At 35.0% G+C, this 63,139-nt stretch overlaps 3 protein-coding genes across 4 annotated transcripts; 1 reads left to right on the plus strand and 2 right to left on the minus strand.

The window, feature by feature from the left end:
• Positions 1-32,553: 32,553 nt before the first annotated feature.
• On the minus strand, positions 32,554-33,744 carry LOC142629070 (uncharacterized). Its single transcript, XM_075803060.1, has one exon. The coding sequence runs from the start codon at positions 33,742-33,744 to the stop codon at positions 32,554-32,556; it is 1,191 nt and encodes a 396-aa protein (XP_075659175.1).
• Positions 33,745-44,488: 10,744 nt separating this feature from the next.
• LOC142628265 (galactinol synthase 1-like) lies at positions 44,489-47,625 on the plus strand. 2 transcript variants are annotated; one of them, XR_012843008.1, is made up of 5 exons: positions 44,597-45,079; positions 45,819-46,139; positions 46,570-46,699; positions 46,786-46,920; positions 47,068-47,625. XR_012843008.1 is itself a non-coding variant. In XM_075802341.1 (4 exons), the coding sequence occupies exons 1-4, from the start codon at positions 44,741-44,743 to the stop codon at positions 47,284-47,286; spliced, it is 1,014 nt and encodes a 337-aa protein (XP_075658456.1). In that variant the 5' UTR covers positions 44,489-44,740; the 3' UTR covers positions 47,287-47,625. The 2 variants fall into 2 exon arrangements, 1 of the variants encoding a protein (XP_075658456.1); XM_075802341.1 differs by lacking the exon at positions 46,570-46,699 and having other exon boundaries at positions 44,489-45,079.
• A 5,530-nt stretch (positions 47,626-53,155) lies between these two features.
• Positions 53,156-59,991, minus strand: LOC142629625 (type 2 DNA topoisomerase 6 subunit B-like). The gene is made up of 12 exons (XM_075803639.1): positions 59,886-59,991; positions 59,693-59,801; positions 59,342-59,425; positions 59,154-59,180; positions 58,644-58,752; positions 58,485-58,560; positions 57,808-57,828; positions 57,290-57,486; positions 56,918-57,062; positions 55,083-55,284; positions 54,647-54,771; positions 53,156-53,566 (listed from the first exon to the last, which is right to left on the minus strand). The coding sequence occupies exons 1-12, from the start codon at positions 59,919-59,921 to the stop codon at positions 53,258-53,260; spliced, it is 1,440 nt and encodes a 479-aa protein (XP_075659754.1). The 5' UTR covers positions 59,922-59,991; the 3' UTR covers positions 53,156-53,257.
• Positions 59,992-63,139: the final 3,148 nt, after the last annotated feature.

Raw genomic sequence — 63,139 nt, forward strand, 5'->3', positions numbered from 1 at the left:
TCAATTAATATTTGGCAGCACAGATGAATTCCAAGGAAAAATTCTTCCCTAGTAGCTTCATATCCAATTGAGTCCATGGAGAATTGTTTGGTGGCAGTGTTGATTGATGAGAATGAGAGGAGGTGGAATGAGGAAGTAATTGATGGGATTTTCTCACAAGAAGAAGCGCCAATTATAAAAAAAAAAATCCCACTGAGCAGTAGAGTGGCTGAAGATGTTCTGGTTTGGCCATACACGCAGGATGGACAATATACATGTAAAACGGGCTACAGGTTCCTGAAAGAAGAAGCTGAGATGGACTTTATGCAGGTGGAGGCAGGTACGGATTCAAGCTTGTGGAAAGGGATTTGGTCTCTTCAAATTCCCAACAAAGTTAAAAACCTGCTTTGGAAGGCTTGCAGAGGGGCGCTGCCAACAAAAGAGGCACTAGTTCGACGCACAATCATTGAAGACCCGCTCTGTGATCGCTGCCATGAAGCTCAGGAGTCTCCGCTGCATGCTCTGTGGTCTTGTAAGGAACTAGACACGGTCTGGGAGAAATCTGCCCATTGCCGAAAGCGCAGAGAAATCAACTTCCTGAACTTCAAAGAATTACTCTCCTGGATTCTCACACAGCCAATCGAAGTGGAACTCTTTGCAATGGTCGCGTGGGGGATATGGAATCAACGTAACAAAGTGCACCTCAACCATGTTGCTGCTCCATTACACCAGATTTTTCAGATTTCAACTGAGAAACTTGCTGACTTCACTGCCTCTCAACAACCTGCAATACCGATGATGACACGGCGGGTTATTCACAGAACTAGATGGCAACCTCCTCCGGCGGATTTAGTGAAAATTAATTTCGACGGAGCTGTTTTTCTAGTGCTAATGCAGCAGGTATTGGGGTGATAATTAGAGACAGCTCGGGTCAGGTTCTTGCCTCCTGCTCTCAACGGTTATCCCAAGCTTACAGCAGCACCGAAGTGGAAGCTCTGGCAGCAGCTAAGGCGGTGTCTTTCGCAGCAGAAATTGGCATTACGAAGGCGGTGTTGGAAGGCGACTCTCTCACAATCATAAAAGTTCTTTCAAGTGACCATAGCTCCCTCGCCTTGTTTGGGTTGATATTAAATGACATTAAGTTTAGTGCAGCAAATTTTGATCAATAACTTTACTCTCATGTGAAGAGAGAATGTAATTCTGTCGCTCATTGTTTAGCAAAACATGCGTTTGATATTTCAGATTTTTTAGTGTGGATAGAGGATGTTCTACCACAATTTTCAGATGTACTTCAGGCTGATTTAGCCAATTCCTTTTAATCAAAGTCTAGTCCGGATTCTCAAAAAAAAAAAAAAAATTTGTCTTAGAAATTTAATTAGGTTTTCAAAAATTTAGAAATTATATAGTTTGACCATAACTCTAACAAGACCTAAGGTGACAGTGATGGTAGCGTGGTTATCAAATACCAATGTTCAGTAAAAAGACTTCAAATTCCAAAAAGAAGCATTTATAATAAAGGAATAGAGGATGCTGGGGAAAGAAGCCCATAACAATTTAACAAACAATTTGGTTACTATGGTTCCTGTTGTTGATTCTTCGGTTGTGCATAGCCACAGCACCACTAGTAACAAGTTCCGTTGCAAAACCTGATTATTATTTTAAGGATTTTTAGTGTTTGGCATATTCCGTTCCAATTTCACTGTATTGTTTTACAATCAATTTGATGTATTTTGTACACTTTTGGGTTGTATTGTATTTGAAATGAGTCATGAGAGGGGCATTTGCAGAAAGATTAATAGTCACTACTGCAGGAATTTAGCTCGAGCAAAAATGGCATATCAGGTGAATTTTGAGTGAGTTGTAAAATTTTAAAATATCGTTGGCAAAGAGTTTCCCATGAAACTCGCTTGATTTTAGATCGAGTGAAAATCGCAACTTGAGAGAAGTTGTTACTTTTCTTCCCTACAGACTCTATTGAATTACCCCTTTTATATATCTTACTATACCCCACAAATTTACCCTAAAAATTATGAGATTGAAAAGTGAGAGCAACTACCCATTATCCTTGGGAGAAAAACTCATTATAGTCTCCACCTCTGCCCTCTCAAATCGCTATGTCCTTAGAGAGGATACTCAAGCCTTACACACATAGTGACCATGATCTTTATTGAAACGTGGTCCTGAAAATCACAGGACTAATCCCTAAAAATCCGAAAGAGGCCTTGAAGTGACCAAAGGATGCCTGCTCTTATGGTTGGTGGCTCAACTTATGAAACCAGAAGCTAGTAAGGAGAAAGGATTGGTGCAATTGGTTTGCTAGCACAAGCGAGGAGCTCAGATACATTTGCATTACTTAGCTTGGAGGGTTTTGTAAAGTAATGGATCACAATTATTCATAATAGTAGATTGGTTGGCGCTATAGGCTCCAAAATGTTTTTATTTTTATTTTTTTATCTGTTATGGGTTTTCTCTGTGTAAACATGTCTTCATGTTTGGGTGCATGTGCTTGTGGGATTTGTTGTATATATCCATGCATTTAATGAAATAACATTAATTAATTAGGCATAATTGTGTGATTAACCTTAAATTTGACAATTAGAAGAAATTTTGGAGGGTTCAAAATCAGTTGCGGTGCTCTTTCAACTATGATACATGTGGGGATATTATTATTCCTTACCCAGTCAGGATTGACACCCCAACTATGCAAATAATTAATGAGTCCATAATGCTCGTTTGCAACGATACGACCACTCCTCATATGAAAACATTTTTGTCTACAATTAATCCTGAAACAAGTTTATAGCTCTTAGTGGTGATACCTTGGCACTCATGAATGACTTAAACGACAAATTTGGTAGTGAGTTGTTTCTCCTTGTGTAGCTACAATGAGAGCAATTCGGATGATGAATCTTGCTCAAATTTTAAATGCTACCAAACCTAGACTCTCTCAAGAACCTCAAAACATTAGATATAACTCTTGAGGCTAGGACTTAAAACAATAAAAGTGATGATTCACATTGTACTGTTTCATGAATTTATGCATTCTTAATGGATCCACCTTTGTTCACTACGTCCACTATAGATCTTCACATTGACCCGTCAGTTGATGATTGTTATTTTAGATTGTCTGCGAATATTGATGCTTATGTAAGGAAGAATATGTGAAAATGATAGACCCCCACCTCCCCAAGGCTTCCGAAGTGAATTAATCAATTGTGGTCTTCTTATTATTATTACTTAATTTAAACGTAAATTGTTATTGTTATGTTATTGTTATTGTTTCCTACTATCTTTTGGATGAATATTGTCAGTACAATTATTTTTTGATGTCAAGGAAACTTAAATTAAAAACAAAAAATAGGGAATAGCTAACATCCTAAGCATGTACCATTAACTAGTTTACAATACTATTAAAACTTAGGATTTAGGAGGTAAGTGTATCCAAATACATCACAAAAGGTTCGCTTAGACTCTTGTAGCTCAACTGGTTAGCATTTCATGGTCTTTCTAAGATATCTAAGGTTTAAATTCCCCATCTCCAGTTGTAACTATTAAATAATAAATAAAAGCTATTTTACTATATGCAACGCAGCAACGCCATACTTACAGAAATAGTTTATTTATTTATCCTTATGATAAAATTGTTAATATTGAATTATTAAAAAAAATTTAAAAAATTATTTTACTATATGCAATAACATACTTAAAACAATAATTTATTTATATAAAAATTTTAAAAAAATTATTTTACTATATGAAATAACATACTCACAACAATAATTTATTTATATAAAATAAATTTGTAATTGTAGTCCTTATTTCATAAATAGTAATAAGAATTTATATAAAATGTTATGTGACAATCGATAGTGGTAGATAATTGCGCAAAATTTTATATATATATATATATATATATATATTTTTTTTTTTTTATGAAGACCACAAACTTATATTGAATTGCTTGATTAATTTTATTTTATAATCTTTTTTGAAGGGTTAAGAATCAGGTGCTAAACAAGGAATCATAAAAAGGGTGATCTTAGCTAAGGAAGCGGAGGAAGAGTATGAGAAACTCAAAATCTCATTAATGATCAAGAAAAAATTATCCTCAAAACGATTAAAAAAAAGTATGGAATTTTGCTATCAAAAGAAAATAATTCAAAAGGGCTTTGGTTGGCGGGCTAATCCCCATTTTAGTGCTGAATATGTGGGAGTACACTATATCATGTACCAAAAAAAGAAGCAATAGAAAAAGGCTACAATTGCTAAAGAATTCAAGTTTGGCATGTCAATAATCACCTTTTTAATTACCATGATATTCAATACTTGATCCGAATAACTGGTAGAAAAACGATCTTGAAGTGCCAATGATTTTAGCAAAAATACGCTAGGAAATTATACACGAATTCATCCCCATTGAATGCACAATAGTGGTAAAGTTGCTTGCCACGAGTTTCTTTTTATCATAATTGTCATAGGTAGGTCTTATCATAATTTTCATAAGTAGTATTAGCTTTTACATGATGAAAAAATTTCATTTGTTTTAGTTAATCACTATTACTCTTAGCTTAGAAACTGAAAAGGAAAAACTACATAAAATATAAGAAAAACAAAAGCGAAAAGGCATTGATTTTTTTTCCCCAAGGCTTCCAAGGTGAATCAATCAATTGCGGTCTTTTTTTAAATTTATTTATTTAATTTAACGTAAACAATTTTTATTGTTATTGTTATTGTTATTGTTATTGTTATTATTGTTTACTTTGGATGAATATTGTTAGTACTATATTTTTGGATGACAAGGAAACTTAAATTAAGAAAAAAAAATATTGAATAATTAACATCCTAAGCATGTGCCAATAACTAGCTTACAATACTATTAAAACTTAGGATTTAGGAGGTAGGAGTATCCAAATACATCACAAAAGATTCGCTAAGAGCCTTGTAACTCAATTGATCAGTACTTCTTGATATTTTCAAGACATTCAAGGTTCAAATTCCCCATTTTCCATTATAAATATTGAATTATCAAAAGAAGAAGTTATTTTACTATATGCAACGTCATACACGTAATAATAGTTTTTTTTTTTTTATCCTTACGATGAATTTGACAATTTGTAACTATAATCCTTATTTTAAAAAGATATATGAGTGCAGGGATTCAGTTATCTTCAAATGGACTTTGCAAAAATACAATGAACAATGATGCTAAATATCCTTGCAGTAATGTAAAGATCCTTGAAAAAATCTCATGTATTTTGGATTTTCCACAATCAAAAAATCTCATGTATTTTGAGTCAATCACTATAACTCAAAGCTTAAAGTTTGAAAGAAAAAACAATGTAAGAAAAACAAAAACAAAAAGGCATTGATTTCTTTCCCCCCAATTTGACATTCAAAATCTTGTCCTCCCTTCTAATTGCCTCATTCTTACATTGTGTTCTTTAAAACAACTCCAATATTATAAATATTTGATAATTCTAATATGTATGGCTCTAAAAGAATAGATCTTTTTATAAACAATTTTAACTTAGTTTGGAAAAAGACTTATTTATATTTATTTATTTACTAAAAAAGTCAAGTTCAAACATGATATTGCGTTTTTGAACAAGCTTGTAAACATTTGAACCTCAATTTAAGTGTGTGTGTGTATATATATATATATATATAAAATTTGATATTTACAATGAGAAAGGAGATTTGTGCCTCAATTGAAAATATTAAGATGTATCAGTTGAGCTAAAAGAACTCTTGACCAAAAGAAAATTTATATAGTCTTGAAAGTAGATTGTGTGTTTATAAAAGATATTACATTGGGTAAGTTTGTGAATATGTTTATAAAATATTAAATTATTATTGAAATTGATAATATAAATAATCAAATTTTAAATAAAAAATTATGTACAATATTTAATAATATAAGATTGGTAAATCTTTTTTTTTTCAAGTTCATACGAGAAAATCGTTATATATGCTTAATATAATTTCAACAATAACTTAGTTATTAAATTTTAATATAGATTTGTGTCTTCTCAAAAGAAAAATATATAAATTTGTGAACTGGTAAAAAACTTTTGAATTTATTTGAGAAAAATCAGTTGCATGACTAGTACTTAACTGCTTATTGGTACAGGTTTCATAGATTGATGACCAAATGACTTTTTATTTTTTTAAAAGAAAGGGATAGATCATTCATATTTTTGAAAATTTCATTAGTTCAATTGAATAATTTTTTACTTACTTTAGTATAAAAATTGATAATTTGTATCGAAAATGAAACTTTTTAAGAACTTCACAATGAAAATGATAAAAATGAATATTATTTTATGAAAGATTGCCATCAAACATAATTTTGATTGAAAATACAAAGCTCTTTTTCTGTTGGGTGTGTGTGTGTGTATATATATATATATAACTTATCAAATAAAAAAGTATGTATATATGTGTGTGTATATAATAAAAAAAATGTGTATATATGTGTATATGGGAGTTGTCTTGATAAATATATTAGTGTTGCAACTTAGTCCCCAAACAAAAATTACTGACTCTGCTCCTGCTCTTGACTATTAGCAGACTCCAACAACCAATGAATTCTAGTTGACCAGCGATTCATGGAAATATTTAACTGAACGAGGGTTAGACTTACAAATTTAGAGAACATGCCATTAGATTTGTATATTTGTAAATTTGAACATCAAATGGTCGCCTAATAGAAATATTGGGCCATCAGTGACAAAGAAAGAAAGGGTTGAGGTAGCAGCCAATTTGGCTTGAACAATTATCGGAAGCCTAGGCCTACATTCGATCCATACTGATCAGGTTTTGGTGCACAAAACCAATCGCTGACCAAACCATGTGTCAAAATCGAATGGATTCGATTTTGTTGGTTGGTTTCGGCAATTCCATTAGATCTATGCTTATCTTTCTTTCTTTTCTTTTTATTTTTTTATTTTTTATGTAAGATAGAAACTTGTATTACTCGTCAAGGAAAATCAGAGTTACAATAATGAAGAAGCAAAAGGCAACACGCTAGAACCAAACTTCCAAGGAAGTCATACATACCCCAAATGCTAAAGCCTCCCGTAGGGATCAAGCTGGGGCCAAAACATCAAAGAAAATAAAAGCTAGACCAAAGCAATAGTTGGTCACATTGTAGACTAATCAAGAGTGCTTTTGAGTTTCCATAAGCCTCTAGTACTCTGTAAACAAGGCTAAAGCCCCATCAACAATGACCTTTGGCTGCAACTGGATTTTTTCAAAGTAGAACTTGTTGCGAGCATTCCCAAGAGCCCACGCTGTAACCGCCCACACCTCAATATCTTTCTGGTCAAATCTATCCCGAAGCATCCTAAACAGCAAGAAAAAAATCTGAAGTTTCATTTGGACATTTCTGCAATCTCCCTCGAGCTAAAGCCCAAGTATTCCAAGCAAAGGGGCACTCCCATAGAACATGACACACAGTCTCAGGACATTGTCTGCAAAATTCACACCATGGATCCACCCTCACCTTCCTCCTCTGCAGATTATCTCTAGTCGGTAGAATGTTTAAGCATGCTCTCCACACAAAGTTTCGAACTTTTGGGGGTACATTAATTCACCAGATTTTCTTCTATGTTTTTCCAATCCATTGTGCACTTGAGTTCTCGCCTTAGGCTGTTCTGTAAGCCTTAGGGCCCCCTGGTAAGCCGACTTTACAGACAATTCTTGATCTTTATTTTCCTTCCAAAACAATTTGTCCTCTGATTCCATGTTTGAGAGAGATATCGCCAAAATTTCTTGGCAGGTAGATGGGGCAAACATATTACCCAATTTTCCACAGTCCCACTGCCTTGTTTGTTGGTTAATGAGGTCCCTCGCACACATATAAGGAGGTACCGTTCTAGTCAAAATCGGGGGATGAGGGAGCCACTTATGCGTCGAAACCTTTATATCTTTTCCATCCCCCACATGCCATCTGGATCCGTCCAATATTACTTCCCGAGCCGCCAACAAGCTGCGCCATACATAAGACGGATTGTGACCAATCTCAGCTTCCAAAAACAAATTATCGGGAAAATATATTTCTTTATAAATCCAATAGAACAGAAATTTGGTATGGTGGAGCAATCTCCATACCTGTTTAGCGAGCATGGCTAAATTAAAAGCATGTAAATCGCAAAAGCCCATCCTCCTTGATTTTTAGGTTTACAAAGCCTTTTCCAACTTATCCCGAAAACCTTTTTTTCATCTCACATCTGTCCCCACCATTAACGTGCCAAGATAGAGTTAATGTCATTGCATAAATGCTTTCGGAGCCTAAAAATACTCATCGTATAGGTTCTAAAACCTGATTGTTATTTTAAGGATTTTTAGTGTTAGCATATTCCGTACCAATTTCATTGTATTATTTTACAATCAATTTGATGTGTTTTGTACACTTTTGGGTTGTATTGTATTTGAAATGAGTCATGAGAGGGGCATTTTATGGAAGATCAATAGTTACTACTGCAGGAATTTAGCTCGAGCAAAAATGGCATATCAGGTGAATTTTGAGTGAGTTGTAAAATTTTAAAAGATCGTTGGCAAAGAGTTTCGCATGAAACTCACTTGATTTTAGATTAAGTGAAAATCGCAACTTGAGAGAAATTGTTACTTTTTTCCCCTACAATCTCTATTGAATTATCCTTTTTCTATATCTTACTATACCCACAAATTTACCCTAAAATTTATGAGATTGAAAAGTGAGAGCGCTATCCATTTTCCTGGGGAGAAAAACTCATTGTAGTCTCCACCTCTACCCTCTCAAATTGCTATGTCCTTAGAGAGGAGACTCAAGCCTTACACACACACACAGCTACCATGATCTTTATGGAAACTTGGTCTTGAAAATCATAGGACTAATCCCTAGAAATCCTTAAGAGGCCTTGAAGTGACCAAGGATGCCTAGTCTTATGGTTGGTGGCTCAACTTACGAAACCAGAAGCTAGTAAGGAGAAAGGATTGGTGCAACTAGTTTGCAAGCACAAGCGAGGAACTCAAATACATTTTCATTACTTAGTTTGGAAGGTTTTGTATAGTAATGGATCACAGCTATTCATCTTAGTAGATTAGTTTGTGCTATAGGCTCCAAAATGTTTTTTATCCGTTAAAGCAACCACATCAGCTCGTTCATAATTTTTGTCTATTTTACACGAAAAAACCTACTTTTTCTATTTTACACATTCACTTTTACAAAACACTCACATCAGTTTATCTATTCTACACATTTATTTAATAAAATATTCCTTCTTTTACATTTTTTTATTATTTCTTTTCCTCTCCACTGTGTCTTCTCCGTTGAGCTCACTGCGTCTTCTCCGACGAGCGTCTTCTCCGGCGATTGTCTTCTCCGTCGAGCCTCACTGTGTTTTCTCCGTCGAGCCTCACTGCGTCTTCTTCGGCGAGCGTCTTCTCCGTCGAGCGTCTTCTCCATCGAGCCTTACTGCGTTTTCTCCGGCGAGCGTCTTCTCCATCGAGCCTCACTGCGTCTTCTCCGTCAACCCACTCTCCCTCCCTCACTGCCTCTTCTCCGTCTCCCTCACTGCGTCTCCCTCACTGCGTCTTCTCCGTCTCCCTCACTGCGTCTTCTCCGTTGAGCTCACTCCGTCGAGCCTCACCCACACCCAAACCCATTCATCGCCCACCCAATCGGAGCAAGATCGACGCTTCGCAGCACCGCCACCTCCTCGCGATGGCCGTCCGGCGACTCGGCTTGCTCAATCTTGTTCTTATCGGCGGCGATGGCGATCGGCGGCTAGATGAAGAAAAATGGATGAGATGAGAGAAAGAGAGTTGTGTTGTGTCTGAGAGAGAGAGAGAGAGAGAGAGAGAGAGAGAGAGAGAGAGAGAGAGAGAGAGAGAGGTGAGAGTCAGTAGGAGGAGAGAGAAAAAATTATTAAAAAATCAAATACACATGCTACAGTACCCGTGTAAATTTACACGGTACTGTAGCAATTTGAAGGAGAATGTAAAATATAGACAGTTATGCACGAGCTGATGTGGGCTGTTTTTTATAAAAAAAAATGTGTAAATTTGAGCATTTCTTTTATTATACACACTTATACACCAACTGATGCAATTGCTCTTATGGGTTTTCTCTCTGTAAACATGTCTTCATGTTTGGATGCATGTGCTTGGTGGATTTGTTGTATATATCTATGAATTTAATCAAATGGCAAATTAATTAACTAGGCTTAATTGTGAGGTTAACTTTGAAATTGACAATTAGACGAAATTTTAGGGGGGTTCAAAATCGGTTTCGGTGCTCTTTCAACTATGATACATGTGGGGATGTTATTATTCCTTACCCAGTCAGGATTGACGCCCTAATTATGCAAATAATGAGTCTATAATGCTCGTTTGCAATCGTACTACCGCTCCTCATATGAAAACATTTTTGTCTACAATTCCCAAAACAAGTTTATAGCTCTTAGTGGTGATACCTTGGCATTCATTAATGACTTTAACGACAAATCCGGTAGTGAGTTGTTTCTCCTTGTGCAGCTACAATGAGAGCAATTTGGATGATGACTGTTGCTCAAGTTTTAAATGCTACCAAACCTAGACTCTCTCAATAACCTCAAAACGTTAAATATTACTTTTGAGGACTTCAACAATAAAAGTGATGATTCGCATAGTGCTGTTTCATGAATTTATGCATTCTTAATGGATCCATCTTTGTTTAATATGTCCACTATAAATCGTCACATTGACTCGTTAGTTAATGATTTGTTTTTTAGTTTGTTTGCAAAAATCGATGCTTATGTAAGGAAGAATATATGAAAATGATAGACCCCCACCTCCCCAAGGCTTCCAAAGTGAATTAATCAATTGTGATCTTATTATTATTATTATTTTATTTAAACGTAAATTGTAATTGTTATTGTTGTTGTTATTGTTATTGTTATTTTTATTTTTATTATCAGTACAATTATTTTTTGATGTCAAGGAAACTTAAATTAAGAACAAAAAATAGGGAATAGTTAACATCCTAAGCATGTGCTAGTAACTAGCTTACAATACTATTAAGACTTAGGATTTAGGAGGTAAGTGTATCCAAATACATCACAAAATATTTTCTTAGAGTCTTGGAGCTCAACTGGTTAGCATTTCATGGTCTTTTTAAGATATCCAAGGTTTAGATTCCCACTCTCCGATTGTAAATATTAAATTATAAATAAAAGTTATTTTACTATATGCAACGCAACAATGCCATACTTACAAAAATAATTTATTTATTTATCCTTATGATAAATTTGTTACTATCAAATTATAAAAAATTAAAATTAAAAAATTATTTTACTATATGCTATAACATACTTATAACAATAATTTATTTATATCCTTATGATGAATTTGTAATTTTAGTCCTTATTTTATAAATAGTAATAAGAATTTATATAAAAAGTTATGTGGTAATCGATAGTGGTAGATAATTGCACAAACTTATATATATAATTTTTTTATGAAGACCACAAACCTATATTGAGTAGCTTGATTAATTTTATTTTATAATCTTTTTTTGAAGGGAAAAGATTCAGGTGCTAAACAAGGAATCATGAAAAGGGTGATCTTAGCTAAGGAAGCAGAGGAAGAGTATGAGAAACTCAAAAACTCATTAATGATCAAGAAAAATTATCCTCAAAACCATTAAAAAAAATATGGAGTTTCGTTGTCAAAAGCAAATTATTCAAATGGGCTTTGGTTAGCGGGCTAATCCCCCATATTAGTGTCTCAATTTGCAGATGTTCATTGCATCATGTACTAAAGAAAGACGTACACAATAGAAAAATGCAGGAACTGCTAAAGAATATGAGTCTGGCACGACAGTAATCACCTTTTTAATTACCATGATATTCGATACTTACTTAATTGGAAAAACTGGTAGAGAAACAATCTTGAAGTGCCAATGATTTTGCAAAAATATGCCAGGAAATTATACATAATTCCACCCCCATTGAATGCACAATAATGGTAAAGTTGCTTGCCATGAGTTTCATCTTATCATAATTATCATAGGTAGTATTGGCTTTTACATGATGAAAAAATTTCATGTGTTTTAAGTCAATCACTGTTACTCTAACCTTAGAAATTGAAAAGGAAAACCTAAATAAAATATAAGAAAAAATAAATAGCAAAAAGGCATTGATTTCTTTTCCCCCAAGGCTTCCAAGGTGAATTAATCAATGGCGGTCTTTCTTTATTTATCTATTTAATTTAAACGTAAACAATTGTTATTGTTATTGTTATTATTGTCCACTTTGGATGAATATTGTTAGTACTATTTTTTTGGATGACAAGGAAACTTAAATTAAGAACAAAAAATATTGAATAACTAACATCCTAAGCATGTGCCAATGACTAGCTTAAAATACAATTAAGACTTAGGATTTAGGAGGTAAAAGTATCTAAATACATCACAAAAGATTCGCTAAGATCCTTGTAGTTCAACTGATTAGCACTTCATAGTGTTTTCAAGACATTCAAGATTCAAATTCCCCCTTTCTCATTGTAAATATTAAATTATAGAAAATTGAAGAAATTATTTTACTATATGCAATGCCATACACATAATAATAGTTGTATTTATTTATCCTTATAATGAATTTGTAATTATAGTCCTTATTTCAAAAATATATATAAGTGCAAGGATCATAAAAATATAGTTATCTTCAAATGGACTTTACAAAAATACAATGCAAAATGATGGTAAATATCCTTGCAGTAATATTGGTAAAGATCCTTGCAATGATATGTCTTACATAATTCTAATAGGTAGTATTGGCTTTTCCACAATGAAAAAATCTCATGTGTTTTGAGTCAATCGCTATTACTCAAAGCTTAAAAATTGAAAAGGAAAAAAAAAAAAATATATATATATATATATATAAAAGAAAAAGAAAAACAAAAACAAAAAGGCATTGATTTCTTTCCCCTCCAATTTGACATTCAAAATCTTGTCTTCCCTTCTAATTGCCTCATTCTTACAATGTGTTCTTTAAAACCACTCCAATATTATAAATATTTGATAATTCTAATAATTATGGCTCTAAAAGAATAGATATTTTTATAAACAATTTGAGCTTAGTTTGGAAAAGACTTGTTTATATTTGTTTATTTACTAAAAAAGTCAAGTTCAAACATGATATTGCATTTGTGAACAAGCTTGTAAACGTATGAGCCTCAATTTATATATATGTATATATGAAAGAGCTATGGATTAGGCAGCCCAAGCCCACTTAGAATAGTAGTGCCTTGTACTTCAACCAAAGCCCAAACAATAGAGTGTTCGTTTGTAAAGGTGGGAAGACATTTACAATATAGCTATGTGCTAAGTTTAAGGTTATGAAAGTGGTGCCCAAACAAGGAAGAATGAATCAAGTAGTTGATAATAAAAAATCCTCCTCAGTCACCTCTGAGGAAGGGTTCTTATATAAGGTTGATTCTGGTTTTTATTAAGCAATACACTGTTCACTTTTCTGCTTCTTACTTTCTCTTTCTTAAAATTCCCCCCTTAGCTGTAGAGTTTCTTTCCTCTAATATATCCTTCTTGGCATCCTAGCCCTCCACTTGTATGCCCCATAGCTTTTCCCTGGATATTTGTCCCATCAGGGTTCTGCTAAAGGTGATAGAAGGAGTTGCTAGCTGTGAAAACCTTTTTCAAAGGTCATTTCCTTATTAATGCAGCTAATAAGGTTGTTACAGAGTATTTAATACAGATGTGGAAGGTATACTTTCCCAGGAAGCTTCCTCCCACCGTACAGACCCTCTCCTACAACTCCATCCCTCCTAGTTGGGCTCTCATTAGATGCTAAATCTTCTCCCCATCCTCTTCTTGGGTAGACTAATTCCTTGGGTCAAATGCGCTTTTATAAATAATTTGGTGCATGACACCCTGCTTTTTATTCTTCTCGGTCCTCAAACACCCCACATCTTTCGCTTTGATCAGGTGCTTAGGATTTTGGAAGCGATTGGAGATGGGCTTAAATTTGAGGATCACGTGTAGCGTTTAGAGTTTCCTATCTTGGTGGAGAAAGATTTATGACTTGAGGATTCGGTTGAGATCTTTAAAATTTACCAAACTTTTGGTTGGGGAAGTATGGAATTCATCTACAAGTAAACAACAATTGTAAATCACGAAGTGTTTTATGTTTTAAAAAATAAAAAATAAAAATAAATGTAATAGATTCGAAGAAGAGGGATGCCCTCAGTTAGTCTAAAGGCTATGGGAACCCTACCTAGTTCCCCATCCTGGGTAGGACAGTGCTACCCATCGTTTCATTCACCTGAGACGATGAGGAAGTCTTCGTACATGCCCTTATTTGACTCAAGTTTACAAGGGATTAATCTAACAGAAGGGACCCTACACTTGAAATAGTAACCTGTGTCTTTTCCTTTTTGGCAATTATACACTCAGTTTACATCATGTCATGTGAGGTTAGTCCTCAAGTTTCAGTTTATCATATCTACACTACCGAAGACTCTAAAAAGGTTGGGAGAACATTGGGTTGGGGATAACCTATAATTGATAAGAAAATTCCTTGTAACCCTACCCATGGGAATTTCCATCCCGCCTTCAATGAAGGCGGTCATTAGAATAACCATTTATGAGAGATCGCTCCCCCAGCCCCTTTTTTTGGATGTTAGGTCAAACCCACTTGAATAGGTGCTTGCTCACTCCCAAGAATAGGTGCTTGCTCACTCCCAAGGTCGAACCACAATTGATAAGAAAATTCCTTGTAACCCTACCCATGGGAATTTCCATCCCGCCTTCAATGAAGGCGGTCATTAGAATAACCATTTATGAGAGATCGCTCCCCCAGCCCCTTTTTTTGGATGTTAGGCCAAACCCACTTGAATAGGTGCTTGCTCACTCCCAAGAATAGGTGCTTGCTCACTCCCAAGGTCGAACCACAAGGAGTAGGGTAAATTCAAAGACAATATAATTAAATAACAATTTGGGTGAAGAAGAAAAATAATTTTGCTTGGTGACTGTTAACAAGAATAATAATAAAAACTAGTTTAAATCAATAATGTAAATACTAGGGCATCGAGGTGTTTCCCTATATTGATATGAAATTCTTTGTGATCTAAGAATATATATATCATAATTGATTGTTCTTATACAATTAAAACTTATGATTCGGTTGAACTGAGACAATTCAAAAACGCATGATAACCTTGATTAATAATGCGGTTAGAAAAGTTTTCAGAAAAACTCATTCACTTTAGAACCTGATTTCTATTTGAAACTATTAGAAATTCATCTAAAAAACAATAAAAACATGATTGAACTTATTGAAAGCATGGAAGAACTAATACATCAAAAGAAATCTAATTGAACCATCAAATATGTCATTGATAAAATCCTAGAAAGAATCACATTGAATATTCATACCGTATAGAAGAAACATAACCCCTAGCCCTAGCAAAGAATTTAGGCTGCCATTAGAGAAAGGAAAATACAAGGTTTTCTCTATCCTAAATTCGTTCTCACAGCCTCTCTTCAAAACCCTTACATAAAAGTGTCCAAAAAAAATAAAACTTTTACTATTTTAATTTCCGTCCAAGCTTACAGCAGTAACTTGTGAGTTAATTTCGGCCTTTAAAACTTGAGAATTTTGAAAAACTCAAAACTGTAAAGTTGTAGATATTTAAGTCACGGTTCCAACCCATTTAGCTTTGTGTCAATTGGATATTTGAGGAGAGAGATATACTTAAAATACTAATCAGTGCTCAGATCAGAGTTTTCCTTTTTAGATTTTCCCTCTTTGATTTCTTTCATTATTTGAAACTTCCAATCATGGTAGATGATCCAAGCACTCCAGCTGCACCTCCTTAGACATTTAAGCATGGCCTTTTAGCTCCACTTAATTCTAGTTTGACCTCCATTCTCTCACATTTTAACTTGTGAGTTAATTTCAGCCTTCAAAACTTGAGAATTTTGAAAAACTCAAAACTGGAAAGTTGTAGATATTTAAGTCACGGTTCCAACCCATTCAGGCTTGTGTCAATTGGATATTTAAGGAGAGAGATACACTTAAAATACGAATCAGTGCTCAGATTAGAGTTTTCCTTTTTAGATTCTGCCTCTTTGATTTCTTTCCTTATTTGAAACTTCCAATCATGGTAGACGATCCGAGCACTCCAGCTGCACCTCCTTAGACATTTAAGCATGGTCCTTTAGCTTCACTTAATTCTAGTTTGGCCTCCATTCTCTCACAAATTCCTGTAAACTCATCTTTCTCACATGATTTCCTGAAAGTAGAAAATTACACACAATAAATGACATCTTATTCAAGAAATTATGTAAAGATAAATAATAGGGACTAATGCAAATCATGACTTAATTATACAAATTAAGCATAGTAATAAGGAGATAACGTCCTCATAAATATATAACAAGTATACATTTTAAGGCGTTATCAATAGGTGGGGTTGTGTTATTGCCTCTCAAAATGGAGGTTCGACTGATTATATTTTTCCCTTTAGTCTAAAGGCTGTAGGAACCCTACCTAGTTCCCCATCCTGAGTAGGGCAATGCTACCCATCGTGCCATTCACCTGAGACGATGAGGAAGTCTTTGTACATGCCCTTATTCGACTCAGGTTTACAAGGGATTAATCTAATAGAAGGGACCCTACACTTGAAATAGTAACCTGTGTCTTTTCCTTTTTGGCAATTGTACATTCAGTTTACGTTATGTCATATGAGGTTAGTCCTCATATTTCGGTTTATCATATCTACACTGCCGAGGACTCTAAAAAAGTTAGGAGAACACTAGGTTGGGGATAACCTATAATTGATAAGAAAATTTCTAGTGACCCTACCCATGGAAATTTCCATCCCGCCTTCTATGAAGGCGGTCATTGGAATAACCATTTGTGAGAGACCGCGCCCCCGGACCCTTTTTTGGATGTTAGGCAAAATTCACGTGAATGGGTGGAGTCGTGTTATTACCTCTCAAAATGAAGGTTCGACTAATTATATTTTCCCCTTTAGATTAATGGTTTTACAATGGAGTCGCCACTTATTTAATTATTGGAATAAATAAGAAAACCAAAAAATTCCTCATTTTATTAATTTGCAATTGAATTTATATTGTTCATAGGAAAATTACATAACTTTGGTCCTAGATACAATCTAAGATAAAGTATATTGCTTTATTTCCTAGTTACAATCTAGAAATTGAAAATTACAAAGATAAGCATTGATCAATCAAGCATTGACCAACCAACCCTTGATCTAAGCTTGGAGGCTATGTTACAAGGTGGGAAGGTGTTAGGCCCCCACCTTGCCCGGTAAAACCAGTCTTCTAGACTATGATGGTCAACATTCATAGCACATCATCCAATATGTTATCAATCAATTTGCATGTTGAATTTAATGTGTGTGCATGTAATAAACCCTAATTCAATTTGAATTATGAAACAAACATCTTTTTTCATATTTTTTATGTGGATTTAATATCAAAACTAGTGTTATACATGAACATGTGATTAACAACCAAGAACATGTGAAGAACACATGAGAACATTTAAGAACATTCAAACATGTTCAAGGAATTTAAATAATTACTGTCATGCTTTAATCTTAAATTCTCATCAAGGCAACACAAAAAACAAGTTAGGGAAAGAGATTATATATTCATGCAAGATCCATATGGTAGAGGAGGAGACTATTGGTAAAGGTCCTAAGGGTGGAGGAAAAATAGAGCTAGGAGAGGCAAAGTGAGTCTCACTCAATACCTTGAGTCTCAAGAAGACCAAGATATCACAAGATTACCAAGATATCACAAGATTACTCAACTTCCTAGAATTCAAGAGAGGAGAAGAGATGAGTTTTTTTTTTTTTTTTTTTTTTAGAGTAGAGGAGAGGGGGTTTATATAGTAGTGGTGGAGAAAATATGAATGGAAGGTCATTTAATAAGGGTTGACAACGAATCATGAACTTAAACCTTAGTTTAGCCCTTGGGGAAATCTGGTGTATTAAATGTAAAGATTGGTGGGTGTGAGGAGCAAGCAAAATTCGGTTTTTCCGTAGCTACTGTAACAGCCTGTAGAGTCAATTTCAAAAAATCATATCTTACTCAATTCCGATCGGAATTGTCTTGTTCTTGTGCTCAAATCGAAGCCCCAGATGTCTAGTTTTTGGAAAAATTAACCTCATTCAGAGATTCAAAATATTATAGGAGATATCAATGAAATGGTGAGCAGAGGTCATTTGTTAGAAATTAATTTCAGCACAATTAACATTAATAGGTTCTAAATTAGTTTCCAATTAACATTAATAGGCTCCAATCACTCCCATTTTAGACTTAATTAGTTCCAAATTTATCCTAATTAAAAGATAATTTCACAAATTACTCATTGAATAATTAATGTTTGACTATTTAATTAATTAGGTGTGTGCAACCTTACCATAAAATGTAGTCCTAGCCAATCAAATTATGACACGTAATTAATCTCAAATTGATTATAATTATGACCAATTGGAATCAATTGTTCATAATCACATATAGTCGGACTCAATTTATGATAGTGCATCTCGGCCATTAAAACTTGATTTGATGATAACTTTCAATCTGATGATCCGATTAGGGCTTATGACCAGTTGATTTAATCGTTACAACATCAAGATCATTTTGGTGAAATGAGATTAAGGATCTAATGGTCACAATTAAGATGCCTATTTTTAAGGTAAAATTACCCTTTTACCCTCCATGTGAGGTTAAATGCGGATTGCAAAATGGGGTGTCAATACCATTGAACCGGGTGGTTTGTTTATGACTAACCATTCACCTAACTCACAGTGTTGGAGTACAACATCGTCGAGAATCCTATACTTAGCCTTAAAGGCAGCCATACCTTCAAGGGTGTCAACCAGTCTAGCAAACCTACTCATGAGCTCCTAAAGTGATAGAGTTTTCTCTAAAAGAAAAAAAATTATATATGTATAATAAGTAAATTTTTTTATGACACAAGATGAAGAGCTAAACGCACCTACGAGCATTGGAAAGGCTTTTCCTCAGACTGTTGCTTCAACAAAAAATGCTAGAGAACAAGTAAATGGGCCAAAATCGCTCCCAACGCCTTCTTATATAAGAGTAAAAAATGAGCGGTAAAATTCCCGCTCATAAATTACAAAAAATGAGGACTGTAGGATCATCATCAAGCCATAGAACGTGGGGGGACAAACAGCTGCCTAATGCAATAACTGTAGGAACGTGGGTACCGAAGCATCAGGGATATGTAGAAGACAGTTGAAACGACATCATCACGTGGGAACGTGCCTGGCACATACTACCCAACCCAATGATACTAAAACATTACTCTTAGAGTAGACATTAATAGCAAGGTTATAGGGGGCTAATGTGGGGTTTCCGAGAACCGAGAAGAATAAGAGGTAGGGTGTCATGCACCAAATTATTTATAAAAGCACATTTGACCTAAGGAATTGGTCTACCCAAGAAGAGGATGGGGAGGAGATTTAGCATCTAATAAGCGCCCCGACTGGGAGGAATGGAGTTGTAGGAGAGGGCATGTACGGTGGGAGGAAGCTTCCTGAGAGGGTATACCTTCCACCTCTACATTGAATGCTCTATAACAACCTTATCAGCTGCATTAATGAGAAAATGACCATGGAACAGGGTTTTCACAGCTAGCAACCCCTTTTACCACCTTCAGCAGAACCCTAATAGAACAAGTATCCAAGGAAGAGCTATGAGGCATACAAGTGGAGGGCTAAGATGCCAAGAAGAATGATATATAAGAGAAAAGAAGCTCTACAGCTAAGGGAGGGGGGGGATTTTAAGAAAGATAAAGTAAGAAGCAGAAAAATGAATAGTGTATTGCTTAATAAAACCAGAATCAATCTTATATAAGAACCCTTCCTTGGAAGTGACAAAGGAGTAATTTTTTTTCATCAACTACTTGATTCATTCTTCCTTGTTTGGGCACCACTTTCATAACCTTAAACTTAGCACATAGCCATACTGTAAATGTCTTCCCAACTCTACAAACAAACACTATTGTTTGGGCTTGGGTTGAAGTACAAGGCACCACTATTCTAAGTGGGCTTGGGCTACCTAATCTGTAAATCTTACATATATATATATATATATATATATATATATATATATATATATATATATATATATATATATATATATATAATTGAGGCTCATATGTATAAAAATATATAAAAAATTTGATATTTACAATGAGAAAGGAGATTTGTGTCTCAATTGAAAATATTAGGACGTGTCAATTAAGTTAAAAGACTCTTGACAAAAAAAAAAAAAAAAAGTCTTGAAAGTAGATTATGTGTGTGTATAAAAGATATTAGATTGGGTCAGTTTATAAATATGTTTATAAGATATTAAATTATTATTGAAATTAATAATATAAATAATCAATTTTTAAATAAAAAATTATGTACAATATTTAATAATATAAGATTGGTAAATCTAATTTTTATTTTAAAGTTCATACAACATTTAATAATATAAGATTTGTAATATATATTTGTGAATTGGTAAAACTTTTGAATTTTTTTTTTTTAATTTGAGAAAACCCAGTTGCATGACTGGTACTTAACTACTTATTGGTGCAGGTTTCATAGATTAATGAACAAATGATTTTTAATTTTTTAAAAGAAAGGGATAGATCATTAGATTAAGAAGAAATATCACTTTTTTTGTTGTTTTTTGTCTTGAATGAAACATCATTAATATTTTATTATTATATAGATATAGTTGCATTGGTGGTAGAGACAGCGATGGTGTTAAAGCCAGTGATGGTAATTGAGATAATTGAGGTACAAGATTGTTGGCAAACTCCAACAACCAATGAATTCTGGTTGACGAGAGATTCATGGAAATATTTAACTTAACTAGGGTTAGACTTGCAAATTTAGAGAACATGCCATTAGATTTGTAAATTTGAACATCAAATGGTCGCCTAATAGAAATAATGGGCCATCAGTGACAAAGAAAGAAAGGGTTGAGGTAGCAGTCAATTTGGCTTGAATCTTTACAATATTTACAATTAGAGTTGAAAACCAAGGCTAATTTTGATAAGCAAATACACAATAGATGCACAATTTGGTGTTTGGTTGTGTTTTTTTTTCCTTCTTCTATCTAAAGAAATGTGTCCATAATTTGTTTTAAAAAATAAAATAAATTTCAACAATTTTTAGAATATAAATTTATATATTAAAACTTAATAACCTAATATGAATTTTGTACTAAGTAATAAAGAATTTAACTATACTTGTCAAAAATTAAATTAATATAATATTAAATTATAAAATTCAATATTCAAATACTAAATATTAAATTTTCTCAATAATCAATATAAATTTCATTGAAATAAATTAGAATTTTAATTAAATCCTAAACTCTTAAATATTTAATGTAATAGTACCATAAACATGTATATTTTTGTAAACAATCAAATAATTTCAAATCAATTTAAACATTTAAGGCTTAATTATTTTTCCTACCTCCACAGGCTTAAACATTCTTTTTATGTAGTTTAACAGTTATGCCAGATAGGACTATCCAAGCAACCCGGCCACCCAACAAAACCAACCAAATCAATTGTAACCGACCATCAACGGCCTAATTCACTCCCCCTGGCAAACGGTTGTGATTCCCAACTCTTAAAAACTGACTCCAACAGGTCAAGTGGCGTGTTTCCTCTTTTAAAACCCAAGCCACGTAACCCGACCGAAAAATGCTTCAAACAAGACTGATCTACCCAGATCCAGTGACTATTTCACTCTCTTTTGCTCATATTTGGCCATGTTAGGCCTTCCCCCACTTAGATCCGACCATATTTGCTCAAATCCGCTCAAATTCGACAGTGTTTTGGCTTAAATATTGCCAAGTTTGGCCCCTTTTAACTCAGACTCAGAGACTTTATACTCTTCTTTGTTCAGATCTAGCCAAATTTTGCTCTCCTCTGTTCAAATCTGGTGAAGATCTACTCTCCTCCACTCATCGTCACTCCTTCATAAGATTCAACCGATCTGACCTATCATCCACTAAAGCCTAATCTAACTCAACCTGTGGTAGTTGGCGATCAGCTACAAGTTTTGTCTTCTTCCACCCGACTTGAGCGAGTCAGGTCTGGGTTGACCTCAAAACCAACCTGGACCCACCCATGGACAGCCCTAGTTCTAGACTTTTCTAACTCCATAGTGTCAAAAGAAGTGGCAGAGGGAAAGGTTGGATGAGTAATAAGTTTTTCATCTTGGGGTCAATTTTGAGGAAAATGAAAATGAAAATAACAAAGTTTGATCACAAACTAGTTTGTAGCCATTAATTTCACTCAACATTTTTTTATTGAAAGTGAATTTTGATAAATTTACCATTGAATTATGTTTTATTCTTATATTCTTTATGCTTGCAAAATTTTTAGAATATGAAAATTAATAATTGTGTCATCATTCAAATATTTAAATTTCAAATTTTTATAGTTTAAAATTATGAATAAAAATAAGTTTATAGACTGAATAGTAGATAACATTTCATTAGCACAAAATTTGACATATGTGTTAAGGATATAAAAAACATATAATCCAACTATTAGATTTTCAAAACTAGTTTGTAACCAAACTTTGTAAAAAAAAAAAAAAGTGTTTTTAGATCATATCTTTTAAAAATCATTCTTTTCTATTTAATACAGCCATACGTTTTTAAAATTACAAAAAGATCTTCTTTCTTTTTTTCCTTTTCATTTATAAATACTCATAATTGAACCCAAATATTTTTTAATGGGTGTAATGATAAAATGAATTTCAAATTCCTTTAATAATTCTTAAATATACCTTTATATTGTGTTTAAAATTTCATGAGATTGCACCCACTCAACAATAAGTGTCTCCGGCTGCCACTAACTAACCGTATGTGATGTAAGAAAACCGAAATGAGAATTATAAAAGTAAAAACTTAAGATTATTATTTTTTATTTAAATTGAGAATAAAATTCGAACTCAACAACAAGCTAAATTTCATGTTTAAGCACAAGAGTTATCATAAGTTACGTAATTTAGTTATTTTTTTCCTCTGATGAAGCAGATATTATAACTAGGATCCACCCCCTTACAAATGTACACTAATGATTAATGATTAAATTATGGCTGAGATGATATTATTTGAGTTAACTAGGTATCTTTAAAAATTATTTGAGTTAATTAGGTATATATATTATCATATATAAATTATAGACTATATAAGTTGTTAGGACATATGTGTTTCACTTGTTTAGAACATATGTCATTCTTTTATGTAATTGGCTAATCCTTTGACAGAACGCACTTTACTTGTAATTGGGTAGATTTAGGATGTGTTTAATGCTTCAAGAAACTGTGTTTCAAGATCAAGTGTTGAAGTCATCAAGTCTGTCCAAGAAACAAACTGAAAAGTGCAAGTTCATTAAAACTCGACAGCTAGCATGCGTCGAGCTTTAAAAAGCTGTTCCAGCCCTGTGGCTCAACAGCTGCTCAACAGCATCTCGACACCTCTATCTATCAAGGTTTAAGAAAAACAAATTTTAAGTTCTATTTTGATTCCAATCCGTGGATGTGTCTTTGGGCCTTCTTTTCTCCTTACATTAGACATATAAAAGGATTACTTTAAGGGCCGTCAAAGAGTACACAAGTTGCATAAGCATTGAGAAATCCTTGTTCAAGCAAGTTGTGACCTGAGACAAAATTCTTGCCCTAGTTCATCTCTCTTATGAAGAAGTTGTTGTGTAATGTGCACCGTAGGGTTTTGTAACCAAGCATCTTCTTGATCTTCATCGTATGGGTGAATTGAAGAACTTTACAGCCAACAATCTTCTCTAGTTGGTGATTGAAGTCACATACTGGGATCCGCGCAATTGGTTAGTCACGTACTTGGGAGTCGTGCATTGAAAGGAGAAATTGTCATTACAGAACAAGTCCAATTGAGTATTGGGGTAAGGGTTCAACTGTAGGTTGGTAAGATACTTGGGATTCCTTTACTTGTAACCGCTTGTTGTGATAATAGTGAAATTTCGAGAATGGTGACCTTAAAATCACCCGGTGGGGTTTTTGCCGTGTAAGTTTTCCCCATTCGTAAACAAATCACCGTGTCATTTAATTTCCGCTGCATACTGAGTTTAATTGGTGATTTGTTTGTGCTACCATGTAATTTGCATGTTAATTTGATTAATTAATAACTTGGCTAATTAATCAACTTAATCCATCACAATGGGTCAATACGTTTTTGACCTATCATAAGTTATTAATAAATAAAAATAATTTTATATTGAATCTATATAAGTATATACTTTAATCGATTTTTTTCACTAGCTTTGTCTATAACACATTAGTATCATATTTGAGATTGACTTGTTTAATAATTGAACTTAAATCTTAGTTTTTGATTTGAGGCTTGCTTTTAAATAAAATAATGTAAACAATCCCTTCCTAATCTGAAGGGTGAGCATGTTGAGACGTGCTTGGAAAATGACTCTATATATGAAGGTAGATCCCCATCAACAAAACTGAAGTTGAACCTATTGAAATTAATAACCTACATTTTTCTTAAAGGAAGATGTAATTAATCTTTACTAGTACACGTATTAAAATTTTGTGGAAAGTTTAGAAGCATCTAGGAAAAATATCAAAGCATTTTCTGTCTCTTTTTTCTTGTTCTTGTGGCATGCTTGGCCCAAAGTGTCTCTTCTATTTCTATGTATTTTCTTCTTGGCCATATGGGTCCAATTTGGACTGCTGGGGCGGGTGCATGGAATTTGCAAATGTTATCCATGGTGTTGCAGTACATTAAAAGTGGAAAAGGCAATTGATGATGAAGTAGTTGATTATATAATGGATTGATATATCTGATGAAGCAAAAGTTCGTCAGTCGTTATGAGTTCGTCCAGATAGGGCCGGTCACACTCCTGCGTCACGACGGAAGCAAGAGCTCACTCAAATGGTCACCAGTGTGGTGCCTGCCACAAAACCTCCGATGCTAAAGTTAATGTGGAAGAATGTTTATAACAAAAAAAAACCAAAGATAGCTCAGTATATTTTGTGACTATGTATGTACCTTGTATTAGCTTTGTGAGGGCTTTATATATCCCTCTGGATTCTAGCCGTTGTGGATGGTACTGTGGTGTTAATGTCTTTCTTGATAACGTCTTCAACTGAGTAATGAGATTCAATACGTTTCCAACGGCTTGTCCAGCTGGTTTCGTAACCGTCCGAGGCATTATTGGCAGCATTCAATGGTCTTAATCATCCTCGTCAGTAATGCGGATACTCGATCAGGTTCGTCTATGGAGTCAATCTCGTCTGTGTTTGACTTCGTCAGTCCCATTAGCTGCCCCCGGGTTCTATGGTCGTCATGACATGTCCTAACGATCGTGGAAGATGAAAGGTTTTTTTTTTTGTGGGCGACCTTTGGGATTTTGCGCCGCATTGAATGCGTAGTGGCGGCGTTATGCTGGTCATGGCCACGTGGCATGTTACGGTCGGAGAGAGCTTATGTCCTCATTGTATGACTTTTGGGTTTCTCGCTGATTTTCAGTTTGCCTTGATCTCTCTTTTAAACTTCTCTTCTTCTTACTGTACCTTTCATTTTCTCCAAAAATTTCAGTTGTCTCTGAGCGCTTTCTCCTCTCAATTTTTCTTTGTTGTTTTTCTTTTTGAGCTGGTGCGCGGTGGGTGTTGAGCTCCTCGCCTTTCCTTTTCTGAGGTACGATTTTCTTTCTCTTTTCCTTTTTATTTTCCCTCTTTGGCGGTTGTAAATATCTGATTCTTCTTTTCTTTTGGCTTCTGCTTTCGGTTTTCGAGGATTTTAGTATTTTCTTGTTTTTCTACATTTTCCTTTGGGTGTTCATGGTCAGTAATTCTGAGGTTAGGATAGCTTGTCCTTCAATTTCCTTTCTTTTTGCGTGCTTAAGGGGGTCTTTGGATGTTCTCCCAAACCTTGAGAACTTCGTTTTCGAGGGCAATAGCTTGGTGTTGTTTTAGGTGAGTTGTTTCCCTTGCTTCGTCAGTCAGTCGATTGGTTTGGGGTTTGGTGAGGGAGCAAGGCTCTATGTCTGAGGTTAGGTCCAGTGATCTTGAGACTAGGCTATCGTCCAGTGGTGAGCAGGTAAAGGGGGATACGGCTGTCTCAACCCTTAGGGAGGTTAGGGCCTTTCATGCCCTCGTGGAGGTGTGTAGGCTGGATGCTGACACCGTGGGTAGATTTAGGGATAGGTTTCAATTTCCAGAATGGGTTCGTGTTCGTAGGCCCAATGACGAGAAGAGGGCGTGCCAATTTTTCCCTGGTGAAGTGTGCTTCTACGAGGCCACTTTCACTTGTGGACTTAGGCTCCCCGTTCATCCATTTATAATGGAGCTCTTGGATCATTTTGGTATTGCTCCCGGGCAACTCATGCCCAATTCGTGGAGGATAGTGGTCAACTGTATGGAAATATGGTTGGCCACTAACGGAGATATGATCAAGATGAGTGAACTCGTCTATCTGTATCGTTTGAAAGAGTCTAAGGAGTATGGATACTATGAGTTGGTACCCTGGGAGAGGAGAGCCAAGATTGTCAAGGGTTTACCTTCGTCCTTCGGGTACTGGAAGTCCAGATTTTCTTTGTGTCTGGAGACGATTTTGAGACTCCCTCTAGTCGAGATTGGGGTGATGTCCCAAGATTGCTTCGTCGGTGGGGGACCCCGACTTTAGGTGCGTCAGTATCCTTTCCTGTAATTTTTACCTTTGTTGGATTTGCTGTTATCGTCATTAACCCCTTTGCCTACTTTGCAGTTAAGAGGAGGCCCAAGCTCAAAAGCAGGCACAAGGATTGTGTTGAAAAGGCAATTGAGTACGCCCAGATGATCGAAAACTAGGACGACCTAGTAGATCTGCGGACGCTTGCCTTTTATCATCTTAGCCCTGACCCATCCCTGTACATTCTGCGGAGTATTGATATCGAAGGAAATAAGAGTAGGCTTTGAGTTCGTCAGTCTCGGTCTTTCTATCTGCATTTGATTCCTTGGTCCTTTTACAAGTGTTTCTTTCTTGCTGAAATGACGACGAAGTTTAACAAAGGTATGTACGAGAAGATGAGGTCCAAGAAGGACGAACCACTGTCCAGTATTGGAAAGAAGGTGGTCTGTGTCAAGGGGAGGGTTTCCTCCGTCACTCCGACTGCCTCTGCAACTCCAATTGTTTCTACCGCTGAGACGACGAGGACGGCTTCCCCTGCCACCTCGGTTGAAGAGATCCCGACTCCCGCTTCCAAAAGGCCACGCACGTCTGATAGGGGGAGAGATGATGGTTGCTCGTCCACTATCTGGGATGACGAGAGGCTGGCAGTGGACAGGGCTCACGGAGTCGTGACTGCGGAGGATCTGCAGGTGTTCTTGGGTTTGCCTCCAAACGAGTTGGTGGGTCGTCACCTCCATAAGCTCGTCTAGGTAACGTGCTTGAGCGAAGTTTTCTATTTCACTATCTATGTTGGTGTTCTAAGGTTAAACTTCTTTGCTCGTTTCCTTCTTCTTGTTGTTTTTTTTTGTTAGGTGTTGGGAGAGAGCATCCATCTTTCCTCGGAGTATCTCGCTCAGGGGGCTAAGGTCGATTCCGCGCTCTCTCGGATAAAGGTCCTGGAGGCAGAGAACTTGAAGTTGAAGAGAGAGTTGATAGCTTCGATGGAGGACGTCAACCACGCTAAGGAGGAGGTCAAGAGATTAAGCGGCAAGCGTAAGGTGGAGCAACAATTGGTTCTGGAGAAGGACGAGCAGCTTGCAGCTGCTAAGGAGAAAATCAAAGTCGTTGCTTCTAGGGCCGTTGAGGGTTTCCAGCAGACCGAGGAGTACAACTCCGTGCTCTTCAGCTGGTATTTCAAAGGGTTTGAGCTCTTGAGGAGATACTGTATCAAACACCCTTCCAGAGTGGATTTTGAGACACTGGATATGGAGGAAGTGGACAAGGAGATTTCTGCTGACGAGGCTGCTCAAGCAACGACCGCTAACGCTCCTGGAGACACTCTTGCCGTTAATACCTCAGTCCCTGAAACCCATGCCCCCGCTGATGACGATGCTACTCCGGACGTTTGATCCTATCACTTAGAAAAATTTCTCCTTTTTTGTTTGTTTTTCTTTTCTTTTCTTTTTTGGGTGCCCGATGTGTTTTGGGCTCAAATTTTGGAACAATTTTAATTTGTTTTTTTTTTTTTTAGAAGAATATTTTTAGCCCAGTGTTTATGGGCTTTTAGATGTAAAAACAAAGGTAATTGCCCGTGGTTTTTGGGCTTTTATAACATCGTATTTTACTTACATATGTTGTACTTGTGTGTGCTTCGAGACTCGTCAACCTCTATGACCCGTTAGCAACTTATATCCATCAAGGTTGGATCTTATCTTTTGGCTCAGCCAGTAATGCACATCCGTCTAGGCAGAATCTTATTACTTTAGCTGTTTTTTTTTTAATCTTTTCGCCTTCGTCAGTAATACACATCCGTCTAGGCGGAATCTTATTACTTAGGCTTTTTTTGTTTTTCGCCTTCGTCAGTAATGCACATCCGTCTACGCGGAATCTTATTACTTAGGCTTTTTTGATTTTCGCCTTCGTTAGTAATGTACATCCGTCTACGCGGAATCTTATTACTTAGGCTTTTTTGTTTTTCACCTTCGTTAGTAATGCACATCCGTCCACGCGGAATCTTATTACTTAGCCATATTGGGTTTCCGGGATTTACTACTAACGAGACCTGTATGAAGACATTAGTTGAATCCTTATTTCATTAATTTTCAGGAATGAGTACATTTTTGTGTTACATCTATCGATGGTATTTCTTCAAGTGCTCAATGTTCCAGGGTCGCAGAAGCCTCTTCCCATCTAGGGTTTCCAAGTGATAGCTGCCTTGCCGGGAGTAGTGGACGATTCTAGAAGGTCCTTCCCACGTAGGACTGAGCTTTCCTTGGGCGAAATTTTTGGTCGTCGTGGTGACCTTGCGCAGGACAAGGTCGCCTATTTCAAGTCGTCTGAGCTTGACCCTCTTGTTGTAGTACTCGGCCATCTTCCGCTGGTACTTCACTGTCTTGCTGGAGGCCTTGTCTCTTATCTCGTCTAGGCAGTCCAGATTGATTCGCAGTTGGTCTTCTTTGTCTTTCTCGCAGAATACTTCTCGCCTGACGCTGGCCACTCCCACCTCGACTGGGCTTACCGCCTCAGTTCCATAAGTGAGCCTGAAAGGTGTTTCTCCCGTTAGGGTTCTTGTCGTTGTTCTGTAGGCCCACAAGTCATTGGGAAATTCTTCCGGCCAGGCGCCCTTCGCTTCATCCAGTCTGGCTTTGATAATCCTGAGCAGTGTTCGGTTAGTCACCTCTGTTTGTCCATTCGCCTGTGGGTGTCCTGGGGAGGAGAATTGGTTCCTGATGCCTAGTCTCGAGCAAAAGTCTTTGAATCCCTCGCTGTCGAACTGCCGCCCGTTATCTGATATAATCGTCCTTGGAATCCTGAACCTACAAATTATATTCTTCCATACGAAGCTACGGATCCGTGCCTCTGTGATAGTTCCTATTGCTTCTATTTTGACCCATTTTGTGAAGTAATCAATAGCAATGAGCAACAACCTTACCTGTCCTTTTCCTAAGGGCAATGGGCCGACGATATTAATTCCCCATTGTGCGAACGGCCACGGGGGGGCTATCGTCGTCAGTTTCTCTGCCGGCAGCCTCTGGACATTCCCGAACCTCTGACACTTATCACACCTCTTGACAAGCTCCGCTGCGTCTACCTGCATGGTTGGCCAGAAATATCTTGTTCGAATGACTTTGCTTACCAGAGATCTGAGCCCAACATAGTCTCCACAAATTCCTTCGTGGACTTCTCAAAGGATGTACTTGGCTTCTTCCTCGTTGACACACTTCAAGTAGGGCATGGAGAAGCCTCTTTTGTATAAGGCGTCATTCAAAATCGTAAATCTAATTGCTTTCATTTTGATCCTCTTGGCCTCTAGGGCGTCGTGAGGGAGGTGCCCATCTTGGAAAAACGACACGATCGGTGCCATCCAACTATTTACGCTTTGGATGGAAAATATTGGGACTTCTTCGATGATAGGGCGTTTCTAAATCTCCATGAGTAATTCCCCGTTCGTCGGTTTTTCTTCTGACGAGGCCATCTTCGCGATCTCATCTGCCGCCATATTCTGGTCTCTTGGGATCCAAACAAATTCCAACTTATCGAACTCCCGGGCTAGATGTTTCATCAGCTTGAGGTACTTCTACATTCTTTACTCTTTTTCCTCATACTCTTCCCTGATCTGCCCTATTGCCAATTTCGAGTTGCTCTGGATGAGCAGGTTCTTAGCCCCAAGTGCTTGCCCGAGTCTCAATCCCGTCAGTATCCCTTCGTACTCGGTCTCATTGTTGGTTGTCGGGAATTTTAGTTGAACTCCATATCTGAGTTTTTCTCCATCAGGGGTGTTTATGATAACCCCTACTCCCCGCCCTTTTTTGGGCTAATGAGCCATCAGTCTGGATTGTCCACTGTTTTGCCTCATCATCGCGGTCGTCATCTTCTAGAAGGGTGAACTCGGCAATGAAATCTGCTAAAGCTTGCGCCTTGATGGCTGTTTTGGGATGGTAATCAATGTCGAACTGGCTAAGTTCGATTGCCCACTGGGCCATTCTCCCTACTGCCTCAGCTTTGTTCATGGATTTTCTGATTGGTTGGTCCGACATTACTAGGATGGGATGTGCTTCGAAGTACGGTTACAGCTTCCGTGAAGCCATTATTAAAGCGAATGCAATCTTCTCAATCCTGGGATACTTGGCTTCTGCTCCCTGGAGGGCTTGACTAATGTGGTAAACTGGAAGCTGCTTCTTATCTTCCTCTCAAATCAGGGCTGCGCTGACGGTCGTGGCTGATGCCGCTAGGTATAGATAAAGGTTTTCTCCTTCCTTCGATGGACTCAAGAGGGGCGGATTGCTCAGGTAACGTTTGAGCTCTTGAAATGCTGCTTCACATTCGTCAGTCCAGGCGAAAGCTTGCTTCAATGTCTTGAAAAAGGGTAAGCATTTGTCCGTTGCTTTGGAGACGAACCTATTGAGTGCAGCAATCCTTCCTGTGAGCTTTTGGACTTCTTTGATGGTCTTCGGCGATGTCATGTTGAGTATTGCTTGTACCTTCTCCAGATTTGCTTCTATCCCTCTCTAGGACACCATGAATCCCAAGAATTTTCCTGAGGCTACCCCAAAAACACACTTACTTAGATTCAGCTTCATCTGATATTTTCTAAGGGTGTCAAATGTCTCTTCCAAATCATCCAGGTGCGTCAATTCCTTTTTTCTCTTGACAAGCATATCATCCACATACACCTCCATGTTTTTGCCAATCTGCTTGCTAAACATCTTGTTTACTAATCTTTGGTATGTTTCCCCTGCGTTCTTCAGTCCAAAGGGCATCACCTTGTAGCAGTAGAGCCCTTGGCTCATGATGAAAGCGGTTTTTTCTTGATCTTCCTCAGCCATCTTTATCTAGTTGTATCCTGAAAAGGTATCCATGAACGTCAGTAGCTTATGCCCGGTCGTAGAATCTACTAGCTGGTCTATCCTAGGCAGGGGGAAACTGTCCTTTGGGCAAGCCTTGTTTAGGTCCGTGAAATCTACACACATTCTCCATTTCCCATTCGTTTTTTTCACCAGCACGACGTTGGCCAGCCACTCGAGATAATAAACCTCCCGAATGAAGCCTGCTTGCAACAACTTGTTAACTTCGTCGGTGATCGCTTGGCTTCGTTCGGGGGCAAAGACTTGTCTTCTTTGTTGGATGGGCTTTCTCCTAGGATCCACGTTCAACTCGTGCTGGATGACCTGGCGTGATATGTCGGACATATCCTCGTGACTCCATGCAAAGACATCCAAGTTTTCCTTGATGAATTGAATGAGTTTCGTCCTCATCTCGGGGCTTAAGGTTGTTCCTATCCTTGTCATCTTGGCAGTCTCTCCCTCGACGAGTTCCACTGCTTCCAAAGCTTCTACTTTGTCTTCTTTTTCCTTCTCGATTGTCCACATGTGGTTTTCCTTCGCAGCCAGTACAGCCTGGTAGCATTCCCTAGCCAAGACCTGATCCCCTTTCACCTCGCCGACATCGTCCTCAGTTGGGAATTTCACCTTTAGGCAGTAGATGGACGTGGCCGCCTTCCACCTGTTAAGCGTAAGTCTCCCAATGATTACATTATATAAAGAGGGGCAATCTACCACTAGGAAGTCCAACTAACGGGTCAGTTGCTTCGGGTAAGTCCCTACTGTGACTTTTAGCGTCACTATGCCTTTGGGGTATACCCTGTCCTCGCTGAAGCTGACAAAGGGGGAGTCAAATGGGCACAATCTCCCAGGATCTAGTTTCAACTGTTGGAAGGCCGGTAAGTACATGATGTCTGCTGAGCTGCCGTTGTCTGCAAGGATCCTTTTGGTGTTGAACCCTTCGATTGTAAGCGTTATAACCAGGGGGTCATTATGTGGCTGCCTTACTCCCCGAGCATCTTCTTCGTTGAAAAACATGTCCTAGTTTGTCCGTTTCTACTTGAATGGGGGTTCCATATGGACGCTATTTACTTGTCTCTGGCATGTTTTCTTGAGGGACTTGTATGATCCCCCCGTGAATGGCCCTCCTGCGATCGTACTTATCTCCCCGATCACATCCTGTGGTGGTTGGGATGGACGGATCTCATTCTTGGACGAGGATTCGCGTTGGCTCTTGTTGCCGTCTCTAAACCTGCTGGACTCTCCCTTCTTCACATACTTCTGCAGTTTTCCTTTTTGTATCAACTCCTCTATCTGTCCTTTCAGGTCTCGGCAATCCTCCGTGTAATGGCCATGACCCTTGTGGAATCGGCAGTATTTGCTCTTGTCACGCACGTTAGGGGACAAATGTAAAGGTCTCGGCCACTGAAGGTAATGTTGATCCTGAATCTGTGTCAAAATTTTGTCAACAGGCTTAATTAGAGGGGTGAATTTTACCGTTCGTGGAGCTTTTTCGTCCTTTCGTTTATCTACGTCACTTCTTCGACGACCTGGACGCTCCCTCTTTTTTCCCCTACGTTCGTCTTCCTTCCTTCTCTCCTTTCTCGGCCTTTCCTCGTCCACTATGGCTGCCAGTGCGTCCTCGGCATTCATGTACTTTTGGGCCTTCAGGAGCATCTTTGCCATCGTCCGAGGCGGATTCTTTGCCAGCGAGACGACGAATTCTCTGGACCTAAGCCCCGCTTTAAATGTCGTCAGTTGTACCTTGTCGTCTGCGTCGTCCACTTCTAGGGTCTCTCGAGTGAAGTGTTTCACGTATGACTGCAAGATCTCCCTTTCCCCTTGCTTAATAGTGAGTAGGTGATCCGCTGGTCTCTTAGGACGTTGCCCTCCGACAAAATGGAGCAAAAAGGCGCTACTTAACTGTTCGAAGCTGTCAATGGATGAAGTGGGCAGTCTCGTGAACCACTCTCTTCCAACTCCCTTCAGCGTAGTAAGGAAGGAACGACACATTATTTCATCAGGGGGCTGTTGAAGGCCCAGTGTCATCTTGAAGGTATTAAGGTGATCTTGGGGATCCTTAAGCCCATCAAAAGGCTCAAGTTGAGGCAACTGAAACTTTGCTGGTACTGGTCGTTCTAAGACTGCCATGGTAAAGGGAGAATCTGTTGCCCTGACCATTCTATCTAGGCTCCGATCCGTCTTTTCCTTGATGGCATTTCTCAATTCGTCCATCTCCTTTCTCATTTCCTGGAGGAGATCAAAATGTTGTTCCTCTGGAGTAATAGTCCTTCGTCAGTCACTTCTCCCGTGGCTATCCCCTTCATCCTCTTGGACAGCTCTTGATCGGTTTTCCTCCTACTGAAGCCTTTGTCTCATCTCCTGATTCTCTCTGGTGAGTTCTTCGACGGTGGCCGCAAGAGCTTGAACTTGCTGAGCCAAGGCCGCTGAATCCTGGTTGGATTCCATCTGGATATCGAAGTTGGTAGGAACTGCGTTTTTGAACCGTAGTACGAGAATGTCATTCCCACAAACGGCGCCAAATTGATGAAGCAAAAGTTCGTCAGTCGTTATGAGTTCATCCAGATAAGGCTGGTCACACTCCTGCGTCACGACGGAAGCAAGAGCTTACTCAAATGGTCACCGGTGTGGTGCCTGCCACAACGCCTCCGATGCCAAAGTTAGTGTGGAAGAAGGTTTATAACAAAAAAAAAAACCAAAAATAGCTCAGTATATCTTGTGACTATGTATGTACCTTGTATTGGCATTGTGAGGGCTTTATATATCCCTTTGGATTCTAGTCGTTGTGGATGGTACTGTGGTGTTAATGTCTTTCTTGATAACGTCTTCAACTGAGTAATGGCATTCAATACGTTTCCAACGGCTTGTCCAGCTAGTTTTGTAACCGTCCGGGACATTATTGGCAGCATTGAATGGTCTTAATCATCCTCGTCAGTAATGCGGATAATCGGTCAGGTTCGTCTATGGAGTCGATCTTGTCTGTGGAGTCGATCTCGTCTGTGTTTGACTTCGTCAGTCCCATCAATATCAATGGCAAGAAGAGCAGCTAGGCTAGCTAGAGTCACCAACAATGGTTGGTTGCCATAGTTTGAATAAGGCAAGATTAAGGGAGATTGTCTCTCCTGTCATCAAACTCTTCCTCTAGAAAGAAGCATCAACAATGTAGAATAGTTGTTATCTTCACATTTATTGTGCCCTAATAACCTCTCATTGTGTTTAATCCGATGTTATATGCTCCCTGATGACCATCCCCCTCCTAAAGCAGGTCAAAATGTTTAGTTGCCCAGTCATTCCTAGATGTCGCCAAATTGGAATGACAAGCATTAAGCCTGCATTTGGACGCAGTATCTAAGCCTGCATTTTTTTTTTTTGTTTTGGAAAACTGCGTTTCAGTGGCTTTGTGTCACACCAGTGGGTTCCGTGCACTATTCATGGGACTCACAAACTTCTTTTTTCAACAACTTTTATTAAAAATTGGTCTTACAGTACTATTCACATATTTAAAAATTATTTTGCTACAGTATTTTCGGTTTTCAATTTTCAACAAAATAAACAGTATCCAAATGAACACTTAGTGAATTCAGGCAGTATCCAAATTGACCAAAAAGATTCAGGTTTTAAGACTCAGATCTTGGGAAGAGAGAGAAATGCCTTCCATGAGTATAAAAAAAAATATACAATTTCATTCCAAAAAATCTCTAATTGACTTTATCATCAGAGTGTCCCCAACTATCTAGTGAATTTTTCGGGAATAAACTAATCTCACAACAAACTCTGTTAGTGTTTATGTAGACAGCAGACGAAAGTACATCATGATTTTTGCGTTCTTCCTAGCTCAAAGAGTCCCCCTTCCAACACAAATAAAAACTTGCCAAAAATAGAAAGAGTTTGGAGTGACACAGATCTATTTAAGTTAAAGAGATGTATTGTAAATTTAGTGAAAATCAAGAAAAAAAAAAATTTAATACCTATCCCTTAACTTGAATTACATAATTTATAGGTGCGTTTATGTTTCTCTCGTTTTAATTATCATCTATGATAAACATGTAACTTGACTATTACCCTTACACTTGTACCTACCACAATTTGCAATTTTTTTAATGCCTCGTGTAAGGTGTTAGAACAATGAGATATTATTGTGAATTTTCGTTGACCTAACATCTCTTTTCTATCTATATATTGTGGTCATAATGGCCTATAATGAAGAGTGTAGTTCCCCTATTATGGTTGGGATTCTCGGCAGCTAATTGCAGATATCTATAATAAGATTCTTTTTAAAATATGGTGCTGAGGCCTCAGTGCTGGCCTTGGTGCTCATGCATAAGCCAGAGGCGCTCTCCAAGCTCAGGCTGTAAGATGGTTTGTGCACTTCTTTTCAACCTGCAGTATGATATATTATTCTGAGTACGTATTATAAGCAATAACCCTGGAATTGGAGAATGATAGTATTGGTCTTTGTTTTTTTTTTTTCTTTTTTTTTTATAAACTAAAAAAATGTTCTCGCACGTGTGGTCACCAACCTTGCCCAGTTAAACTCGAATTCAATATGGCATAAGGCATCTTTGGGTATATTACGGCTATCGATCCATGTCACAGCACAGTGTGTGACTCAAACCAGCACACAGGGACGGAGCCAGGACTTGGAGTTAGGGGGGGCGACTTTGCTGTTAGCTGTGTGCGGTAGCTCCGACCCTTGAGTCTATTTTTTTACTACTAAGGATTTTTGTTAAAAATTTTTTAAATGGCCAAGTAGTTTGTTCTGGGTAAAATATATTGATTGGACTTAATTTTTTTAGTTTTATTATATTGGTAATTTTTATTGTTGAGCTAATTTTTTTTAGTTTTTATATTTTGTTTTAGATTTAATCTATTAATTTTTTATGTACTTTAAAAGGTGAAAAATGCTAAAACTACAAAATTTTTACAAATTGCTAATGTGATAAGTGGTTATTGATATATAAAAAGTTATGCAAGTGTACAAACTAATAAGAATTTGCTACCTTAATAGTTTGTATAAACATTGTAAAAACGTTTTTGGCTATAAGATTACTCTCAAAAGAATTAATGGCATTATTAAGGGGGGCAAAGTGTAATTTTATTGAACAAAATTGTTAAACTTAGTACCTATTAATATAATAATATTTTTATAAAAAAAATTAGGGGGGCCATTGCCCCCCCTAGTCCAATAACAGCTCCGCCCATGCCAGCACACCTACAAGCATCATATGATGCCAGTCCAAGACGCTTACCCACGCACCACATCACATCCCATAGGGTGATAGCATTGGTCTTTGTTGGAGTATCCAACTTGGAGGCGACTCTGATTATTTCTATTGGCCAATTGAACAAGAACAAAATCATTTGAGAAATACAAGAGTTGGACAAATTGAATATATAAGATCAAAGATTGATGCTGATCTTTGGGATGGACGACAGGGTATAATTCCAAAGGCAACCACGTTTTGCTGCAGATATGTCAGAATATGAGCCATTACTCTAACACGTTCTCCTCCAAAATAAATAAATAAATAAATAATGCCAACTTGAGAAAATTGCCACCCACTTAGTGCTTTCGGTAAATAAACACCTTAGCTTGCTGTGTGCAATCAACACTATTCCACAAACCATAGTTGGTCGGTCATTGTATAGTCCACCATGCGTCGGTCGTTGTATAGTCCACCATGCGTCGGTCATTTAAATTAGTAATATTCCACAAAGTGAGGTAGGAATAAGTAATAACAATAATTTAGTATAGTACGAGAAATTAATCATCACCCTTAGCGAATATCTTAATTTATCCTCTTCTTTTTGAGATTTATATTTGATTCACCCCTAATGTTTATCCTTTCAAAAGCTTGTGGAAACTGATAATATAATATCTCTCTCTCTCTCTCTCTCTCTCTCTCTCTCTATATATATATATATATATATATATATATATATATATATATATCTCTCTCTCTATATAACTAAAACCTCTGAAACTCTCACAATTTTTTACGGCACAATATTTAAATAAAATTATCATTTTATTTAAATAAAGTTATTTTTTTTTAGTTTAAACTTAATTAAGAGTGAAACTCTATCTCTCTAACAAGTCCAACTTAAACTCAAACTCATCATTATCATTTTTTTAAATAAAATTATGTTTATTTAATAAAAACTTAACAAGGAGTGGAACTCTATCTCTCTAACAAGTCCAACTTAAACTTAAACTCAAACGTTGATAATCTATATAAAAATAAAAATTATGATAGGACTAAAAAAAAAAAGACTAACGTTGAAATTTTTACTAATTATTTTTTTTTATTCTACATGGCAGATAAAACATCTCTATTTTTTTGGAGAAAAATCAAAGATGCAACATATGCATTTTATTTAAATAAAATTATTTTTGTTTAGTTCAAACTTAATTAGGAATGAAGCTCTATCTCTCTAACAAGTCCAACCTAAACTCAAACTCATCATTATTAATTTTTTTTAAATAAAATTATGTTTATTTAATAAAAACTTAACAAGGAGTGAAACTTTATCTCTCTAACAAGTCCAACTTAAACTTAAACTCAAACGTTGATAATCTATATAAAAACAAAAATTATGATAGGACTAAAAAAAAAAAGACAAACATTGAAATTTCTACTAATTATTTTTTTATATTGTATATGACAGATAAAGCATCTCTATTTTTTTGGAGAAAAATCAAATATGCAACATATGTCTTTCAGCCTAAGGAATGATAAATTTTTATTTGGTTTGTTATATATAAATTTGTTGAATTTGGTTTGATTCTAAAGTAGAATTTGGAGATTCTATAAATTTTGAAGTTTTAAATCTTGGGGTTTTTGGTATTTGCGTCTCAGTAAGTTGATTTTAACTCTTCACCTTAAATGTTTTTCATTTAGGTTCATGTGATTTTTTGTTTTCTTATTAAAAGCTATGAATTTTGGTTGATTAATTATTTTTTTGGATTAATTTCACTTAATTATTTGTTTGAATTCAACATAAAAGATAATGGAATTAGGTGTATAATTTTGATATTGTTCCACGTTTTGAATTGTCGATATTGTTATTACTATGAGAAAGTTATATTACTACTCAAAATTGAAAATTGGTGTGTCTTCCTCATATCATGGTCTTTGTTTATATATTTGCAGTTTATATTAGTTTTGTTTGTGTGTGTGTGTGTGTGTGTGTAACTATTGAGAGCTTTGCTTTATTAATTTAAGAACTGCTCAATGTTAGACAACACTTCTAAACTATGGAAAAGTAAAGAAATTAAATATTTCTTCATTTTTTTTAAAATACTAACTAGCAAAATATCTATTTACTCATTGTTAGATTTTTTCTTTTTTTCAAGGTCAATAGGTTTTCTGTGAATCACACGAGTTAGCGACTAGTTTATTTATATATAGAAGATTTAAGTTAGCAAAAAGTGAATTTTTTTTATTTTTTATTACTTAAATAATGTTGTGTAACATTTTCTTCTTAAAGAATTCAATAAGTTAATTACACAATTTATCAAAAAAAAAGTTAATTACACAAAAGTTTCACGACTATTTAGATAGTATAAGAGATGGACTCAAGATTAGTTAGAGAGAGCTAGAGTATAAGAAAAAGAAAAAATTACTCCAAATAGACATCCATAGAGTATTAAGAAATTATAAATACATAAAATCATTGATCTTAATACATTAAGATGCAATCATCAACCAACAAAGACAAAAAAACACAAAATAATATTGTTTTTTAATACTAGGCTAGTTAGGATTTTTATTTTTTTGAAGTTAGAGTATTTACAGAAGCACCTCAAAAAGTTATTTTATTTTTTTTACCATCTCACTTTACAATACACCCAACATTACATATTTTATTTTTTTACCACTTCATTTAAAATAATACAAAAAACTCATTAAAATAATAAAGGAAAAGAGACAATTTGAGTTTTTTAATTGAAGGAAGAGAGATAATCTTAATAAAATATTATATTTTATTTTTGTTGGGGACATACTTTTATGTAATTGGCATATCTTTTGACAAAACGCAATTTACTTGTATTTAGGTATATTTAGGTAGGTTCAAGATGATCATTACAAGTGGTTAAATTGAAGACATGAAGATTACTCAAGAAAAGTACAAATCTGCGAGTCTCGACACCTCTTTGACAAAAGCTCGATTTGTTGAGATTCATTAAAGCTCAACAGATGTCTCGATCTATCGAGCTTACGGGATTCAATCTATAGCCAGTAACGTTTTTATTCTAAAAGACTATTTGTTTATGGGTTTGTATAATTTTTATTGGACTAGGAAAGCCCAAGGTTTGTGTAAATCTATTTGGAATAGGAGAGCCCATTAAGCTCCTATTTAAAGGAGGTGGAAAAAGAAAAATTTAACCCTAGAGAGCTTCATAAGGTTTTCTTTTTGAAACCCTAGCCTCCTCCTACAGAAGAAAGAGTTCTTGCTGTGTTTCTTATACGCCTTTAGGTCCTGTAACTAAGCAAAGTCTCTTACACCAACACTGAAGATTTTATTAGTGTTTTTATGTGAAGCTGCTGCAAATCAACTACAACAATCAAAGGGTTACTATAGAGTTAGGCACGTACTTGGATTCGTACAAAGGAGTAAGTCACGTACTGAAATTCGCGCATCAGATTGGTTACTTACGTACTGGGAGCTGTGCATTGAAAATGAGAGATTGCCACTACAGAACAAGTCCAATTGGGTATTGGAGTAAGGGTTCAACTGTAGGTTGGTAGAAACTACTGAGATTCTTTTACTTGTAACCACTTGTTGTGATAATAGTGGATTCTAGGGAGTGATGACCTTAAAATTACCCAGTGGGGTTTTTGCCTTGGAAGTTTTCTCCATTCGTAAACAAATTACCGTGTCAATTTATTTTCTGCTGTACTTTAGTTATTTGGTGATTTGTTTGTGCTAACCACGCATTTGCATATTAAATTGGTTAATTAATTAAACTTAGCTAATTAATTAATTAATCCATCACAAGGGGTCAATACGTTTTTGGCCTATTAATTTTTAACAACTTGCTACAGTCAACTGGTATTTATACCAATTCACTGTAGTTGCAAAAAATTAGCTTTAACTTCTCCAGTAACGCATGATTTTTTGGTTCTTTGGTGGTAGAATAGTTTTTTTTGCTAAAATACAATCATCACCGTGAATGATTTTATTGTTTTTGTTATGTTTTTGGGTTGGATAACTGCTAACTGGGCTAGGCTGGTTGGAGAGGAGGGGGACTTAAGGTTTTGGAAGAGAGACGTCCAAACTACAAAAATGAAAAATATAATAAGTAAAAAAAAAATTGGGCTAATAGGGGCTGAGCTCCCCCTCCCCCCTTGGGAACATTATAGTTTTCTCAACAAAATATATATATATATATATATATATATATATATATATATATTATAATTAGTATATGATAAAAATAGTGTTAGCATAGATTTATGTGCAAGTGACAAAGCACCGGTCATAACTTGTTATTTTAACAAATTGTGAAAAAAATATATGTATATTCCTTATATTACTTAAGTTTCAATATTTTGAAAAATACTTAAAATAGTACTAATTTTATAACAAAATTATTGATAATGATTATGATTGGTGTTATATCACATATTATATAAAATTTTTAATTACTTTTATCTTGTATTAAAAATTTATAAGATTAATATAGTATAACATTTACAAAAACCCTAATATTACTGTTCATATTTCATATGGCTAATCATTAAGGAAGGAAACTTTATTTTATTTTTGTTTTTATTTTTATTTTTATTTTTTGATGAGAAGGAAGGAAACTTTATTTAGTTATTAAAAAAATTAATAAGAAGTGCACACGTTATAATCGAGTAATTGCTTTATCAGTACTTTTTTTAATATTAAAAGTTTGCTATATCGAGTCTAACTTGTCTTGTACCGGCTACACAACACATCATATCAGCCTTACTAGTTATTATTTTCTTTTATAAAAATGATTCTTGTAAATATGTTTTAAACTGCACTGTGATGCACGTTTCTTTTTACCAAAGTTAATTGGTCATAAGTATGAATCATTGTAATGCCACCAATTACAACATAAATATATATATATATATATAAATATATATCAAATTATATCTATGCCAAGGAATCACTATAGATGCTCACTTCTTCAAGAATTTTCCTCAATTAAAATATTAGTATATAACAGAAAGCATTGCGTTTATCAAAAATAACAGAAAGCATTGCTAAACTAATCCTGAAATATCCTCTAATACAGATACAACGTGTCCCTATTCCCATCCTCATCAAGTGCTAGCTTTAAAATACTATAAGTTATAACATCATAAGATTGTTGTTTATGCTTGAAGCAATTAATATTAGTATTTTTCAACAATAATATGCTACACAACCAATGTAGGTTTTTCTCTCATATAGTAATTGCCTTCAGTGGATTAACTTTAACAAGGAAAGCAAGAGAGCTATTGAAATTGGGACACCATGATTATTTAGTAGATACAGTATTAATAAAACAAGGTTTTCATTATTCTAATAAGCAACTTGCGTAGATCACGGATTATATTTTTTAAGGTAATATCTCAACTGTTGTGTGTTGTGATTTTTAAGGTGTTTGTTTATAATAACCTTTACGTTCTTTATAGTTTATAACCTTTACAAAAGTTAGAGAGAGAAAGAGAGAATCAAGTCTACCATATAGATGAATAGATACAGTGGAGCCCAAAAAAATCCACCAAAGGGATATCGTGGAGTGTACAAAGTAAAAGCCCAAAAGATAAAGAGAAAAATTAAAATTAATAAAGCTAAACAACTAAAAGAAAAGACTGAACTACAGAAATTCTTCTAGTTATGGTTTGAACTTGAAGTTTCTTTCGATCTTTGATTAATTTTACTTTGCCTAGGAGTAGGTAACAACACCATTGAAGAAGATTCATGCCACTTTTTAGGTATATATACCTGCTTTCTTGGAAATTCACTTCATTGGAGGATAAAATAGGTTCTAGATGGACACATACTTCTAACCATATACGTAAGGGGTTCATATCATAATCTTAGAAGAAGCTTTATTTTCCTAGTTAAATCTAAAATTATTTTTCATTATTCATCACAATTCACAAACAATGAAATCATTATTTTAATTAATATTAATATTAATATTAATATATATATATACATACATATATATATATATATATATATATATATATATATATATATATATATATATGGTCAAATGATAATCTTCCCCGCCCTCTTTTGGAAATAAAGTTTTGATTCTTTGATAGGTTCACATTGTGTAAGGGATAAGATGTTTAGACTTTCTAGCACAAGGATTGAAGTTAGATAATATCGATAAAAGTAATACTACTATTATTAACTTAACTACATAATTAAGTAAAAGAATACAAACAAAATATTCAAAACTAATGTGATACCGACTTGGCGAACACCTCTCAGCCATGCAAACTCCTATAAATGTTTCTCCACACATCATTTTTGGTTCTTCTTTTTCAAATATGGTGATAGAGAGAATTTCAAGTAATAAGACTGGTCCTAAATTGTTTCAATTTGATTGATATTAACTAGTTTTTCATAATTACGTACGTGGAATGTGCTGACAATGACAATTTCATACATATCTGATGATCATATATGTATGGCCAATAAACAAAAGTCTACTACTTTGAAAACCATTTTCAACTTTTGGCATAATTCATTAATTCTCCCTGGATTTCGGCAGCATCTCCGTACAGCCTACTATTTTCACTGTAGATGCTACCTTCCTTCCGATGTTTCCTTCCGAATAAATTGAGTTCTACATACATGATGCCTTTTCATTTCCTATGTTGTAATGAAATTTTGAAGGAAAAAATAAAGGTTAGAATAGAACCTCTATAGAATAAACTCAATAAAAATATAATGTACAACCTCCATTTACACCCTTGGCCACATCATCACTCTTTACAAGAATTCTCATTTACATACAATATTCCTTTTAAATTTTGTATTTTTAATACAAACAAACAACCGAGGACAACCCAATTGAGAAAGAGAGAAAGAGAGAGGAAATATGAGTAGAGACTATAAAGTTCAGTGATCTGACTTGATTTTGAAGAGAGGGTCCGAGGCAGGTGACACATTGTTTTGCTAAGGAATCTTTTCACATGCGACTACCACTTGGACCCTCTCTTCAAAATTAAGTGGCAATCAATATTTCTCCTACTCTCTCCTTTTGAATAAATATTGATTTTCAAAATTTTCTTTTGTTTTTTTTTAAAGGTAAATATTAACGGTAAGAGATTTTTTTGTATATGGGCGAGCAAATATTGATCTTTGAAGAATGATGATGTGGTATTTGAGGGTGTAAAAGGAAGGTGTTATACCAAGTCTTCTTTGAATTTATTCTCAAATCTATAATTACGTACCACTTAAGATTGGATGAACTTTTATTTTTGTTCTTAAATTTTACTTTTATTATTATTATTATTATTATTATTATTATTATTATTATTATTATTTTAGTCTTTAAATTTTAATATTTTTTTTATCAAATTGGTTATTCTATATCTATCCATTTCCATCTATAAAACCACGACTCTTCATATATGTGATACGATGTCATTTTTTAGACTTGTAGTTTTATAGATGACAACGAATGGAAAGACCAACTTGATAGAAGTCTTAAAATTTAAGGCTAACATAATTTTTTTTTTTAAATGAAAATGGAAATGACAATTCTCCAAATATAAAAGGTGTAATTATGAATTTGGCAAAAAAGTTAAAAATGTGCTATAAGACAATCAACCTCAATCCACTATGACCTCACTTCAAATCGCAGTCGTTTATCTTGTTGATAAGGCACTAGATGGATGGTGGTTTGAACAACAAACTATGTTCATTCATTTTTTATTTTATTATATCACTGTAGACCTAAAAAAAAAAGTTATTAAAAAGAAAAAGAAAAAAAAAGGACAATAGAAATTGCATTTGAGTTTCATTTGATGTTCATTTGTCATGCATTTACTCCTCATTTGATGCCTATTTAAGAGACCAAGACTACGCAGAACTCAGGAACAAAGGTTAGTAGGGTGGCATCTAAAGGGTTGCTAATTTACTCTCCTAAAGCTCCTCAACACTAATCTTTCTAGCCTCTCTCTATAAACTTCTAATCAAACCTACATCCAATAATCTCAACAAAACACACATAATGGCCCCTGAAGTGCCTGTAGATGTGTTCAAAGGCACAAACAAGGTCTCTACTACGTTTAACAACGGCTACTCTAAGGGGGCCTTCATAACATTTTTGGCTGGTAATGGAGACTATGTCAAGGGGGTTGTTGGTTTGGCTAAGGGTTTGCGCAAAGTCAAAAGTGCATACCCTTTAGTTGTTGCAATGTTACCTGACGTGCCTGAGGAGCATCGTGAGATCTTGAGGTCTCAAGGTTGCATCCTCCGCGAGATCGAGCCTATTTACCCACCTGAGAATGAAGTTCAATTTGCTATGGCTTACTATGTCATCAACTACTCCAAACTTCGTATTTGGAATGTAAGTTATATGTTAAAACTGGTTACATAAATGCTTTTAACATGAATAGTGTTAACATGAATAGTGCTAATGAATGATGGTCATGCATCCATTGGTTGCTAGCTATATAGTAGTATGAAATTTTTTGAGAGACAATATTGCTTTATGACTTTTTTAATTTGTTTGTATTTGTATATATAACAAAGACCTATTTATATACTAGCAACCTGTGTGTGTGTAATAGAGATCTCATTCCAAATAGAGGATAAGAATTCAAAACTCTTGAATGGTCAGGATGATACTACGAAATACATGTGTTATGATGGATTTTGATTGCTCCTATAAATTTTTTTATCCTAAATAAATTGAAGAAATCTTACTCTTACTCTTGAAAATAAATAAATGAATAAAATCTAGACTATACGTTATATATGAAGCCTACCTCATTTATTCAATCCTGTTTTTTATTTTTTGTTTTTTTATTTTTTTATTTTTTTATTTTTTTATTTTTTTATTTTTTTTAGATATATCAATGACAAAAATTATATTCGAGTGTAGCTAGGCTTATCATAAGGCACTGAGCCTGACTTGTTTGTTTTTGAGTTTTTTTTTTTTTTTTTTTTTAAATGTGAAGTTCAAAACACTAATCCCTATTTCATGTACTGCATATGCATATACAATACATGTTTGCACATTCATATGACTACGTACACATATCTATTTGATCATAACCGAAAGTTGTGTATGGTATAATTTGCAGTTTGAGGAGTACAAGAAGATGATATATTTGGATGCTGATATTCAAGTGTTTGAAAACATAGACCACCTGTTTGACACACCAGACGGCTACTTCTATGCCACCATGGACTGTTTTTGCGAGAAGACATGGAGCCATTCACTGCAATTCAAAGTTGGGTACTGCCAACAGTGCCCTGATAGGGTGCCATGGCCTATTGACATGGGTTCTCCACCTCCCTTGTACTTTAATGCTGGCATGTTCGTTTTTAACCCTAGCCGTTCGACTTTTGACAAGCTTCTTGAGGTCCTCTATGCCACTCCGGTTACACCCTTCGCAGAGCAAGTAAGTTCTTATTTTTATAGTAATAATCATTAATTGGTTTTCCAATTTGTTGGTTTTCATGTTGTATATGGATTTTCTAAACTTATTATATATATGGTAAAATTTATGATATCTTTCATATTACTCATTTAACAATCGATTTTTTCATAGCTTGTTAAAGTATTAAGTGTATCTTTTGAAGTTTCATTAAAGTAGTTAGTTGTGATTTAAGCAATATCAGTTTTACATAAGCTTATCACAAACATATTTTTTGTTATTCAACAATCACAATAAATTAGGTTAATAGTCTTTAAAAAAAATTGTTATAAAAATAGTTTCTCACCATGGATCATCTTGTAGCTTTCATGCTCTAGGAAGAATATGATGGCAACTATAGGGGTGTGAATCATGTGGTGCATTTTATTATGATTTTTTTTTTTTTTGCTTGCAGATGCATTTTATTTTCATAACAGTAGCAGTGACTTCAATTGCACTATTTGATATTAATATCACAATTATCATTACTATCACTATCAATTTGGAAAAAGAATCAAGGAAAAGTGAAAAGCTAGCAAGATATGGTACGGTACTTATGTATATTATTTACTGCTCCAAATATTGGGTAAAGAAATATTATTAAAAGTCTTGTTGTGTACACACATGACAGGATTTCCTGAATATGTTCTTTGAGAAAGTGTACAAGCCCCTCCCTCTGGTATTCAACCTTGTTCTTGCTATGTTATGGCGCCATCCTGAGAACATAGACGTTAATAAAGTCAAGGTGGCTCACTACTGTGCTGCTGTAAGTACTCTTTTTCATTCATAATTTGTGAAATCTAATATCACACATAAGATAGAATTTAAAATAAAATAAAACATGTGCATGTATAAGATAAATGATATTTGATATTTTTTGTTAACCTTCTCCATTATGTTTCACGTAAAATAGGGATCAAAACCATGGAGGTACACTGGCAAGGAAGCTAACATGGACAGGGAGGACATCAAGATGTTGGTGAAAAAATGGTGGGATATTTTTAACGATGAATCCCTTGATTTCAAGGGTGAAAACCCAGTTTCAGAGGAAGAGACATTCTCAAAGTCATCCATTATGGCTTCCATGCCTGAGCCCACCATTTCCTATATTCCTGCTCCCACTGCTGCTTGAGTGTTAACTAATAAAAAGAGAGAACTGTTGGAAGTTAGTGTAATCCCATCTTTTCTTTCACTTTTTTTTTTTTTTGGTCTTCCCTATTTTATACTTTTTCTAGGCTACTTGGCCTTTCTTTGTTGTGAGAGTTCACATAAAATACATATATGAAGCTACTTAATATATGTGACCTTATTAATATCATAAGAAGTATCTCTACTTCTAGTTGAAACTTGAAAGAATGTATAACTTTTGTCTTGATTGTATATCAAGAACTTTTATTAAGAGTCTTTCATGTATTACATGTATATTCTGAATGTGATGTATATGCAAGCATCTCTCTCTCTCCCTTTCCAACTTTATTATTCTTTTCTTTAATTCTAGAACATAGTGTTTGTAATGACATGGTCACACTTGCTTTGGATATCATCCGGTTATTACATAAGTACAATTGTCGGCAAATCTAATATCGCATCTTATCTGTGCTTTATTCTCATTCCAAAAGTTAAATGTATTAAAATAATTATTAAATTCATTCCGCTTAAGAACTTTTTTGAATTGAGGGGGAGAGTAAACGAGAGTCAAATGTGATCAATCATTATTAAGAAAAATTTGCACATGTATGAGTTGATCATTTGATAAACAAGTGATTCTAAGATTATTGAAGATAGAGGTTTAGCTATATACACTTGAAATGGGTGAAAAAAGTCCATTTTCATTAGTAACTTAATTAGTTTTAAACCTGATAGGGAATATTTTCACCATCTCAAAATTTGTCTCACACCCTATAGTTGTCAAGGACTAAAATATCATCAGACTCAATAGCATCGCCAATCACTCAAGGAAGTATCAGGCCTCCCACGTGTCTGGTGATGCCAATGGCAACGGTCAAACCTTTACCCGTCTAGTACTTCATGTGTCTAACAAATCTCCCTTAACTAACAATCCTTCATACTTAGCTCCTCGCCATTTTCATGTCCTCCACTCAAGTATCTTCACATGAAAAGAACTTGCACATCAAGCCCAAAGATCCTTCTACATATTCGTATCTTCTAAACATGGAAAGTTAAGCACAAGGATCTCAGATCATTAACTTCATACTCTCCCCATAAGAAAAGAGTTTATATTCACAGGATCTTAATTAGTTCTATATCACTATATAAGCATTGTGCCCCTCTTCTCCAAGGTATGTAAAATTTCCTAACTCTCATACTTTGAGTTATTAGAGATCATTTAATCACTTGCTTAACCTTTGAACGGTTTTTGGCCGACTCCCCACTGGTGCTCTCTTTAATTAGATTCTTCACCTTTCATTTTTTAGGTGTCCGGCCTAGTCACTATGTGTGTAGACAATTGACTTACTGACAATTTTGTGCATCATAAAAACTTGACAAAATTAGACAAAAAACTATTAAGCTATCTAAATCTTAAAGGAAAAGGTTGATATAGATAGAAGAATTCCTTAACCCCGTGGAAAAAGACACATTCAGGAGTTAATTAAGTATCTTAAGATAAGCTTGAATTTTTGTCAAAAAAAGAAAAAAAGATATGCTTGAATTTCGTATGAGTTAGAATTCACGGAATTGAAGATTCTTCTATTGTTCAAAGAGGAAAATCGGGTGTCAATATCTGTGACGCGATGCCAAAGTCACTATTAGTGTAACAAAGGGCAACTCAATAGAGAAGAAAAATATGCATTGGCGACTTCCTGCCACTTCTTTGTTCCCCACTCAGAGAAAGAAAGGACAAATACCTTTTTGGCTTACAAATTACAAATACTCCATGTATGGTTGAGAAGTGAGAACTGTGTTACCATACACGTGGCAGCTTTATGATGGGTTTGGACGATTATGTCAAATACCATCACCATCAGCCAATCACCCTTGTATTGGATTTTTGCTAGGTGATAGATTCCCAAACGAGCCAGCCCATTCCAGATACTCACATCATGATTACTATATTAGTCAAAGCAAACCCATAGCTTATTGAGACATTAAGCCACTTGAGCGTAGGTCATGGGTAATAAAACAAATCCCCAATATTTTGTGAAAGGCAATAATTAGCGGGGCAAAGAAAAAGAAAAAGAAAAGAAAAGGAAATTCGATGTTTGACCCCCACTTTATAAGCAATATTAGAAAAAAGGTGTGAAGTTTGGGCAATTCTTGAGCTTTAGGCCTATAGCCAGTACAAAACTTGAGGCTCGAGCAATTTATGACCTTTAAGCTTAGGATAAATCTTGTACCATAAAAAATGTCACGGAAAAAGCCGGGTTCAATGTGGCTTTCTGAGAGTTGGGTAGCACTTTTTCACGTGGACCCAGGTACCACATGACTTTTTTTGTAGGATAAATCTTGTGCCACAAAAAATGGCACAGAAAAAACTACAACTCGCCATGTAGCAAGTTGTAACTTTTTCCATGCTATTTTTTGTGGCACTAGAAGGACTCTTAAGCTTATAGCTAGAGATCATGTAACCTTTTTTATTTAATTATTTTTAGTTTGAATCAAGTAGACATCCCAAATTCACACGGTTTGAACAATTTACGACTTTTATGGCTTGTTTGGATTGAGAGAGATGAAAAGGGAGTAGAGTAGAGTTGGCAAAAAATTAGCTTAGCTTACCTTTATTACCTTTTTAACTAAACATGTCTTTTTATTTTAAATATATAATTATAACTAGTAATGAGTTTTAATCTTCATATTTTATTTAGTCATCCACGCATAAAAATCTCACATCAAAACAAAATGAGATTTTTTTTTTTTTTTAAGAAGTAAGCCAAATCTGTAAAAAAAAAAAAAAAAAAAAAAAAAAAAAAAAAAAAAAAAAAAAAAAAATTTACTTTAGAAGAGAAGACTAGAAGATTCCACAACAATCTTATTTTTTTTATTGAAAAAAAAATCATCTGTTATATGACAATGACAAACAATTAAACTATAGCCGTGTCGACAATATGGTTCTGAACAATCACTCCACCAATTGTTTAATATACTTTTCAAATTAACCACCTCAATTCCAAACCAAAAAAATCAGAAGTTGGACCCACTCAAGGTCATAATGCCATGCTCTATTGAATTTTCAGAAACTTCATGGACGGGCAAAGCAAGCCATAATATAGTTCACATCCATAAGCATCCACATTAGGGAAGCCATTTACTATTTGACTCTACTACTAATTTATTTATTTTACTTTTTAACTTTACCAAACGCTCAACATCAGTAGTTTTATTTTAATTTTTAACACAATAAAATAACACTAGTTTTATTACACGCGTTTTACGCGTGTGATGAAGATTTTTTTTAGCCAAAAGAAAAAACTGTGTTTTTATTTTATATATATATAATTTTTATACTCTATGTTTAAGTAGAGACAAAATTAAAGGACAATTCAGTAAAAATGCAATTCTAACTCTCACTAAAACATTACCTAAAAAATAGAACAACTCTCCTATTAATTTTTAAATTTATTTATTCACTTATAAATTAAATTTTCAAAATAAAAATTATATATATAAAATAAAATAAAAACAGTTTTTTTTTTCTACAAAATACCACTTAAAAAAAAAGTTTCATCACATGCGCGATTTATCTATACTATTTTGGGGTCATGGATTTTGGGATTTAACCAAGAGCATGTGGTTTTGGCCGAGAAGTATGGGTGGTCCGAGTCTGAGGAGTACTATCTCCTCGGATAAAACTAAATGCAAATCTAGTATAGATCCTAATGATCAAGGATGACCTTTCAGAAAGTTCTAATGATAGCAACGAGCACCATGAATGTACAAGAGGGATAAAGACTCAAAAATATCTAAGAAGAAGCTGCTACAACCACATTAATAAGAAAGTGACCTCTAAACAGTATTATAACAACCTTACAGCCACCCCAAAAGACTTTTAGAAGGGGCTGATGGGACAAGTATCAGCATAAACCATCAACTGTCTACATGTAGTCCACGTGTAGGGTAAGGATGAAGGGAGATATGTAATATAAATGAGGATAGAGATCCCAGAGGAGAAAGAAGGAAAGGAGAAGAGAAAGCACTGTAACAATCTCAACAACTCCTGTAACCATTATCATCCAATACATACTAAAACAGAGCTCCTCGGATTGTGCCAAGGACAAACTTTCTTGCACAAACTGGGTACAATTCTTGTTGGCTCATCATCTGAAACCATATTAAATGTCATCCATGCACTAAATCCTAATTCTAGTTCTTTGACCCACTCTCTACAAATTTATTGTACTAGGTTCACTGGGCCCAGATCCCTTACATTTTTGGGCTTGGTCTGAAAATCGTGTCCCTACAACTACAATTTAAGGGGCTTCCCCTATTTGAATTCCTCATTTTTATAGTTTTAAAATGCCCTACATCCCTATATTCAAGTAGAGACAAAACTAAAGAATAATCTAATAAAAATACAATTCTAACTCCTACTAAAACATTGCCTAAAAAATAAAGTCACTCTCCTATTGATTTTCAAATTGTTTTTTCCACTTATAAATTAAATTTTCAAATAAAAATTATATATATATAATAAAAACACGTCTTTTTTTATTTTGTTTTTTCTACAAAATAGAACCACTAAAAAAATAAAAAAATAAATAAAAACTCATCGCATCAGCAAAATGCGTGTAATGTGGCTAGTAAGTGAATAAAATAATTTGAAAATTAATAAGAGTAGTCTAATTTTTTAAGCAATTGTTTAGCAGAAGTTAAAGTTGTATTTTTACTTAATTATCCTTTAATTTTGTCGCTACTTAAGCATAAGACTATAAGAGCATTTTTTAACTAAAAAAATAAAGAATTCAAATTTAAAAAAAAAACCTTTAAATAATAGTATAGATAAACAATACAATAAAATAATAAATAAATAAAATAAACACCACGACCACCTCCACCAACGGCCATAACCACCCCTCTACTCTGGCAACTACAACACAACGAACAAAAAAAAAACAAACAAAAACAAAAACAAAATCACAACCACAACCACAACCACAACCACAATCACAACCCACTGCCACAGTCACAACCACAACCACAACCACAACCCACTGCCACAACCACAACCACAACCACAACCACAACCATAAACCATGAAACCCATAGCCAAAATCCACAAACCCCACTACCAAAGCCAAAATCATCCACCACCACCACAACCAAAATCCACAAACCCACAGCCAAAATCATCCACCACTACTACCATAACCAAAATCAACCACCACCACGGCCATAGCTACCAAACCCATATGAAAACACAAAAAAAAACCCAATCGCAACAAAGAGAGAAGAGAGATGGGCGACAGCGGGGCTTGGGTCGGAGTAGACGAGGTGGGTTTGTGGCGACTGGGCGAGGCGAGATCGGCGATGGGCAGGGGTGGGTCGAGCTGTGCAAGTTGGGTTGGCGAATGTGGCGATGAGGAGTGGAGAAGAAAATGGAGGACTGAGAGAGAGGGCATGGGATGAAAAATGAGAGGAAAAATAAAAGGAAAAATAAAAAAGAAAGGAAAAGAATAAAGTATTCCTACTAGTGTGAACACTACAATAATTTTTTTTTTTTTTTTTACGAGCTACCGTGCAATCTTTAACTGTACACTATAGTTGAGAACCCAAATCTTTGAGTTGCGCTAGGACTACACACAAGTCCACAACTCTGTTGGCGAGTTGTGGACTTGTGTGTAGTCCTAGCATAATTCCAAATCTTTTGACTATGGCCCCACCATTGCAACCCCAGTTTTGTGATTGGTGGTCCTAGCAATATAGATTTTTAACACAATGCTCTAACTATTCAGTCGGCATGTAAAAGAGTACCATCTAGAGTCTATCCATGCCCATTATAATATTGCCAATTGCCAAGGCACAGTGGTTGCCAAGCTGGACTTTCTAATATGCAGTTGAAAAGCCAATCGTCTCAGCATGAATATTATTAGTAATAGTTACAAAACTTTACAGATACGGGTTGGTCAAATGCATGATGCAAGATACTACTATATATCTAAGGGACTGAAGGGACCGTCGTCATTTTCTTCATATTCCTCTTCTTGAAACTCTAGCACCTGGAGGCTGTCATTTTCAAAAAGAAAAGGTGCAAGTTCGCTTTTCTGGTTGGACTTTCTATCATTCATCTCTATAACCGAGATAATCTTTTCCTTGATACAATCTTCAACAATTTCACCTCCAACTCCCTCAGACTGCAAACCAAGAAGAGAGAAGCATTCTCCTCGGAAGCTTGAATCCTTGGAGGACAAGATTAGGCCAGCAATGGTTTTTGCAAGATCAGGGGCACAACTGCGAATCTGAAAAATGAAAAGCACCAAGTTCAGACTCAACTCACCAACAGGAATACGTCAAGTTGATAGATCAGCACAAAATAAGATGCTTACTTAGTCGTGAACCGGTGTCCACGGACAAGTAAAATCCTTAATAACAAGAAAAAAAAAATCCTTCCTCACAACAGAAAGAATTATATATAGTTATATACATTCTGGTTCATGCAGTATGAGATGCAACTTGTTTGTTAACCCAACAAGAGGGGACAAATTTGTTAATTTTATCAGAGTTTTTCTCAAAGCAATGCATGTTCTTGATAACTCAATTTTCATGTTCTCTTGATTTTGTTTGACAGTAAATGCATCAAACCCTGCAACAATAGCAAGAATTTACAGGTTGATTATAGTGCTACATCATTATGCCATTGTTAATGTGCAAAAATCTACCGCTTATATAGACTTTGACTAAGGCAATTACATATAACAACACAAACACAATGTATAGTCTCCCTCGTAACCAAAATAATTTTAGATTTATAATCCATGTGATAGAAAATTAGGAGAAATCATTTTCATTTTGAGCATTATAAAAAGTACACAATTTACCTCTAAAAACTAATTTGGCAGAATCTCCTCCAATCCATTATTTAGCGGTTCAGATGACCGTCCACGTGTATTTTTGTCACATGACTCAATTAAATTATCTAAACAAATCATAATAACTATTTAAATAAGTTGTGATTAAAAATATGTGTGTATGCTCATTTGACTTGTCATGTAATGGGTTGGATGGAATTTTCTCCAAACTAGTTTGAAGGAAAATTCCCATCATATAAAAATATGAACTTCTGGAGCTCCCTTGAATGAAATGTTGACCTGCTGAAATTTGAAAATTCAAAGATTTATTGTTGTAAAAAGTAAATTGTTATAATGATAAACGCACAGAAAACCCTATACAAACACACACACACATATAATTGTGGAAGAGAAATAGAGAATAGTGACATGACATAAAAATATTAATACATAATAAACATCAACATTATTTTCTTACCCACTACAGTAGAAACTTCAAAGACGTCATCTACTTGATAGAGAGAGATTTACCTTGAGGGCGAGGGCACTTAAAAGAACTCCTGCATGCTTTTCCTTCAAATCATCCAATGCAAGTTTCACTGATTTTTTTATAAGATTTCGGTCAAGTTGAGTTTTCCTTGCTGATGGTATCATATCTTTGGCGACAAGTCAAGGAAGAGGCATGTACACGGTACTTATGTCCAAATTTCTTTATTTAGTTTCACATGTTGTTTTCTTTAAAGTCTACAGAAAAGGTATCCAATGAAAGAAAATTTTAAATCCGTAAAGGGACTGAGGCCCTGCTGACCCCCCTGTGCCAATATATTAACATATAGTGCAAAACACTCATACATACCTACAAAAAAGCATAGATATATGCATATATAAATGTAATGGGAACTACGATCAGAAAGCATAAAAGGGTTGACATTTAGCCATATCAGAAACTGAAGCTTATTTTACAAACTTGGATATTGATCATGGTAACAGTGGAGGACAATGTCAATATGAGCAGATGGTGGCAAGCCTTCCCATTCCAGCAATGCATAGCCATGTTGGTTCACGATACTACCCAAAGTCAATCCATAACTTCTCCAGTCAATGCAAGTTAATGCCTTCACAGATGATGGGGGAATTGAACAAGGCGTGAAATCTTTAAAACACAAAACCTGAATACAGAAAAAAATTCACAATCATCCAATCATTTATGAGGAGAACCCAGGTTCAAATCCCCCCACCTGCCACTTATTGAAACAATTGAATTATCAAAAAACTAAAAAGAACCAGCCAAATAAACTAACTAAAACAAGCATTACTGGTAGTAAAAGTAGTTTGCTTAGATATTAATCTATATTTCCTCTAATGAACTTCATTGGTCTTTAAATTCTTTCTTCAAATAGTCAATTTGAACACATCACATCATATCAAAATTCTTCTATGCTGAAATTCATTTGCACATGGCTTGGACTATATTAACCCATCAATCCAATATGATAAAATAGCATACCTAAAGACATGGTATAAGTATATTACCAAATTCAAAGTAGATTATAATTTTGACAGTAGATTATTGAGTAATAATTCAACAGCATCTTTTGTAAATTTCATATATATGAGAAAGTTGTCTTGGATTGACCCAGGGGCAGTATAGCCTAAGACACCTACCATTCTTCTATCCCAAAAGTCCTTTGCACATGGTTTGGACTTCGGACTAATATACTAATCAATCATTCCAGCATATGATGACATTAGCATACCTAAAGACATTGTATTGCCCAATTCAAAGTAGATTAGATGGTTAACACTGGATTAACTTCATAATAAATTCAACCGATGCTTTTGTAAATTTCATATATGAGAAAGCTGTCTTGGATTGATCCAATGACAGCATAGCCTAAAAAATGCATGAACTTTACTGCATACTTTGCCAAATTTAAATAAAAGGAAATGTGAAATCCACGACAATGAAGGAAGTAAATTGTTTCACAAGTTTCCAAGAAAGTTGTCCAATAATAGGAATAGGCTTTAATCCTTCCACTTTCCTATATCAAGGTGGAAGCAGAGATTGACAAAACTCTAACCAAATTACAACTTGATCAAATGATATTTTTAAAGCATATATTATGGGAATTGAACTTGAGTGACGTTATGACAACGTAAGAGCCTTACTGGTCAACAAAGCGATTCATATGTTGATGTTTGATTTGCTTGATATTCAATAACCGTTTGGCCTCTATATACAAACAAATCCTAAAATTCAACATCTTATTGCATAGACACATTTGTACAAATGAAAAGGAAAAAAAAAAAAAAAAGTTGATTGATAACATCCTTGCACCGCTGACATATTTAGGCTCTCTGGAAACAAAAAAATAATATTTCTGAATTAGTGCTCATAGATCTGACTCTATGCCTTTTGTACCTGATTGTATCATGGAGCTTACATTTTTTTTTGAATAAGTTCATGGAAGTTACATCTTCTGTCATTATATATTCGATCAGGAATTAATTATGAAGAAAAATCAAACCATGAGCTATAACAAGTGTGGTAAAAAAAACAACATTTTACCAATATATCTAGCACGCAACTTTTGCATTCAATGGCAAATGAATTTATAATCTTAAAGTTCTATAGCAAAAAAAGGTTACATAGCTGGGCTTTAATGATTCTTATGCAAAATACAAGCAAATACAAGTGATCCAATTTCCAATCAGGCTTCACATTTTAACAAGATATATTTGATAGTTATTCTTTGTTATAAAAGAGCTCGAATGATGTAAAATTGAAGAGAAGAAATATACCTCACTTTTAGCACCACATGGTCTGAAGCAACTACTGGTTGGCTCTGACATTTCACTTATCAAAATGACAGCTTCCATCACCAGTACAGTATTCCTAAGGCCTTCTTTGCAGCATGCTATTCCACTCCCAACCTTGAGATGCTCCCTAACCAGAGGTTCATAAATAGATAAATCATCAAGTAGAGGCTTACAAATTATTGAAATTAATATTCACATGATTAAGCATGCAATATTTTACAAAGAATAAAGCTAACCACGCAATAATGGAATTAATAACTCTTGCCTGATTCATCCTCTTTTCTCCTGAATCAATGCAAGTGGAGCCCAGAAGATAAATAGGAACATAAGCATGAATTTGGTGTATGAACTTACAAACTTGGAAAGCAAGAGCCACACTTTTTACTTGAGCTATTTCCATGCTTTAAAATATAATCTTCAAGGCCTGACTTCAAACGTTCAAGATTTGAGGCTGAAAAATGTAAGGGATCGGACTCATTTGCTAGAAAGACATTTTCATATCGCAATCCAGAAGCATCATCATGTTCAACTACCAATTCATACGCAACATTCTGGACAAAAAATAAAGGTTAGCAATTAGTTTGTGTCATTGTGATCATCACAACTAGACAAATTTGCATGATCCTTCTCTTATTGAATGTTAAAAGTACGAAATAAAAATTACACAAAATTAATCAAGCTCAAAGTTATAAGAGGAGATTTTCTAGCAGCATCAGCTATTTTTTAAAGGTTACCATTGTTTACCCAAAAAAAAAAACATGTAAGCCTTAAAAAAAAGTAAAAAATTTCTTCAGTTCTTTTCACGAAGTACAAGATAATTAATAACATGAAAATCTTTATTATGTAAAGCAAGAATAGTAAATAGGACTCACAGGAATCTTTAGAACGAGCATCTGCAAAACCAATAGGGAACAGATTAGAGTAAATAAAGAGAAAACTGAAGAAAAGGTTTTCAACAAGCACTTGATGAAGAAGTATGGAAAGTGAGTTAATTAATAAATGTAAACATTGAAGCAATCTATTATCAATCAAGCACTTGACAAAGAAGTATGGAAAGTGAGTTAAGAAATGTAAACAGTGAAGCAATCAATTATCAATCTATTAGAACAAAAGACACCATATTCCAATCAACTAAGAATTTAAGGATCCTCGAATTGGTTTAAAAGTGCATTCAACACTTAACTTGATTCACCGCTACTAGCCATGTAAAAACAAAAGAACTATGTCCCAGCAAGAATAATACTAAGTCACTGTGATCTTAAATTCTTCCATTAACTTAACCGCTGGCCTTGTCAAATATATTAGAGAGAGAGAGATGTTCAACATAAACAATACTACATCACTGTAATCTCAAGTCCTTTCTTTAATCATTTTCAAGACCATGTATGTGTCTTCTTCTTTTTTTGTTGCAAGACAACAAAAATTATTCAAAAGTTGACAAGCAATCTGATCAGGTATTTGCAGATAGTCAAAAGCAAGTTACAAATTACAAGCCTACATTGTTTGACAGAAAAGAAACAACTGAATCTGCAGAATGGGGATAACAGACCTTTTGAAAGAAACAATTGATCTCTGCCAGTAAAACATCAAGACTTTCAGAGATGAAAAGGCATACTTCGGTCCCACTGAAAAAAAAAAAAAATCATCAAATAATTATGACAAGGTAATCTATAAATCAACAACTTAAAAGTTCAATTAACTTGCATGCCTGAATTTCACACCATTCTTAAGGTTTGAAGGTAGCCTAGTCAGCCTCCTGGCAGACGCACTTTCTTTTAGATTTAATTGATAATTAAATACCTCATTGTCAAATATGCCTGCAATCTCCACAAATAACACCAGCAACGCTAAAATAGATGAATTCAAATAAGAATTTTCAAGGTTGTGTTTGGAAACTTGAATTTGGAATTGGATTTTAAATCAATAGATTTGAAATGCCTTGGATTTTAATCAATCAAATCCAAATTCACATGCTCAAATCCCGCTATCCAAACACACCACAAGAATCAGGCCTTCTCGGTTCCAAGAATTACAATAATTCATCCACATGGTCAATGAAAATTAATAGATAACCCTAAACCAAACATGTGTGAAACACAATCACGAAGTAATTCATAAACAACCTTGCTCATGGAGTCATGGTACATAAAAGTAGTTGTCTTCAGAAAAGTTCTTATATCACGTCAAAGCACAATTACCCTTAGAAAACGAAACTTACTAGTTGTTTTGACTGAAAGCACTCCATCTGCATCACAATGCCAGAAACCAATCAAACCACCCATCAAACAATTGCATATAAACAAAAGCATTTTTCCCCACAAATTCAAATAACTATACAGTTTTTCCAACTCCAAAACGACTACAGCCAATGTTAGCATTAATTGAACCTCAGTTCTCTCTACTTACCCCACTTTTCCGCAATAGCGGCTTCCCTTGGAAACTTCAAGTCCTGAAACTCCTCCAAGCAGCTTCCAATCCCGGTATCTGAAACTGCTCATTAAGGAAAAAAAAAACCCTCTTGTCACACACCTCTGAACCTTCTCAACTGTAATCTCTTAAGAATCAATTTAGAAATTCACTTAGGCAAAAAAGCAAACGTTTATAGACAATTTTCGAATAAAAACGACGTAGTTTAGCCTCTGTTACCTTCTCTACGACATTATTAAACTATGAGCGATTTTCAAATTTATCACAATACTCAAAGTAAAATCAAATTAATAGAGAGAGAGAGAGAGAGAGAGAGAGAGAGAGAGTTACTTGAAATACGAAGAAGGAGAGGATCGGGATTTGGAGAGCGTTTGAGAACAACAGAGAGTCTGCATAAATCTCCGGACAATCGGCATCTTTGAATCGCAGAAGAAATTAACTGTTAAGCAATAAGGATCAGAAATGGCTTGCGATCGATGAAGAATTTGAGCTTTCTATTTAGGGATTGGAGAATTTGACTTACATGCAGACAGATTGGGTGAACTGAGGCAAACTCCATTGGAGAGAAACTCTGTTAAGGAATTTTCCCGCGCGATTGCGAGCAAAATTTGGGAGCCGATGGGTGATTTTGAAAAGGCGAGAGACAAGGCTGGGCTGACTCAAACTTAATAAAATGGGCCTGCGGCCTCACGGCCCGAACTTGCAAGGACGTTTATAGGTCCAATACACAATGGGGGTAAATTGAACTTATTTCCCCAAGTTTTTCCATTATTATTTATTACACTCACGATAGAATAACATAATAAAAGACTCAACCACCGCGCAACTTTAGCGGAATGGTCACTCTACAAGTATAAGTGTTTATGAGGTGTGGGAGTAGAAGCCGAGGTTTAAGTTTCCAGGAGAGAGTTTCACACACATATACACTTAAATTGTAAAATTTCTATCTTGTATAAAAAATTAAAAATAAAATAAAAGACTTGTATTTCTTAAAATGCAAACTATTTAAATTGACCTATGCCCGAATAATTGAGAGAAAAAAACTCAAAAAAATCTTGAATTTCATATTATACCCTCCACTTAAACAATCATCCACACCCCTCCATTAGGAAATTCGAAAATTTTCAAAGTTTTTTTTTTTCTAAATAGGATATTTAGTGCATTTTTTTTTAATCATCTAAGCGAAGTTGGTATAAATAGTTTGCATTTTAGAGAAGAGGTGTGTCGTATTACAAAGTAGAAGAAAGGAGGTGAGTGTAATAACAAAAAACTTCAAAAGGGGGGGTGGGTGGCTAGTGCAATTTTCCCAATCACAAAGAAAATGTTTACCTTCAAAAATTTTATAAGGAATTTTGCTCTAGCCCACTATGTGACAGTTTTTTTTTTTTTGAAAACACTATGCGACAGTTGAAATAATCATCCACGTGTATTTTTAGTCTTATGACATTTTTAATAAATTGTGTGACTTGATTAAATAATATATATATAAATCGTTATGTAGTGAGTTGAAGAAAATTCCTCCAAACTTTGTCCAATCAGCAATGTCATTTCTAAATAAACAATAATTAATTCCCAGCCAGTTTGAGAAATCTCCTCCTACCTACTATGTAATGATTTATAAGACTATTTGTGTGTAATTACACTAAAACAAATCACATTTAAAAATAAAAATAAAAAAGTCAAATGGCTAATTAATAAAGTCATGCTACAAAAAGTGCACATGAATAATTTTCTCCGTCACCATTTAATAGGTTGGTCCAAAATCATAAGTCCGCACCTGTTCCCCTTTGTTTGCCTCTCTCCCCAATCCATACACAAAATGGATGAATTCACACTTTATTTTCTCATCATTAAACAAAGGATGTGAGTGTAATAACAAAAAACTTCAAAAGGGGGGTGGCCGGCTAGTGCAATTTTTCCAATCACAAAGAAAATGTTTACCTTCAAAAATTTTGTAAGGAATTTTGCTCTAGCCCACTACGTGACAGTTTTTTTTTTTTTTTGAAAACTCTATGCGACAGTTGAAATAATCATCCACGTGTATTTTTAGTCTTATGGCATTTTTAATGAATTGTGTGACTTGATTAAATAATATACATATAAATCGTTATGTAGTGAGTTGAAGAAAATTCCTCCAAACTTTGTCCAATCAGCAATGTCATTTCTAGATAAACAATAATTAATTCCCAGCCAGTTTGAGAAATCTCCTCCTACCTACTATGTAATGATTTATAAGACTATTTGTGTGTAATTACACTAAAACAAATCACATTTAAAAATAAAAATAAAAAAGTCAAATGGCTAATTAATAAAGTCATGCTACAAAAAGTGCCCATGAATAATTTCCTCCATCACCATTTAATAGGTTGGTCCAAAATCAAAAGTCCGCACCTGTTCCCCTTTGTTTGCCTCTCTCGCCAATCAATACACATAATGGACGAATTCACATTCCATTTTCTCATCATTAAACAAAGGATGTGAGTGTAATAACAAAAAACTTCAAAAGGGGGGGTGGGCGGCTAGTGCAATTTTCCCAATCACAAAGAAAATGTTTACCTTCAAAAATTTTGTAAGGAATTTTGCTCTAGCCCACTATGTGACAGTTTTTTTTTTTTTTTGAAAGCTCTATGCAACAGCTGAAATAATCATCCACGTGTATTTTTAGTCTTATGGCATTTTTAATGAAGTGTGTGACTTGATTAAATAATATACATATAAATTTTATGTAGTGAGTTGAAGAAAATTCCTCCAAACTCTGTCCAATCAGCAGTGTCATTTCTAGATAAACAATAATTAATTCCCAGCCAGTTTGAGAAATCTCCTCCTACCTACTATGTAATGATTTATAAGACTATTTGTGTGTAATTACACTAAAACAAATCACATTTAAAAAAAAAAAAGTCAAATGACTAATTAATAAAGTCATGCTACAAAAAGTGCAAATGAATAAATTTCTCCGTCACCATTTAATAGGTTGGTCCAAAATCAGAAGTCCGCACCTGTTTCCCTTTGTTTGCCTCTCTCCCCAATCCATACACATAATGGACGAATTCAGATTCCATTTTCTCATCATTAAACAAAGGAAGGGTTAAACGTCAAACTAGTTGGGCCAACGGTTTGCTTTCCATGGAGATGGAAGAATAAGTGGACTATTAAGAATCAAGAGTTAAGTGCACTATATAGTATAAATCTATAATGAGATTGAAAACGAAACTGAGTACTTTGAAGTATTGGAAATTGGATTCCTTGACTTTGAACATATTTCCAATTCCAATATAAACTCATTAATGATGCGATAGACCCATGTCTAAAGTGGCGTTGTTGTTGATTCTCTTTTGGGTGCCATGTTTACAGATAGTCTTGAATACTATTTTGTCACATAAATTAGAAGGAAATCAAAGCATAATATTAATTCTTTTCCCCTTCCAAATGTAATTACCCGTAACCAAAACTTTAATGCAGTTCCCTGATCAAACTAAGCTGGTCATATTATAGTTTTGTTTTACCAACCTCTGTACCATCATTTTAATTCTAAAGTCAAATCGGTTGGTCTTCAATCAAGAAAAAATGCCTAGTCAAACTAATAGTTCTGGCACTAGTACACTGCACTGAAGAAAGTCACCCTTCCATGCATATTACAACAATAATTTATACTGTTTGGTTACTATTTATTTGACTAAAAACACTGTAACAAAATAATTTTTAAATGTGTGAATAGTATTATAGGATCTAATTTTTTTAAAAAAATTTCCTGATTAAAGTACTTGTAGGTCCCGT

The sequence above is a fragment of the Castanea sativa genome, chromosome 3 (genome assembly GCF_040712315.1).
Source record: "Castanea sativa cultivar Marrone di Chiusa Pesio chromosome 3, ASM4071231v1".
Classification (NCBI taxonomy): domain Eukaryota; kingdom Viridiplantae; phylum Streptophyta; class Magnoliopsida; order Fagales; family Fagaceae; genus Castanea; species Castanea sativa.

Bases quoted from the DNA above. Each gene is read 5' to 3' on its own strand.
- LOC142629070 (XM_075803060.1), bottom strand. From the start codon at position 33,744: ATGAGAAAGGAGATGGACGAATTGAGAAATGCCATCAAGGAAAAGACG.
- LOC142628265 (XM_075802341.1), top strand. From the start codon at position 44,741: ATGGCCCCTGAAGTGCCTGTAGATGTGTTCAAAGGCACAAACAAGGTC. The intron at 46,140-46,785 runs GTAAGTTCTTAT...CACACATGACAG, and splicing joins TTACACCCTTCGCAGAGCAA to GATTTCCTGAATATGTTCTT. The intron at 46,921-47,067 runs GTAAGTACTCTT...CACGTAAAATAG, and splicing joins TGGCTCACTACTGTGCTGCT to GGATCAAAACCATGGAGGTA.
- LOC142629625 (XM_075803639.1), bottom strand. From the start codon at position 59,921: ATGGAGTTTGCCTCAGTTCACCCAATCTGTCTGCAT. The intron at 58,753-59,153 runs GTAAGTTTCGTT...TGGAGATTGCAG, and splicing joins GCTTTCAGTCAAAACAACTA to GCATATTTGACAATGAGGTA. The intron at 53,567-54,646 runs GTAAATCTCTCT...TTCATTTTTCAG, and splicing joins TAAGTGCCCTCGCCCTCAAG to ATTCGCAGTTGTGCCCCTGA.